Raw genomic sequence first — 56,865 nt, forward strand, 5'->3', positions numbered from 1 at the left:
TGGGATCTCAGTTCCCTGACTAGGGATCAAACCCGCACCCTCTGCATTGGAAGGTGAAGTCTTAACCACTGGACTGCCAGGGAAGTCCTGCTACACTCGTCTTAAATGCCTCTTTAACCTCTGGCCCCATACCTAATAGCCATCTTTTTTCTTTTCTGCCTAAATCTCTTATCTGCCCCCCTCTGTCGGCCCCGCTCAGGCCAGCACTTGGCGGCTCCACGCCTCCCGCTGCCCATCTTGCCTCTCCTTGCCTGACTTTCTGCCCACAAGGTCAAGGTCAAGCACACCTGACCACTCTGCCTGCCGTCCGCTTCCTGCACACACTGAACCTCAACCACCCAGGGTATTGTCCCCAAACATGCTTCCATCTCCGCATGGAACACACTTTCTCATTTGTCTGTGGGTTCCTAAGACTGTAGCTAAGTGTCAGCTCCCCAGGGAGACTTGTCCCTGCTCAGGAAGCAGGACCAGCTCTGTCTTTGGGAGCCCAGGCACTTCCTTCCTGTTTGTCCCCAGGCACGCTCTCCACACTGTGCTGTCACTACGCGGTTACTTCCTCCATCCTTCCGTGACGTCAAAGCCCACAGCCATCTCGTTCATCTCATCGGATGCCTGGGGTCGTGCTGGCACCATTACTCAGTAGCCTGTAATTCCCAGGTAGAGACAACCCACACACTTTGCGCCGTGGTGAGCAGTCTGAGGTTAGCCCTCTAGTGACGAGGGACACCCAGGTGCGGTCCTAGTTACAGCACCCGTTTGTTGTGTTTGCCCTGGCTCCCTGCTGAGCTGTGAGCTCCTGGGGCTCAGGGACTGGGTGGGCTCACTCCTTCAGCAGTCCCTGACCCTAGTTCTGCCTGACATGAAAATCATCGCTGAACGTCTGTTTTGGGGGTAAATACCTGTAACATTCCACAAGTTTTCCTGGGGAGGAGAGTTGGCTTAGAAAATGTGCAAGCTAGATATGAATTCGGACTTTTTCAGAATTCTTCTTCGTATCAAAATCTAAAGATGATAAACATTTTTGTCATTGGCAGTAAAATCTCAGTGAGAAATGCTGGCTACAAGGAACCTTCAGGACACTGAAATGATGGCATCTGGAGCTGGGAAGGGAAGGGACTTCTGGGCGGGAGCCACTGACTTGGGAATCCCAGCTGGCACCTGGTGTTCGGAGTCATTGCCTTTTAGGGGTTTCTGGGCACACAAGCACTGAAGGGACTGAAGGCCCAAGGGCACTGGGATGGAGACCACTAGTTCCCACCACTCGTTCCCACCACTCAGCCAGACTGGTTTCCAGGATTAAGGCCCTCTGCCCCCACAGGTCGCTCCCTAGCAAAGCCCTAAGATTCTGGGTCACGGAGTGTGTCTCTTTTGATAAGGGGCCAGGGGGGAGATTGCTTGGTGTCAAAGGGCCCTGGATTGGCAGGGAGGGCGGGTGTGGGGAGGGAGGAGAGGCAGCCCAGGGGCAGGGGAACCCGGAATGTGGGCGCCTCAATTTTGCCAGGACCAGTCGTGATAGAGGTGATGTCCTCGTGTCCTTTATGCTTGAGAAAAGCAGTCCTGGTGCAAGAAGTGTTGGACTCTAGGCAGGGAAGTCACAGAGTGAAGGCACATTGATATCACACAAAGCTGAAAATTATAGCTGCTGGAGAGTGATGGATGCATTCACCTTTCACTCCACATCTTTCTGCCTTAAGGAAATTGTTGCCAGAGACCTATGCAAGTGAATTTGAGCCCAAGACCCATTTGTCTGATGACATAACATAGAGTCAGACTATTTTGGAAAAGAAGTCTTTGCCAAGTCACTTTTGATTCCAGGGCTTAATGTGAGTCAGTCAGGCTTACAGCTTCAGAGTCCTGGTTAATCATGGATCTTGTGCTAAATCTGCCAAACAGGGACAAGGGAAGAGAGTTGTATTCTTGGGCTTTGGTCAGGGTAATAGTGTTTTATACACATTGTCCTATTCATCGAGGCTTGCATGAGAGAAAGAAAATTCCATGTTTTGTTTAAAATATCAGCACCGGGCTTAGAAGAAGCTCACAGAACCAGCCTGTACTGAACAGATTTACAGGATTACCCTTCGGTGACGGTTAATTTTGTGCCCAGATTAAGCATGACTTCTGAGTGTGTCTGTGAGGGTGTTTCCAGATGAGATTAGTGTTGGAAGCTGCGGACTCAGGAAAGCTGATGGCCCTCCCCAGCGTGGGTGGGCATCGTCTATGCATGGAGGGACTGAGCAGAACAGGAAGCAGGAGAAGGGAGGGTTGTCCCCTGCCTGCCATCCTCTCTTCCTGCCTGCCGTGGAGCTTGGACCTCTGTCTTCTGCACGGGGAGTTACGGCCTCAGCTCTCCTGGTTCTCAGGCCTTCAGAATTGGACTGAGTGGCACCACTGGCTTTCCTGGGCCTCTGGCTTGCAGACAGTAGATCGTGGGACTTCTCAGCCTTCAAAATCATGTAAGCCAAAGCTTCCTTTTATGTACTGATGTGTGTGTATATATATATATATATATATATATATATCTTCCATTGCCTCTGTTTCCTCTGGGGAACCCTGACCGGCACCCCTCCTCTCTCTGAAACTAACTGAGCAGGACCCTAGGGGGCCTTCCTGGGACAGACCCCCTCCCCCATATCCTCTGCTGTAACTTCTCTCTGAAGTATCCAGATAATAGTATCTCATGCATATTTTCTGAGTTTTTCAGATGCTAAAAACCACCACCAAATGGAAGAAAGTAACTACTGGACAATCATGAGCCTGTAGCACCTACTGGTGCCTAAAGATGGATAATGTAAATCCCTGTGACCCTGCCCTGTTCCCTCCCCATCAACCAGTGAGAGAATTGTGCGCGAGCTGATCACAAACCCTTCGATCCACCCCCCACCCCACCTTGTCTTTAAAAATGCTTTGCTAACATCGTGCAGCGAGTTGGGGAGTTTGGGGGGCATGAGCCATCTGTTCTGCTTGCATGGCCCTGCAATAAACTTTTCTCTGCTCCAAACTCCAAAGTTTCGGTTTGTTTGGCCCCACTGTGTGTCCGGCACGTGAACTTGCGTTCGGTAGCAAAACCAGCTGACGAGCCCTCAGCTCAGTTGGTTAGGTAGCCACACGCTAACGTGCCCACCCATCTGCATCTCCTAGTCGAGTTACAGGCTGACCAAGGATCAGCTAGATTTGTTTCTAAACCCGTTTTATCTTCATTGAACTTGGTATTGTAATTACCTAATTGGATGACATCATGTAACCTGATGAAATAGGAAGGTAAACATGCATTTTTATTATAATTTGATTAAAGTATATTAAATGCTTTCTTGATGTTCAATGCACTGAGTCCCTAAAAATGTCACCTAAATGTGGGCAAGTCAAATGTTACATAAAAAGTGTGGTAAAATTCTGGGATTTTAGATTCAGTTTGTTTCAAAGGGTTTTGAGTTCTGGCTCTACTTTAAAGAGACCCAAATTGCAAATCATAAACAAGGCATCAGGAAGGTGGTTTATGCAAGAAAGAGCAGGTAGAACTCCTATCAGGAGGCCAACACTTAAAGGAAAGGTCTGCATCTCTCGTTGAAGAAATAGAAATACATTCTTTTTGTTTTAGGTTAAATTAAAATAACAGTCTTTGATGACTGGGGCGTTAGGTAATGGGGATTCTACTGAGCACATCTGTACATGGATAGAGTGGTCCCCTGCCCTTCCACTCACAAATGCCCCTCCCAGTTTACACGGCAGACCCATTTCTTTCCTCAAGAGTGTTGGGGCTTTGGAGATCACCACACTCAGAACACACCCTGAGGCCGCCAGGTCCTGGCCCACCTTGGCAGCACAGCCCACCTCAGGGCATAGGGAGGGACTCACAAAGGGGCCATGCAACGGGTAGTGACATAATGTGAGCTCTTCTTCTTTTCAAATTGCCACTTTTAAAAATAATTAATTAATTTATTTTATTGGCTGTGTTGGGTCTTTTTAGCTGTGCGTGGGCTTTCTTTTTAGTTGTGGTGAGTGGGGGCTACTCTTCGTTGTGGTGCACGGGCTCCTCATTGCTGTGGCTTCTCTTGTGGTGGAGCATGGGCTCTAGGCGCGTGGGCTTCAGTAGTTGCAGCTCACGGGCTCAATGGTTGTGGCTCACGGGCTCTAAAGCGCAGGCTCAATAGTTGTGGTGCACGGGCTTAGTTGCTCCGCGGCATGTGGGATCTTCCTGGAGCAGGGATTGAACCCGTTTCCTCTGCATTGGCAGGCGGATTCTCAACCACTGCGCCACCTAGGAAGCCTGCGCCACCTAGGAAGCCTGCGCCACCTAGGAAGCCCTCCACATTGCCACTTTTTTATCCGACTTCTTGCCTGTTTGCCTGCCTGCAAAAAATGGTGTTGCATTCCAGGCGCACAGAAAAAGGAATGTGCATTTTAGAATGTTAATTGTATTGCCCTCTCTGTGCTCTTATTATGTTTTTATTCCAATGTTTCTTCTGGCTTACAAGAAGTGGACTTTTACCCAGAGGTCAGCAAACTTTCTCCATAGAAGGCCCAATAGTAAATATTTAAGGTTTGTGAGTCAGAGAATCTTTGCAGCAGCTACTCACTCTGCTGCAGTAGCTGCAAAGCCATCGTAGACAGGGATAGAAGTGAACGGGTGTGGCTGGGTGCCAATAAAGCTTTATCTAAAAAACAAGCACGAGGCTGAATTTGGCTTATGGACTGAACCCTGTGTCAACAGCAAGAGTTCTTAACTGAGTGAGGGATTGGTAAAGCCTGTGAAAGTGTATGCAAATTTTGGGTATGTATTTTTCTGGACAGAAGAACTGTAGTTTTTTTGAATTTCAAAGGCATTTTGATCACTAACTGTAAGAAACATTGATATAGAGAAATGGCCTCTTCTGGGCCCCCATAGCATTTAATTTTTTAAAATCCTGTTCTTTGAATCACTTATTTTTAAAAATTTTATTTTGAAATAACTATAGAGTTACAGGCAGTGGCAAAGATAGTACAGAGAGGTCCTGGGTCCCCTTAGCCTAGTTTCCCCCAATGGTTATATCTTACATAGTTATAATATCAAAACCAGGAAACTGACATTGATGCAATATGTGAATAGAGATCTACGTCCTTTTATCACTTGTGTAGATTTATGTAACCACTACTGTAATTAATCACTCATTTGTTTTCCATCTCAACAGTTTTTCTTTGAGATTGGCTTTTATCACTCAGCATAATGCCCTTGAAAGCCATTCCAGTTGTCTGTGTATTGTTGTTTTATTGCTTTTTGCTTGTTGGTATGAGGGACATTTTGGTTATTTCCAGATTTTGTCTATTTACAGATAAACACTGCCATGAGCAATACAGTATGGAATTTTGTGTGGACATATGTTTCCCCTTGTCTGGGATAAATGCCCAGGAATGCAGTTGCTGGGTGATATTGTAAGTGCATGTTTAGTTTTTTAAGAAACTGCCGAACTATTTTCCAGAGTTAATCATTTATTTTTAAAAATAGCACGAACATGCCATGGACATGGACATGAACATGAAAACATTAAAATGCGAGAATTACAGAAAAATCTACAGTCCTTCCTTGTGCACTGCCCAGTCCCATTCCTCCTCCCCCAGCTCATTAGTTAGATGTACATCCTGTCATTTCTACATTATTATTCCAAAACTCACCTTTGCCCTTCCTTGTGGAGGTCATTCTATGGAGTAGCTACACGTCGTTTTCATTCCTTTTTAACTGATGAGTGGATATACCATAGTTTGTTTAAGCATTCCTCATATTTAAGGACTTTGGTTATTTCCAATCTCTGCTGTCATCAACAAATGACGCAATGAATACCTCTGAGATACATCTGTGTTCACATTTGTGTTTCTCAAAGACAGATACCTAGGGGTGAAACTATTGGGTCACAGAAATGTGTCTTTCTAATCGATGGACATTGCCAAATTGCTTTCCTAACGAAGGTACTAATCAACAGTCCTGCCAGCAATGCATGACAGTTTCCTCATATCCTCATCCATACTTGATATTTTCCATTTTATTGTTTTATTAATTTTATTAATTAATCTGAGTGAAAAATATTTCATTGTTCGTATTTCCCTGACTAACAGTGAGGATGCACATCTTTTTAAATATAACTTCACCATTTTTTAATGCTGCCTCTATAAATAACTTCGTATTCTTGGACCATGATTTTTTCCTAATGGTCTGTCTAAAGGATTGTCTTTTCTTTATTGATTTTTAGTAGCTCTTTATTTCTTTTGGCTATTATTCCTTTGAATATTTTATATTTATATTTATATGTGGCAAATATTTTCCCAAATCTGTCACCCATCCATTAAATCTACTTTTCTGGTGTGTGGTACACAGCTAGCCTCATTTAATTTAGCCTTGTTTTGTGTAGACACATTGATCAATCAATCATTCCCTCTCTGTCTCTTGGATTCTGTTCTTGCCTAAGAAGGTTTCCTTATTTCAAATTATGGAAATACTCTTTTATATCTTTTCTCATGTTGTTGGTCTGCTAACTGCTGGCGCTAATGCTAGATGCTCTGGCCAGCACATTAAATCTAGAGTCTTGGTTTAGAGCACTCATACCAATAAATTTCACCTGACCCGTTACTATGTTTCATCCTTCTGGGCCTACTATCATCACAATTCATGCCTAAACTCTCTGCCAGATTTCTGCTGATATAAATTACAAAATCTCGACATTCTTTTTCATGTGTAAACTCTCTCTCTCCTAGATAAACTTTTTACTTCTCCCCTTGAGACATTCTAGAATCTACCTTGGAAATGTCTGGTCCAGAGGAGTACTGCCATTCCCTCGTAAGGCACCTAGGTGTAAGATGAAGTCATTGAAAGTGTTGAAGCAAGGGAAGATTGCAGGACCTTGTCCCATAGGCAGATTTTATACAGCAGTACAACAAACTCCATTCGGTTATTGATCAAGGTTAATAGTGTTCAAAGAGAAGCAAGGTTGAGTTGTGTGGGCTTTGTGATGAGAGTGGCCTTGTTTAATCAACACAAACCGGAGCAGCTCTCTCTTCTTAATTTAGTGGAGTGTCTAATTTCTTGACTTGGAGGTAAGTCATCTTTTCTTTGTTTTTTCTTGGCCTGCAATAATAAAATAAAAATGGAGAGGGGAGAAAGACGTTATATGGAGCTGAAAACCAAAATAAAGTGGATAATAGATAAATGGAGGAACAAATGAGTATAAGCTTCGTCCAGGATCAGTCTTGCAGAGTGTTCCTAGAGGTGAGGCTCAAAAAGAAAATGGACAGAGTGTGGTGAATAGCTGATGTGGGTGGGGTCATCCCTCAACTCTCTCCTAGGAGTGGGACTGGCCTACATCCCTTATTTAAGGAGTCTCACCCCTCTTGTGATAGAGAACATGGTAAATGCCTAGCTTTAATTTTCTATCAGTTAAAAATCATAACTGTAAAATATAGACACGGTTGTCATCAGTTCTGCAAACAGAACTTGAGAAATCATTTTTACCAAAGCTTACTTTTCAGTCAAAGGAAATAAGTAAAAAATCAATTCAAAAACGTGTTCAAATTGCAACTTTTCTGAGTCATCTTGTCTTTAGGAACACCAGGAGGTTGCTGATACTCACCGCAGACATGCGGCTCTCTTCATTTTTCTGCCCCCCAGCCACGCCCTCTTGACATGTTTCTGTTGATCGTACTGAAATCTGGTGTGGGGCTGCTCCCGGGGCCCTCAGCTCCTCGCAGCATCCCCCCCACCTGGAGGGGCTGAGACTTCCTCCGTCTCCGGATCCATCTGAGACGGGGAGAGGAGCAGCTCACCCGCGTCCCCGGGTGGTGCTGGAGTCCTCTCAGACTCCAGACACAGGGGCCCAAGCTCATCCGCTGAGCTCCCAGGGTCTCCATGTCAACCACAGCAGCGACAGCCACAGCAGCAAAGCAACGGCAGCCACAGCAGCAACAACAGCAGCCACAGCGGCAACAACAACAGGACGACGGCAGCCGCAGCCGCACTGGCTGGTACCCGGTCACAGCCCCGCACGGGGCACCTCGCGTGCCTCATCCCACTTGTGAAGCCCGCCCCTGAGGGGAGGCACGTCCATGAGCTCTGGCCTCGGCCTGCCAGGACGAGAACCGTGGCTTTTTCACTTACTGACTTTGGGCAAATCTCTCCTGCCCATTTTTTTTTCCTGTTGTCGAATGGGGTTAATACTGCCTATTGCATAGGGTTGTTGCAAGGATTAAATAAAGTGATAAGGGCTTGCAAAACTCGAGGTGAAAGCTCTTAGGATATGTTAGCTATTGTGACCCAATTTTACAGAAAAGGAAACAGGCCTCAGGAGTGAAATAAAGTGTATGTCAGTAAGTTAGAAAGCTCTCTTTGTACCTAGGATGGGCGTAGGGACCAAATGACTTGGTGGTGGTGGGGCTCCTGCCCTCCCCGTTTTCACTGGCTCCTGCTCAGTGTCTGCAGTGCTCTGCCTCGGTCGCCTCTCCTGAGCGAGGAGCCTGCCTGACCCCAGGTGTCACCTGCGGCCTGCAGGGACTGGGCCCCCCCCTCCCCCGCCGCCTCCTCTGCCTCCCGCCAGCTGCCCCTCCTCCTCTTTCTCTGCGGGGGAGCCTCTGCCCAGCTCTGCCTCAGTCCCCCATGTTCTCACACCCTCCTTCTGCAATGTCCTGAGCCTTACAGACCTGTTTTCTACCTTTGAAAGGTGAACTGGGTTATACGATACCTACCGAAAGTAGAAAAGTACAAATCTTCACCGAAGTATTTGTAGATCACATAATTAGCAAGAATATAAACTAACAACATGGATAATCTTTTAAAATATCTCTTTAGCCTACTTTGAACCAGCCCGATGAAAATGAAAAATTCTTCAAGTATGGGCGCATGTGTGTATCATTGGGCTGCACTTCCCTATCTCAAAACCTTTCAGCATATATTTAAAATTTTGATTTCCAATAAATCATCAGGGTACATATTTTCCTGTTTTATAGGACAGCTGTGAAAACTTCCATGAATAATCCTGGTGGTTACTGGGCACTTACTAAGCTCCAGGCACTTTCCATGCATCATCTCATTTAATCATTACAAAAATCCAGTGAGTAGGAACTGTTGTCCCCATTCACAGATGAAAAATTGAGGCCTAGAGGAGTTAAGGCCACATGATAGGAAGTGTGAGTATCTGTAACCAAGCAGGACCCTATGTGGCCTTCCCAGAATAGACCTCCTCCCATGTCCTCCACCTGCCTTTTGTCTGTAGAAAAACTTTAGTGAAAGAATAATCAGAGAAGTGAGAGAATGCAGAAAGGAAAACAGTCAAGCAAGACAAGATAATAATAGTTTAGCCATTAAACAAAGTCAAGGACCTTTAGTTCCTCCTCAAGGACTACAGATAATATTCTGAGCCATGTCCTTCGAGCTGTTTTGCAGATACTGAAACCCCCAGCAGGAGGAAGACGTTAACTGCATGCTGCCCACAAGCACGTAGACCCCAGACGGGCTGGAACCAGAAGGTTGATGATGCTGACTCCCGATTACCTCACCACCAACCAATCAAAAGAATGTCCAAGAGCTGGTCACACCCCCCCACAACCCCCTCCCTCACCCTGTCTTTATAAACCTTTCCCTGAAAGCCTTCGGGGAGTTCGGGTCTTTTAAGCACTAGCTGCCTTGGACTCCTTGCTTGGCACCTGTAGTAAAGCTATTCTTTTCTACTTCACTCCAAACTCTTTCTTCGAGATTCAATTTGGTGTCAGTGCACAGAGACAGGGTTTCAGCATCAGACCTGGCCTATTCCTCGCCATCACATGTTACTGCCTTCCTGACACTGGAGCTGGCTGAGAAAAGTCTGGGGGAACGTCACTTAGGGATGCTGTAGAAGGAGCTCTGCATTTACTCCACAAATATTTGGTGACAACTTGCTCTGTGTATGCCGAGTTCTGTGCTTAGCTCTAGGGACATGACTGTAAATGGGGTAGAATCTCTGTCCTCAAGGGGAGGCACTTGTGCATGGTAAGCTGCATTGAGATAGGGTCTATGGGGGCTGGTTGATCAAGGTCAAGGATCTCAAACTCAAGTGTTTACACTTGGAAAACAGAACTGTCTTAGGCACAGGACGTAGGGAATGCGAGTCTGTGGCCAGCTCCACCGGGCATGTCCTTCAAAGAGCTGAACCGTCACCGCTCAGCTCCTGTGAATTGTCAACAAGAGGAAATGCCTGCTCGGTGTTACTCAATCTTCTGGTTTTTAAAAAACAGATCCTGGAAATTCAGTTTATATGGAATTTCCCACTTTAAAAATATGCGGGCCAAGCAAAGCTCTTGAGACCCTGGTGTCCTGTAGGCTGCCAGTGTGTGACCTCTGGCTGAATTCAAAGCCTCAGACCACTGTGATTCTTCTGCCGTGACCTTTCCCAAGTACTGAATATGCAAAATGTGAAGGGTTTGTAACATGGGTACAATTCAGTTCAGTTTGTGGCGCCAATGGGCCGAAAATGGAATATGGATAAAATAAACCGTAATATCTAAGCATGTCACATAAAGAAATTTATGGGGAATGTGTCATACATGCTTCTCTTTATTTCAGTTTTAAGGTTATTTTTAAAATAGATTCATATGTATTCAGGAAGTACAAAAAGGAATGCACTGAAAAGTCTCCCTCCCACTTATAGCGACCCAATTACATAGACAATCAACTTTATGCATCTTCTTCCAGAGACATAGGTAAATAGTATAAATATTTAATACATGCTTTTTGCTTTTTGTACACAAATGATAGGCTCTATACTTTTTTATGTTTTGCTTTTTTTTCATTAATAATACACTTAGAGAATTTCCTTATTAGCATATGTCAAGCTGCCTCATTCCTTTTAATGACCATGGAGTATTTTATTGAATGACATACCATAATTTATCTAACTGGTCTCCCAATTTATGTTGTTCCCAACTTTTTGTTACATAAAAATTGCTTTAATGAATAATCCTGTACGTATGCCCTTTCGTGCATGTAAATTCCTAGAAGTGTGGAATTGCTAGGTAAAAGGATACGCACATTTGTAATTCTGACACTATTGTCACATTGCCCATCATAGAGGTTTTAAATCTGTAGTCCTACTGCTGATGTAGGATACTGCCTGTTTCCCCACATCATTTCTCAACACAGTACAGCTGACCCTTGAACAACACGAGCTTGAGCTACATGGGTCCACTTACACGATCCACTTTCAATAAATATATTGGAAAATTTTTTGGTGTTTTGTGACAATTTGAAAAACTCTCAAACGAACCATGTAGCTTAGAAATATTGAAAAAATTAAGAAAAAGTTGTGTTATGTATGCATAAAGTATATGTAGACATTAGTCTATCCTTACATAGGCATAAGGTGAGTGATATTTAATATAAAATTAATGTATTCATTTTCTTGCTGTTTTATAATTTTGCTTCCAAAGAATTACATTATCGGACAATACGACTTTCTGGCTTGTGTTGGAGAAACTGCATATCAGCCTATCATCACAGGTAGGTTGTTTTTTAGAAAAAGTAACAATGTTTCCAATACTATATTATGAATATGACTGTAATACTGTATTGTATAAACATTTTATATTAATTCATTCATTAGCGTATAGGCTAGGCTGCCATGAAGCAATTGAATTATCAATTACACTAGGTGACCATAAAACAATCATATTGCTGCTTCTTCATTATTAATGTGTGAATCATTATATCTGTTAGTAAATACAGACTTTTTTACATTATCTTTTCATTTTTGATGTCTAGTTAGTAATACATATAACATCTACAGTGTTTTGTATCATATAAGATAATGTTAATGTAGATAGTGACATTGTCTTATAAACAGACAACATAAACTTACAATATTGATAAATACAATACAGTATTGTAAATGTATTTTCTCTTCCTTTTGATTTTCTTCATAATATTTTATTTTCTCTAGCTTACTTTATTGTAAGAATACAGTATATAATACATATAATATACAAAATATGTGTTAATCAACTCTTTATGTTATCCATAAGCTCCTGGTCAACAGCAGGCTATTAGCAGTTAAGTTTTGGGGGAGTTGAAAGTTATATGTGGATTTTGACCACATAGGGTGTTGGCCCCTGCATTGTTCAAGATTACCTGTGTGTTACCAAGCAGTCTGATCTTTACCAATCCTAGCAGATATTAGTGAGGTGTGATTTTGCACTTTTCTTCATATGAAGGAGAGTCGGCATATTTTAATATATTTTGGAAATTTTTTTCTTTCTTTCACTAAATTATCTGTTCAAGTCCTTTGCCCATTTTTTCTATTGAGTGGTTGCTCTTACAGATTTGTTAGATCTCTTTATATATTGGGAAAATTAGCCCTTTATGGAGGAGTAAGTATTTTTTCTAAGTTTGCTATTTTTTTTAAGCTTATGGTAGTTTTTCAACATAGAATTTTAAATGTTTTTGACGGCAAACTTTTTTTTAAGGGGTCCTGTATATTTTTGGTCAAATTTTAAAGACCTTCTTCACTATGAAAGGCTAAAGATATTCTCCTATAGTATCTTCATTCTTTTAGTGTTTCCCTTTTGGTACATTTTAGTCTCTAATTTCATTTGAATTGATCTCAGTGTATGGTGTGAGGTATAGATTCAACCTCATCTTTCTTTACCACTGGCTACAGAGTCTTCCCAAAACCTGTGTTGAATAGTTTGTTTAGGAATCCCAGCTTCCTACCTCTGCATGTTTTCAGCTTCTTCAATGGTCTCAGGCAGAGTCTTCCCTTTGGTCTCTGGGAGCAACAACACTAGTCCTCCAGCAATCAGGCCAACCACAGCTGAAAACCAAACATGCAAGTCACACTCAGAACTGAACTATGCTGCCTCTATAATTAAAGCTCTCCTTATTTCTTAAAAAAAAATTTTTTTTGCTGATTTCCTTTACTTACAGACTCCTTTGCTATCTCAGACTGCCCTATTCCCCATCATAAATACTTTGCCCACTCCAAACTTCGCTGGATTACAATTCCTTATAGGGAAATGAAATACCTAACATTTTGAGTCAAGGTTATTCTAGGCTAGAGGACTTTGCCACGATATTAAGATACGTTGGAGTTAGAAAATAACTCTGAAAAAAAAACCAACGCTAAGAAAAGAAAGACTATAGCCCTGCCAACATAAAGCACTTAGTAATGAAAATGAGTCAGAAACTTAGATCATTACCAGCAAATAAAAGTAACGAATCACGTATTACTTTGTAACTGCATTAAATAGTATAGCCAGGCCTTTTATTTGATTTTTCTTTCTTTATTTTTGCTTTTTATTTTTATTTTTTTAATTGAAGTATAGTTGATCTACAATGTTATGTTAGTTTCATGTGTACAGCAAAGTGATTCAGATATATATATGTATATGTGTATATATGTATATGTGTATATATATATTCTTTTTTCAGATAGCTAGGCCTTTCAGTTCTGATTCAGGTATTGGATAAATTTCTCTTATTCCCTTTTTCCTTTGTCTCCAGCTGTAATTTTTTGCAGATGTTGTGTTTCTCTAAATTCCCATTAAGATTTTAGGATTTAAGCTCACATCTTTACATGTTTTTCTATCACAGAACGCAGGAGGTAAGATGTGGGTTCTTCACTAGTTTGGGGGTTTCAAAAATGTGTGCTGGACTCCATTTTTTGTGCCCTTAAAACTGGCAGAAATATAGGCCACCAGCGTGCAGGGGTTCAGGGCACCGGCTATAGTTCTGGACACCTGGCTCCAGTCCTGACACCCTGAGTCCTGGTCTTAGAGCCCTGAGAAGTCCTGTGACCCCCCTGGTGTTCCAGATGCCCCTACAGAAAGTGGGGTGATAGAACCACCTCAAAGGCTTGTTATGAGGCTGAAATGAATTCATATTTGTGAAGCACTTAGAAAAGTGCCTGGCACATGGCATGAACGGAATAGCTAACCTCTCACGATCTTGCCAAACCTCTTAAGATTCACTTGGTTGTAACTCATGCAAACAAGAAACATATTCAGCTGGCTTAGATTCTCTGAAATGAGCGGATTGTGAAGAATTTGTTTAGGTGAAGCAAATTATCATCCACTTAGTATTTTATATTTGCAAAAATAGGCCTAATTAACTAGGATATTCCTCATCAACTTTTCCAGTGTTCTTTCAACCAGAATTTGTTGGTTTTCAGGCTTCTATGTGACCATTTCTGGCTATTTGTAGAGCACGATTTGCACACCATTATTGTGTGAAAAGAGAAAGAAAAAGTGTAAAACTTAGTTTTGCTTCCTGCTAGCTATTAAAGGCTGGTGAGAGAAGGAAACTACCAGCAAAAATAAAATTGAGAATTGTCTTTGACTCTATTTCAAATGTTGAAATGTAATGAAAATCCTTTATCCTTCAATGGAAGGGCAAGGCCCGAGGGAGGGTCTGCGTCTGGTTGGGGGTTCCTCTGGGCCTGGACTTTGCATTTTTTTGTCGAAAGGTAGTAAGAGAAACAAAATAGATACTAATGAAGTATCTATTTTCTACCCAGAAATATCCCAATGACCCATGGATCTCTCACTGCCCATCTAAGGGAGTGGCCAAGATTGGTGTGGAAGGAAGGACCCAGAGCTTGTGAGGGCGCTTCCCCAAGATGAAAACGGGGCTCCAGGGTCAGGTCCCTCGGCCAGTGCTGGGGGAGGAAGGAATCTGGGACACGTGCCTCCCAGTAGGGCCCGGCACGCTGGTCATCTCAGGATAAAGAGCTCGTGTCCTATCAACCTGGGCCATCTTGTTGTTAAGTTGGAACGTGGAGACATTCATTGGGTCTCTTTCGAGAGTGAGTTCTATCAACGGTTGGGAGCTTTTGTTGGCAGATCTACAGCAGTGGAAAATCTCCCCCTCACAAATCTCTTGAGAAAAGGAATGAGCAGAGATGCTTGTGCGTGACAACATGTGGCATTAGGAGGAAAGCCATTTGCTGTCCCCCTGCTGTGCATCTGAGCTAGTCTTTCCCTTGCTTCTCCCAGATTGAGTCTTGTATGCCCATGGGGAAAAGTGTTACATTTCTGTCAAATTAAAAGAAAGACTCAGAATGAGTCTGAAAGAGGACTGAAACAGGTGCATTGATAACGTGGGGCTCATGTTGAGAAGATGGGTGGACTTGGAGCCGTGTCTGCGTGGAGGCACAGGAGAGGATTTGCCCCTCGCTGTACCGTTGTGGGAAAAGGCCGTGGATGCTGAGTGAATGGAATCTCCCAGACTCCCAGCCGCTTTCATGGTCTGCAGACTTTGCGTTCAGCACATGCTAATAATTAAGTTTGTCCCTCTCCTTCTCTCATGCGGGCTGGTCAGGGAGGAGTGGGCTCATCCTTCAGGGTCACAAGGAAGTACTGTGCATATGCTCCTTAAACCTGCTTGCCAAGGCATCTGAGGACCAGGGTGTCCAACACATGACACAGATGTTCCTGTTACACTAATGCATTTCCTTGATCTTGGTCTCTGTTTCCCCTGGGTTTTGAAACTGCCCTTTGAAAAATTTTAACCACCTTTCTTTGAAGTAATGAAGTAAAAGCATTTGTATTTTTCCACATCTGGGCAAACAGGAGGCAGAAACAATGAGCTCTTGGACAAAGAGGTAGAAATCAGTGAGGAGAGAAGGATCTTCCTCAGGGGAACCTCCACCTCACTCTCCCTTGACTCTGCACCTCTATGGGCATGAGTCCTCGTGGGCTCCCAGACTTGAGTGTTAGCAGCTGCTAATGTTATTAGCAATAGTAGTATTGCTACACTACTGCTGGTACAAATTACTAGTCATATTTAGTAGCTACTTGCAAGCATAGCCCTAGTTTTGAGGTAGAAACATGGAGGCCCCTAAAAAACATGTTTTGAGTCAAAGATATTTCTGAGGATTTCTTACCAAAAGCCACCAGTGGGAGCTCGTGCCAGATGTTGGTGAGCCGGTAGACCAGGAATGGTGTGATGATGCCCCCAATGTCACACATGGAGGAGCAGACGAGGACCCCAAGGTTCCTGAAACGCAGGACACTGATGAACTTTTACTTCTCATGGGACAGTAGTTATCTCCCACTCCATCCCCCCAAATAAATACCTCCCCAAATCATTAAAATGTGTGCAAACTGGAAGTGTCCATATCATTGTCAGTGCACATACATGATACATGGTACATAATTCCAGTCATGTTCTGCTGTGCTTATTTTATATTAACTTTCTTGAAGATTTTTAACTGGGGGCGGGGGGCAATTTTTGCTTTTTACTTTCATCACCGTCTCCCCTGCTCTGCTCCACGGTCCCGTGCGGGCTGTTCTTCCTATCTGGAATTCAGTAGCTTCTGTCCTCACTGCACAGTTTCTGTGTTTTACACCAGGCTGTAAGTGTGAGGTGTGACATGCCTACTGCCTTGAAATAGTCTCATCCTCTCTTACCCTGTGTTTTGAAAATAAGGTGTCCTTCCTAGAGATTATCATACTAAATAAGTCAGTCAGAAAGAGAAAGACTAATACCATATGATATCACTTATACGTGGACTCTAAAATATGGCACAAATGAACTTATCTACAAAACAGAAACAGACTCACAGACATAGAGAACAGACTTGTGGTTGCCAAGGGGGATGGGGTGGGGGCAGGAGAGGGTTGGGTTGGGAGTTTGGGGTTAGCAGATGCAAACCAGTATATAGAGAATGGATAAACAACAAGGTCCTACTGTGTAGCACAGGGAACTAGATTCAATATCTTGTGATAAATCATAATGGAAAAGAATATGAAAAAGAATGTATATATGTATATACATATAACTGAATCACTTTGCTGTACAGTAGAAATTAACACAATATTGTAAATCAACTATACTCCAATAAAATAAATTTTTAAAAAAGTAAGCTGTCCTTTGCTGGCACCTGTGGTCATTCTCACCAGTAAACAAATGCTCCAACTGCCCTCTTCATGCTGCGGGAAATGTGCTCACCTGATGAATGTGGGGTACAGTTCCGCATTGACCAGGCAAACCATCTCATAGGCCATTGTAATCCCCATTCTACCCAAGCATGCGACTGTAACTTTTAGCCAGTGTAGATCTGAGGGGAAAAACACACGGCTGACACATGCTGAGCATGCTCTCTGGTCTCCAAATGATGCTCCAGAGGGGTTTGCAAGGAGAAAGTGCACCCTCCAGAATGGGACAAGAATGCACAATCGGTTCTTCTGTGGACACAAGACAACTCAGCAAAATTCCCCATGTCTGTTTGTTGTAGCCTCAGACACAATTCCAATACTCTCTTCACTTTAGCACCCAGTCATTAATGACAACAGAATTATACCAGCTTCCAAAGTTGCGCCAACTGTAGTCTATAGATGTCACCCAAAAGAAATAGCATTCTCCCTGCTCTGGGCCAGCTCGATGGCCTGTGGTATGGGTCCTCCTACCTTCTCCTGGGTGTGATTATGTTACATCAGGCAACCACTGGGTGCCACTGTTCTTATAGGCAGAGTTGCCACATGGGTTCACCCAGGACGGTCCCAGAGATTTCCTTTGTTCTTTCCAAAACGACTTGGATGTTAAATTACAGTGTCTTCCTATCAAAGGGCTGTGATAAACCCTCTTCTCAGGGCCTTGGAAGACAAGACCTCAGCGTGGCCTGACACTTACCCTCAGGGATAAAAACCGAGGCTAGACAGGCTGCCCCTGCCACCATATTTGACGCAGCCCACGGATAACGGCGACCTATGCGGTCAATGGTGAGGATGATGATGAAGGCGGCTGGGAATTCGACCAGCGCAGAGTAGAAGAAGTCCAGGTAGATGTTGCTCCCGGCGAGGCCCATGTGCATGATGAGGCCCTGGTAGAGAACAGAGCTCGTGAACCTGAGCAAAGAGGAGAGGTCAGGTCAAGCCAAGCACCAGGAGCAAGTCACCGAAAGGTTGATCATAGGTCACCTTTCTTGGTCATCTTATTTTTCCTTTTCCCTCCTTCCCATTACTTTCACACCAACTGGCCCACTGCAGGGGCTGGCTGTGACCCCAGAACCTGAAAAGGGGAAGAATTAGGCTAACATTCCCTGGCCAAATTGAAAGGCAAGAAGAGATGTCTCACTAGAGGGATTCATTGAGTAAATTGTATCAAGTTATTAGTGGTTGCTCATTATTTTTCTCTTTGAGGTCTCCTAATGCTGTCAAAATCACAAGGATTGACTACTTAATCCAAATATTAGGAACCCAGGAGACCAAATTCCCGAATGGGTATAGCCCCTTTTGATAATTTATCTTCTGACATGATACAAATAACACGTTGATGATGTTTCTAGTTTTGTTGACTGAAAGTGTTCATCGTCTGTCAGGGAAAACATGAGGGTGATCAGAAAGAATCACAATTATTCAGAAAAAGAAAGGATAATGAGGTCAAACGCCCCTGTATTTGACACGCAACATGGTGAAGCTTGCTAAGCTGATCCTTGATGAGCTTTGCTTTTGTCAGCAACTGTGATGCTTCCTTCGGCTGGTGGGAGTCAGCTCAGCAACGCCGCCCGGTGAAGGGAAGCATCAAAGGAGGCTGGCGTGGAGCCCACGGCGCAGAGCTCCGGGGAGGCCTGCAGGCAGTGTGGACGGTCAGACTTGTTACCGCATCGTGGATCCACTGGATCCTCCCTGGGGTTTATTCTTGTTCAGGCAAGTTATTTACTTATTTATTTTCTTCAGGTAGAAAAGAAAAAGAAAAGGCCTCGTGCAATTAGGAAAGATCTACACTTATCAGCAATTCATCTATACCACAAGGACCTACCATACAGCACAGGGAGCTATGTGCAATACTTTGTAACAACCTGTGAGGGAAGAGAATCTGAAGAAGAGCATACACATACACGTGTGTTGACATACGCATATGCCTAACTGGATCACCACGCAGTACACCTAAAACAAACACGATATTGTCAACCAGTTATACTTAAATTAAGAAAAAAATTAATCTATACCAATAGTTCTCCATTTGGCTATATACTAGAATCACCTGGAGGATTTTGAAAGTATTAGTTCTGGGACCGTTCCCTCAACCAATCAAATTCGTATCCTTGTCAGGGAGGGGTCTGACCTTGGTATTTTATCGTCTCCCAGGTGATTCTTAGGGTAAAGTCAAGGTTGAGGATGTCGTGATCTATGCATTAGGACTGTAAGCTGATTTCAGCATCTGTCTGTGAGAAATGATTTCAGGAAAACCTCCTGTAAGTGAGCCCACTTGCAATCCACCGTTGCTGCTAACTGGACCCAGGCTACGTTTCGAAGATACTCTTGGTCCCTCCCTTTATGTGGATGCTTGAGATTAAAAGAATTTGCAGGGATTTTGAAGTGAATAATCCTTACCAGTTGTACATCAAGATCAAAGTGTGTTTCCTTATCTGAGGGGTTCTGACCAAATCAAGAAATGAAGGATTCAACTTCTCTTCAACTTCCTCATCAGGTCTGAGGCTCTAAGAATAGAAAAAATAGGAATGGCTTTGCATATTTCATGATGGCTCCCCCAGGGTCATCCAGGGAACATAATGTCTTACATGTGCTGAGTGATTTTAATGTGCCCAGGACTAGCTAAGCCCTTCACATATATTAACTTGTTTAATTGCTACAACTACCCTATAAGTTAGGTCTATGTTTTTCACCCCATTTCACACACAGAAAAGGAAGCTCTGGGCTATAGAGACACGAGGTAACTCAAGCACATGCATAAAGGAATACTGTTGGTAAAGCCCAGTGGGGTGACATCAAGGCCCAGCCCAGCAGTCCTGAGGGCTGAGGGCATTGGCACACCCTCTCTGCACACCCAGACCTGTGTGTGGCCCAACGGTCAGAAGGCTGCGCTCTGGGACCTTGGCATTCAGACCAACAACGGAATTGCCTGGAGCTGGTTAGGATGCAAGATCTCCGGCCCTAGCACAGCCAACTGGAACCCAAATCTGCATGGTCACCAGGTCCCCAGGTGATCCTGTGCACAGAACTGAGAAGCCCGCTCTAGAAGGACACAGTAAGTGGCGGAGGAGCCATTCCATCTCCAGGGTCCAAGAAGCAGGACCCTTGTGAGAACCACTCCACTCGGCCTCCTTCCTGAAGCAATGAGCGACGGAGGATGAAGGACCCAGGAAATGAGGGGAAGAAGCCTCCAGAAGGCCAGCAATGACCAGACTTACCACCCGCATGTGAACTCTGACCTTGGGCGAGACAATGACCCACGTGTGCTTTATTCCCTGGCCAGTTTCTGAGAGGACCTGAACCTAAGAATCAGTGCTATGCCTGTCGTCTGTGGGAAAAAAATACGTATTCCAACCACCCAGAGAGGAAGTGAAGAAAAAAGGCCTCTGAGCCCTCAAATTCTCATTCTAAATGTCATGTCCCTCTCAGATTCTTCAGGTCACCCATCTTACATCCCCATCAGAAATGACTTACTCTTGTTTCAATATACATTCCTAATAAGCTTGATATTCTCTTTTCCAGGCCTTGTCAGATGTAAAGGCTTAAATTAAAGATGATGAGGTCTGCTAAAGGCAAAATGCTAAATGCAGAGAAGATGGACATGTCAGTAATTTGTTCTGTTCAAGAAGATGGGGGTTGCTTAAAATATTTTGGGATAATTTCTATCCAACATTTAAAAAATTCTAATGAATTGTGTTTGAAGACTCTTCCCTCTGGAGAAGACCTCCCTCCCCAAAGATGCTGACGGACACAAAAGCAAACAAGACATCAGGTACCAGGACATGAGGGCCAACATAGTCAAGAGGTAAACAAGATAGAAGCCCCTCATTTGACTTTTAAAAGACTTTTGGCTTCCTTTAGTCTTGTGTTTTCCATCTGCTTAAATTATTCTACTGGGAACCTCAAATCTTAGTACAACAGAAATATCCTGTTGCATATGGCGGCTGGGCCCCTTCTGCCGCTCCCCATTGAGACAATGTACAGTTTTCCCAAATCTTCCTTTTCACTGTTCTCTGATTTGACACTTCAGCCGCTGGCTCACCTGAAGAGAGGCAGGCAGAGATTTTCCGTTTTTCTTTGCGATGTGCTTAATGATTTTCATGGCTTTAGCACTTTTGTTCTGGGAGATCAGCCACCTAGGAGACTCAGGTACACACCTAGGGCACAGAAAAAAGTGTGATCAGTGCTGTTAAGTGGAGGGGAAGATCCTACTGAAGGCTCCCCCCTCCCCCCCGCAACCAGGGCTCATAAGCAGATTTCTGTGAGGGATCTTACACGGCGAGGTTTGGGTGGATCTTAAAGGAAATAAAAGTGTGCGGGGTGGGGGTGGGGTCCTGCACAGCAGAAGAAACCATCAACAAAATGAAAAGGCAGCCTGCTGAATGGGAGGGTACATTTGCAAATCATGTATCTGATAAGGGGTTAATATCCAAAATACATAAAGACCTCGTGCAATCCAATAGCAGAAAAGCAAGCAATTCCATTTAAAAATGCAGAGTATCTGAACAGACATTTTTCCAAAGAAGACATACAGATGGCCAACAAATACATGAAAAGATGCTCAACATCAGTAATCACCATGCAAGAGCAAATCAAAACTACAATAAGATATCACTGCACACCTGTCAAAATGGCTGTTATCAAAAAGACAAGAAATAACAAGTGTTGGTGAGGATGTGAAGGAAAGGGAATCCTGGTGAACTATTGGTGGGAATGTAAATGGGCATGGCCACTATGGAAAACCATATGGCATTTCCTTAAAAAAAAATAGAAATAGAAATACTATATGATCCAGAAATTCCACTTCTGGATATTTATCTAAAGAAAACAAAACACCCCAAACACCCATTTTCTACTCTTCATCTTGAGCAAGCTTTTGAAAATGCAGTCCCATCGTGGAGCTCGTAGAATTGCATGAAAATTAAATTTGACTCTATTGAGTGAAAGTAGCAAGAAGTGCTTCAGAGGTGGTCAGAACTTGGATAATAGGTGGGCCTTTTCTGTCACGCTAAAGCATTAGGTCTTTATTCTGAGGGGACTCAAACTACTGAAAGATATTTAAGCAGGAGAGTAACGGCGTGGACCTGGATTTTTACAGTGTGGCGTGAAGCATGGATTACAGGATGGGAAACCTGATGCCAAAGACACCAGTTAGGAGTCCGTTCCAGCAATCCAGGCAAGAAATAATGGATTCCTAATGAGAATAGGGAAAAAAGGAGTGGATTCAGAGATATATAAAAAGGGGGTAGAAAGGATACAGGGATGGAGCTAAGGACCACTCTCGGAGTTTTAATGGCTTTTGGAAGAGAAACAGGCTTCCTGGGAAGGGTTGAGATGTTTAATTCTTAGACAAGACAGCTATGGGAAGAACAGGTAGATACGTCCAGGAACTAAATAAGTGGCTTTTTTCATAGGAGAGAGGTTTGGTTGATGATCCAGCATCCCTCTTGCTTTATCTCAGGTAATCTTGCATCAGGAGTTTCTGAGAGTTTCTGCTGTTTCTACAGTTTTCCATGTTTCCTTGGGCAGGGATGACAAACATATTTCACTTGCCCTGGTAACTCTGATTGATTGGTATGGTCTGTCTGCGGTGCCATGTTGCCCTCATCTAGGATAAAGACTGCTGTGATTGACTGGGGATGTCTGCTTTGGACCTGGATACGGGATGTGGTGACAAAAATGCCATACTTCCCCTTCGCTATTCCTGTTCTCTAGGAACAGTAATATTGTCAATCTCTTCAAAGGGTACCACGGCCACTCGAAGCTACTTTAAACACCACAAAAATAATGTGAAAATGTGACATTCAAATCATAAAACTCTTAAGTTCAAAGTGAAAGAACATCTGATTTCCAGAAGGGAAGACAGGTTGAAGCTTGTGATTTTTATCCCTGAAACATGGACCTGGGTTTCCTGTGAAACAGAAGCGTGAAGGAAATCTTAGGTTGGAAGGATGGTGTGCATTAGGGAAGATAGCCTTTCTAGCTAAATAAAATATTTCCATTCATTTCCTTTCGGTTCCACATGCACTTACCAGTAATAGAGCAAGAAACAAAAGTTGGGCAGAGTCACCGTGAACTGCAGCCACCTCCAGTGCGGAAGCGCGTAGGCCACCCCAGCAAGCACCAGGAGCCCAATCGTGAAGGACATTTGGTAAAAAATCCCCACTGTTCTCCGGTAGCTCAGCCCGACAAATTCTGTAACTGCAGGGAGAACCCAAATGGTTAAGTCAGTACAACAGTGAGCTGGCTGTCCAACTGTGGGGAAACTAGAATGCCAACCTCAAAAAAGTAGTCCAGTTTCCAGAATTTCCCATACAGCTCCCTGAAAACTTCTAAATGTTCTTTGGGACTTATTTTGTTATGATTATTGTTGTTGTGTTAATGTAAAATCTTATAACCCCATGTTACATGGGGTAAACATTGAATTTAGAGCATAGATGATTTTCACATAAATGAATAGTTCAATATAACTTGTCCTCTTATAAGTGTTAAAGATTTTCTTGACAATCCTGTTACTGTGTGTAAATGGCTTGGAAACCTAGCAGTGGGGTTCCAGGCTGACTGGAGTTGGCTAGAACTGGCTCGCGAGAACTGATTTTTAAATTTTCGGGAATTTTGCAAGCTGGTTTTTAACCCATTGGTATCTTAAAAATCAGTCATGGTGGGAGTATTTACAACTTAGAAATTGGAAAACACTATGAATCAGGCTTTTTATTTTCCAAGAGCTTGTTTGTGGGCATAACACTGCACATGGTACAGTAATCATCCTTATCCCACACCATGACTACGTCACCACAGATGTATGAAGTCTGTGGTCCGTGGACTTAGGAAATAGTCATTTTTATATCTCAGACATTCTAGAACTGAGCTTCCAGATATTCCATGAACCACAAAGTTTTGCTTTAAACATTTGGGAATTGTGTTAAAGACAAACTATTTGTAAACCAAATTGAAATGCACTCTAAAATTATTTCTATAAATTACTGTGAATTATCCAAAAGTATTTTAAAGAGAGAGTTAAATAAAATTATGTACATGCTTAATAATTAGAAACGTCTGTCTTTCAAAGTGGTCAGGGTCACGGATGAGGTCTCGGGGCGGCAAGTAGAAAGAGGGCAAATGGCAGGTGCATCTTAAGGATGTCCAGAGTGACTGGAGAGGAAATTAATGGGAGAAGGCTGAAATTCAAATTCAAATTCTACATATTTCTACGTGTCGTGTGTTCTAGACACCAAATTTCTCATCAAATAACTGGCTACATTAATCCCTTTGTTGTCCAGACATAGATCAGATGACAGCCATAACAGGCCCCTACGGGTATTAGGCACCATCTCCACTTCATTTCACAGAATCCCCCAAACTAACTTTACCGGGTCAAATTTTAAACACACATATTCTAGCTCTCTTGTGCGAAATTAGAGATTTATTAATATTATTTTACTTCAGTGTCCACTTCCTTTTGTGTGGATGCTATCTGAATGTAGCCTAAGGGAAAGCAATGATGGAGTGAAATCCCAAGATTTAATTATGGTGGTAATTCTCCTTAATATTATTTTAAAGATGCTCTGCTGTTATAATTCAAATGTTCTCCTATAATCCATGGAGCTTAAGCATAATCCTGGCTCCTAATAAGTAGGATGTAAATGATATTCCTGGTGCCACAAATAAATGGCTTGCTGAGGAGCTGAGATTGACCACAGGACGCATAGCCTCGGTTTCCTTGCATATAAATCGAGGATAACTGTGGTTTGCTAGAATGGATGTGCTCAAAGTAATAAAGTCCCTTATAAATCTATCATATTTCTCATCATTGAATTTTCTCTCTGTAGAGCCTAGTAGGCTAGATTTCCTCTCTATGTAACACTCCAGGATACAGAAAACAAAAATTCCTGAAGAGTTCTGTAAGAATTTGGATGGCACGATGTTTACCCTCATTCCTGCTTCATTGTTTTATTTCTAGGAGGAATGCAGAATTTACTGAAAAGATTTTAGAAATTCTTTGGATACAGAAAAGAAAAACTCTTTCAACGTTGTCTTGAAGCTGCATCCATTTTCCTCTGCAGCTACCCCTACCTGACTGACTATATTTTGCCAGCAATGTCCCTTTGTTCCCACAGCTGCCGTCGCAAGCATTCTTACTCAGGATGTAGCCTATCAACCAGCCTGCCTTGCTGACCAGTCCTTGGATCAAGCGAAAAATTAACATCCATGTATAGTTTGGGGAAACGGCCATGAGAACTCCAGACGAAGCATTTATGAGGATGGTAATCAGGAGGCAGAGCTTACGGCCAAACCTGAAACGAGAAAACGAAGCGACAGAGTAGAATTCGATTAGATTTGTGAAGGTTGTAGAAAATCCACGTAAGTTACGGAATTCTAAACTAAAGTGGTCAACCCTGAATTACGGAAATTCAGGAGGTACAGACTGACACCCACCAAGAGAATCCCTGACTTTAGGTCAGTTCTGTCAGGACTTTGCGTCAGGGCACCGCATATAAACTTGAAGCCCAATAAGCCCTGTTCACCCCAGGCTGGAGCACCTCTCAGCCCCACACTGTGGAGGGTACTCAGGGAGGGGATGATTCTCCAGGCTACCCAGTGCTGAATGCCCCAGGGGCCGGCCTAGGTCTTCCATCATCACATGAGCCGGGCCTTTGCACCAACAGTCTCAACCAGCTGCCCACCCAAGAGCTTTTGCTTTAGAAAAAACAAAGTTCAGTGTTCAACGTATTTCCCCATCCATTTTCAACACTGCCTTTGGACTTTGTGGTATCCATGTGTCTCCATGGAAATGGTCTTTTGTGTGGCGCTGTCCTCCCTTACATGTTGCCATCCCATAGGCCTTTCCCGTGGAGTGCCCTAGCAGGATTGCTCCCACACATTTCATTTGAGGGACTTGGGTTTCATCAGTTTAGGGACCTGGAGAGTGTCTCAGGACACAGAGTAGAGTGAAACATGGGAACCTGGGTTTAACCTTGGCCTTACCACTGATTGGGATATCAAGCCAGTTATGCGACCTCTCTCAGTTTCTTCATCTGGAGAAGATCTATCTGACCCAGCTGACCAGGGGATTATGTGCGATATTACGTGTAAAGAGCTTGACACCCAGTCCTCCTCCCTTCCTCTCTCCCTCCCTTTGCGAAGCTGGCTCTCAGAAAGCTGACTCTCAGAAAGCTGACTTGACGTTCAGTTTCTTCTTTTCCCATCTCATCATGTCCTCCTGGTTTTGTTCTAAAAGACGCCCTACTCGGCTGTTAGTGGATATTTTAAAAATTCTTCATAGAGAGGGATATTTTGTTTAATCTTTGTTTATCCACTTCAGACTGAATGTCACTGGTGCTGCCGCGTTGTTAGCAGCACGCATGCGGTGTGGCTGGACATTTTTAAATTGCTGCTCTTTTTTTTTTAGGCAACTCTGTCCTAATGACCATTTCAATATTAACTGATGATTTGAAAAGAATCCACAACATTGTTAATAATTACTTGGGATTATTAATGCTTTAAATCTGAAATTTAAAGATCAAGCAGTCTCATTAGTAATTAATGTAAACTGCTAAACTTCTTAAAACTCTGTTTTGACCACATCATTTTAAAATTCCCAGTCAATGGTTCCCCACTATAAACATATACCCCTGGACTTTTTTTAAAATTAATTAATTAATTTATTTATTTATTGGCTGTGTTGGGTCTTCGTTGCTGAGCATAGGCTTTCTTTAGCTGCAGTGAGCGGGGGCTACTCTTCGTTGTACATCTGTGCAGGCTTCTCTTTGTGTGGCTTCTCTTGTTGTGGATCACGGGTTCTAGGCGCGTGGGCTTAAGTTGTTGTGGCATGTGGGCTCAATAGTTGTGGCTCACGGGCTCTGGAGCACAGGCTCAATAACTGTGGTGCACGGGCTTAGCTGCTCCATGGCATGTGGGATCTTCCTGCAGCAGGGATCGAACCCGTGTCCCCTGCATTGCAAGTGGATTCTTAACCACTGTGCCACCTAGGAAGTCCCTACCCCCTGGATTTTAACCACAGCCTTCCAAAGTCACATCAACACAATGTTTTAGCCTTTCTTCCTGAACCTCTTCCTTTACTCTCAAAGAATTTATAACTATGTGCTGAAGTGATAATTCTTCAACTTCCGAAGTTGACTCAGGCAAACCACAAAGCACCATGATCACGCTCCTACAGACGGACAAAATCCCGCTGTGATCAAAATTTTGATAAGCGATCAAAATCCCGCTGATGAGAGGGAAAATTCACCATTCGAAACTCAGAGCAGATGAAAATAAAGTAGATGGGGTGAGTGCCCCAAAAGGCCAAAGCGGAAACTCCAGCCGTGGTCCAGGAGATGGAGGGAACAAAGACCACTGGAAGGAGTCAGATAGGAAAGACGGCAAAAAGGATCAAGACTCCAGATCTGCACCTGAGTCAAAGAAAGCTGAAGAAAACCCAGCCTCTAAGTTCAGTTCTGCGAGCAAGAGTGCTGCTCTCGCTGCTGCTGCTGAAGATGAAAATGAGGGAGATGACACCCAACAGACCTCTGCATCCTGTGCTTTTTCCTAGTCTCTCTCCACCCTGGGACATTCAAGAGCAAATCAAACCTCTATCCAGACAAGACAAAATAAAACTCACCATGTCCTGGGAAAAACAAAACAAAACAAACAAACAAAAAAACAATAGTAACAAATATGCACAACTTATCTCTTGCTAATTATTTTGCTGTGTTTGACCATTATCTATGCTCATGAGGTTCTTTACATCTGTCTGTTGTACTTGTATGGTGGAAATACCATAGAATGGTACATATTTCTAGCCAACTCTGTGTCCAGTGACCTCATTTTGGTAGCCTGAAATGAACCACTGTGGGAGACTTGATCAGGGCTTTTTCCTTCAGAGAGTCAGTTGTTAAACATTTACAAGCCTGACATTAAATTACTGATCTTTAGAATAAAAAACCCTGAACTGGTGAGAGATTACTTTTTTGGTGTCAGGTGATTCTCAAAATCATTCTTTTATTTTTTTTTTTGGCTGCGTTGGGTCTTCGTTGCTGAACATGTGCTTTCTCTAGTTGCAGCGAGTTGGGGCTACTCTTCGTTGCGATGCACAGGCTTCTCACTGTGGTAGCTTCTCTTTTTGTGGAGCATGGGCTCTAGGCATGCAGATTTCAGTAGTTGCGGCACGTAGGCTTAGTAGTTGTGGTGTATGGGCGTAATTGCTCCCCGGCATGTGGGATCTTCCTGGACTAGGGCTCCAACCCATGTCCTCTGCATTGGCAGGCAGATTCTTAACCACTTAGCCACCAGGGAAGTCCTCTCAAAATCATTGTTTAGAAGTTTTGAATGATGAAACAAATTAGACATCCTACAAAAGGTTTCTTTTCAAATTCTCTAGCATTTATCACCCCTACCTCCCTCCTTCTATTTGCAAAGGTGACCCTCAGAAAGTTGACTTGCTCTAAGACTCAGTATTCTTATTATACCCTGTTCGCAATGTGCTCCTGGCTTCCTTGTAAAAGACACCCTCACCAGCTGTTAGGTTGTATTTTTAGAATTCCTCATAGCAGACAATCTATTTTATTTAGTGTTGGTTTAATCTGAAGCATCTGATGGGTTTCCATGAGATTCTTGCCCCATTGTACAAAACATGACAACTTTTCAGAGATAGGCATTACCTGTGCAAAAGATAAAGTACACTTTTTGGACCCTTATGGTGGTTGTCTTACGATACACCCTCACCTGTGTACACAAGCAGAAGACAACCAACCAGGCTTCAGACAGTTTAAAAAAAAGAAATAGAGGAATGTACGCAGCTTTGGGGGGAAGAATAATGAGTAATCAACTTTACACGGGAGATTTCAACAATAGGAACAAAATAATGAGGTCATATAAGAAGGTGGATAATTGACTGGGGATTATAAGTCAGGAATGCACTCTCCAGAGAGAATTATAACTGGTCTCCTACTCTGTAAGTGGGATGGGAATAATTAAGCCATTTATGTAACCAGCTGTGAAGCTCAGTCACCTATTCGCTCACTGCCGTGCTGGCGAGTTGAGTGTTAGAATCTGCTCCTTCCAGTGGGGGAGGGACAGGAGAAGGAACTGGGGGCCCAGGACCAGACGGGGGAGAACGGGGAGCAGGGCGGACTCTGGACCGCTCAAGTCAGGGTGCCTCTTCTAACTTGAGGGGTCATCTCCAAACCACTGTCCTCAGTTCTGTGGCAATAAGTAAAAGCAAATGACCTTCCTCTGCACCTCACAAGCCTCTTTGCCACACAGCATCCCAGGAGGAGCCTTTGAAGGGAGGCAGAACAGTTACAGAAGTGGTGTGATGCATGGGGTTGCCTGGGGACCCAGCATCTCCACTGTCACCTTCCCTCCCTCCTGCTGCCATAGGGGGCCCCGCTGTGAAAATTCAGAGGCCCCTGAGGGTGTGATGGATTCAGCCCTCCTTATTAATCTTTAACACATTTGCAAGTTTTAATCCAGACCGTAGTATCACCAGGGAAAACATTCTATCTGTATTTAATATTAAGCTCTCAGGTTTCAGTTGTATCTGTATCAGAGTTATAGTTGGGGAAGGAAATAAACATAAAGTGTATTTACTTTACTATTTATTTCAAAATTAAATACATATAGTTATAGTTTATAATAAATTATAAAAGATTGTATATTTATTATATCATTATGCAGCACCATCTCACTAGGCAACTAATGACTAAAGAGGATGATACTGTCCAAAATGTTGCACACAGTTCCTGGCATGTGGAAAATACTCAATAAACAGTCAATATTAGGAATATTAACTAAGTAGCACTGATGGCCAAATTACCTAAGGAGCTAATCAAGTGTAAAACCAATTTTCCCATTCCTTTCCCTTTTGGGCACACTTAATAATGTCTAATAATGTCATCAACAGAGTAAAGATGCATGTTATAAAGAATTTTCAGCACAGTGAATCTGGGATTACAAAATGATGGCTACATAAAAGATATAGGGATAGCTGGATTAGTACAAGTCACTGAAAACCAGCTCCTGAAGACACAGACCCGCGTGAGAGGATGACCTGCTATAGGTTCCACGAGGAGAGGTCTCTCTTCATCTTTCTCCAGGGACATGACATTATGGAAGTGGATATTTACCTCTGCCAGTGTCCTTTTCACCAAACTATATTGTAGGTTCCACGCATATCATTACATCTGGCTCTAGGACCCCAACTCAGGAATCCTGCAACCCCATAGGCTCAGGGAAGTACAATAGGGAGAGTCTACCTGGTTCCAATACATGAGCCGGCACAGAGGATGGGACAGAGCTCAGAGGTCCTGAAGGCGCATGACCAAGCAAATGGCATGAGGCCAAAGAAAGAATCAGGATTACAAAAGGGAGCAAACCATCTATCACTCTCCCTTCTAACCCTAAGCTTCTGGATAGCCCATAAGGAAATACTGCTGCCCAATGTTGAAACATCCCTCTATGGCCCCAGAGAATTAGAAAATATAGACATCGGTCATGCTAATCGAAGGTGCAAAAGAAATCTAAGACTGTCACGACAATCCCAGAAAGTATGGTCTGTGTGCTCTGGGAAGGGGTGGTATTCAAGCAGGGGTAGGTGAATTCAAGGGCTCTCCTTGGACTGTTTAAATTCTACCACTTTCGTGCCACACCTACCTGTCTGCTAGGTAGCCGATACCCAAAGAACCGATAAAAAATCCCACATTCACGGCCGACTGAAACAGGTCCAGCAACCAGGAGTTGGCACACACCAGGTTAAACTGTGAGGGGCCAGGGGTGTCCCAAGTCAGAAGGGAAAGAAAACAAAATCCTGTTAGACACAACTCAGCCAGGGAACTCAGGAGGTATTCCTTGCATTGCACTGATGTGGCTAGATGGCGGGAAACCAACTTTTTTCTTGCTTATATTAATTTTCTTTACACAACCTGAAAATTTGTCCCACTGTCTGTTTAGCATTCCATCTGGCAGTATGGCGTCAGGCTAAAGTTAATTTGGCTAAATGAGCTGAAATTGGGTAATTACCTACGCACAAACCATTCCTCTGTAATTTTATTAAATAGGTGTGTGGACACATACTAGGGTTGCCCAAAGGAAGTTGGGCTGTTCAAATTAGGAAATTAGCATCTTGCTAAAGGCTGTTACCTTTGCTCTCATTTGGAATAGAGGCAGTGTTGAAGGAGGCACAGGTGCTGGCCTGGAGGTCAGGAAATCTGGTTTCTTGGGCTCAGAACTAACTTTCTCACTCTGTGGCCTTGGGCAAAATTTTTCTCTGCTCTGGGCCTCAGTCTCCTTATCTCTGTATGAACAAGTGAGATGAGCTATGCTGTAAAGCCTCTTAAAGTTGTATGGTGTTAAATCTGTAATCCTCCACATTCCATGTAACTGTCAGACCACTTTAGATCCTTAAAAAAGGCTCTTCTACCTAAACGCCTCTTCGTGCAGAATATCTTCATATCATCCAAGCGGTCCTTTTAAGATAAGCCAGGCACCTGGCTTTCTTTGTATTTGCAGAATAACTTCATCCACCCATTTTGCTTTGCCTCCGACAAAAGCAAGTCTCACTACTGTATATAAAATAGATAACTAATGAGAACCTACTGTATAGCCCAGGGAACTGTACTCCATACTCTGTCATGGCCTATATGGGGAAAGAATCTAAAAAAGAGTGGATATATGGTACATGTATAACTGATTCACTTTGCTGTGCACCTGAAACTAATATAACATTGTAAATCAACTCTAATAAACATTTTTTTTTTGAGAAAGCAAGTCTCCATTTTTTTCTCTATTGAAAAGAGGCTTCATGATTAGATGTTAATGCTAAGTGCAGTTTTTAATAAAGTAATAGTACTACAGCATAAGCTCCAACCCCATATGGTTTGATATGGACACTTTGAGCTAATTAAAGAGAAAAATTAGCCATGGAGAGAAAAGTACATTGTATCACAGTAAGGCACCATTCAGGTGAGTCCATGAGCTGTCAGGTGTCCATCTGTAAGATGGCAGAGTGGAAGGGAAGGTAGGGCTTCCAGAAAAAGAGGAGGTTTGACAATTTCCCCTTTCCTGGCATTATTGCTAGGAATTCTGATATGCTTTTGCTTGTTTCTTACTTCTGAGACTTGCACACGCTAGAATCATTACTGTCAGAATTTGAAGTTTAAACTCACCTTCTCACATTTCAGACAAATGAGGCTGTATGTTTTTGTTGGAAACTAGGATTTTATAAGATACTTTGAGTCCAAAGAGCACATCTGGGCCTCCCTGAGCTCTTCTTTAAGAAAATCTGCACTATTAGCTTTCTCCATCTCTTCTAAGTCCTATGATCACCTACCTCGGTCACGATGGAGGAGCCGGGCGTGTCGTACACCCAGCCGTGCTGACAGGGGCCCAGAGGCAGGGGGCTGCTGTTGGCGGCCAGGCCGGCCAGAGGATCGACGCAGCCGAGGGCGCTCTGGTTCCAGTCCACCTCGTAGCGGCAGCACTGGCGGGGGAAGGCCTGGCCCTCGGGCCCCGGGCCCGGCACCGTGTAGTTGAGCTCCTCGGCCAGGCTCCAGCCGCATCGCCGGCTCAGCTCGGCCACCCCGGGGCTCTGGCAGCGGTGGTCGGGGGTGAAGCCCAGGAAGACGATGCCCACATAGATGGGGGTAAAGGCGGCAGAGAGCAGAGCGAGGAAGAAAAACGTTTGTTTCTGGAAAAAGTTGAATTCCCCTATGTGCTCTAGGATGTCGTCCACTGTCGGCATTATTCCCGGGAGAGAAATCGCGAGGCTCTTCCGGTGCTGCTCTTCCCTGCACTGCTCAGATGCCGCTGAGCGAGACTGCGGCCAACTCAGCACAACCCCCACCCAAAGTCAAAGGGCGAGTTTTCTTTAGAAAGCGACCAGCCTTTGGTCCAGACCTTTACTGGTAGGACCAACTCCCAGCTGTGCGCTTCCCCGGCTCCCCTGAACTCCCCGAGCAAGTCACAGGGCGAGATGCTGTGTTTATTGTAGCATCCCTTCTGTGAGTGGGTTGCTACTTTGTGCCGGCCCCACAAACAATCCTTCCTCTGTACCACACAGGGAGAAATCCGAGCGCTTGCACCCATCACAGCCCTGTTAATCTTTCTCTAGTAAACCGAGTGTCCAGGAAATTAATATATTCATATCTCACCCACACAGCCAACCTTTACTCTAAGGTGTTGCAGAGAAATGCACACAATTTTGGCCTTGCTCGCCAGGTACGGTGTGAATCATGGTCTTCCGTCAGAGCTCTTGTCTGGATTCAGGGTGGTTTGCGACTTCTATCGCTGGGCTCGTTCTACAAACAACAGCCAGTGCCCTCGGGGCACATGCTGGGGCTGCTTGTTTTGCTTTTTCCTGGATTTTATAATTTGCTCTTTAAAGAATGACAATTTGGCATTCTTCCCTTTGACCCCTGAAACCCCTTGACCTGTTTGTGAGGAAAGAATAAAATGTTCTCCACACATCTAGGTCAAGTGTAACGCAGGTGGATGTGGTCTCATGCTGCTGTCTTTTCGCCTTAGTTATTTCTGCCTGTGATTGGGGGCGGGGGGTGAGGGGGTGGCTCTTCAGGATGGTGTTGGCTGCATCCAAACGAGGGAAACAAGCAAACATCTTTCCTGGTAGGAAAAGGATCCTGACTGCGGTGGACACCTGCCACATGAGGAACGTGGCCTGTTGATATATCTGCATATTAAAATACCAGAAATTTAATCCTGTTTTCTTTCTTCTTCTTTTTTTTTTTTTTCTGTTGGAGTCTGTTTTCCTGTGGGTAGAACAGCATGGGTGGAAAAGTAGTGACCCATAAAAGTCCTCCTCCCCACTGCAGCTGTAAACTTTGTTTTCTTAAGAAAGCAAGAACCAGGGCACCTGTGGGGACCCTGTCAATCTTTTCTGGGCTCTGTTGGGCTCCCAGAGGTTCTCTGTTTGATGGTGACAGGATGGGGGGGGGGACTCCGGCTGCCCCCGGCCCCAGTTTGAGTGAGTGGGTTCAGACTCTCTAGAACCAAGAGCTGGGGGAGTATTTTTGGCACAAAGCTGTGCTTACAAAGCTCATGCGTGCAATTCTACCCACTGACTCTTCAGTAGGACAAAACAAAACAAAACAAATGAGACCTGGATTAAGTTGCTGATTGTACCATGACAGGCCAAGGCCAAGGGTGGGCCAAGGTGAGCAGGGGTCTCGGCTTCTGAGGTAATAAACAGTCACAGACTGAAAACGCCAGCCCCAGAAAGCTGCGGCTAGTCCTGAGGGCATCTTGGATAACGAGTAACAGGAAGGATTTCTGGAGAGGTGAGGCCGCGACCAGTTGTCTGAATCTGGAGACAAGTTCCAGTTCTTTGCTCAGGCACTCTCCAGGGGCCGAGAGGTTTTTCAAATAAAGATGAAAAATCATTAATACCATGAAAGGCAGATAAATAATGTCAACCAGCAAAAAGATAAGTTGATATTGAGCAAGAAAAAATATACTTTGAACTTCCATTTCCAGGAAAGTGGAGTAGATGGCCTTTCCTTTTTCTTCCTGCTGAGTACAACTAGAAGCCCTGGACAGTGTGTACAAAGCAATTGCCAGGAGATGCTGACCAGTGGAGAGAAGGCAGCCTGGGTAGGGACCTCTGGGCCCAGAGAGTGACACGGTAGGGAGTTTCCTCCTCGCTTCACCCAGATGGGACACTGGAGATGCAGCGAGCCGGAAATACCAGTGGTCCCGACAAAATACCGGCACACGTCCCAACGAAAGCCTGCTCTCTCTAGATTTCCACGAATCTGTTGCAGCTTTTCAGTGACCCCAGTGAACACTTCATTCCTCTTTTCTTTTAGGTTTTTTTTTTTCTTTTTTATCAGTCTCTTGTTAGTCCCAAATCACATTGTTTCTTAAAATAATCCCAGAGCTCCGTAAGACAAAACACTGCTTTAAGAGCTGCTGTCTGCAATTCTGCAGTGTGATTTTGTCCTCTGAACAAGGCTACTGAGCACCCTGGACATTATTCCCCAGTTGGAAACCATTGGCAGGGACCAGCTGTCACCTCATCTCACCTCCGTCAAACGTGTGGATCTCTTGACAGGATCCTAACACACAGCCACTAGACCTTGGAGGCTGCCAGCTGCACTGCCCAACACTCCCTATTGATGGACAAGTTCATCTTCTATGTGCCTGTCCACGTGCTCTCTACCTACTGGCCTAGTTCTCACCTCCACAGCCACCAGAACAAGACTCCTTGCTCCCCGAGGTGACACCCATCACACAACAGCGGTCTGTGCATGGCCCTGGCTGACGTGGGGAGACTGGGGCCGCCTACGGTTCCTCCCAGGAGTCCAGCATGGCCAGCTGGGCTTTGGTCTTACTCCCTGACCTCCACCTCCAGCCTCTTCTCTGACCCTAGGTGCCCATGGTAGAAACCAGAGGAGGACCGGCAGGTGGCAGAGAGTGTGATGGAGAGGAAGGGAGAAAAGAAGGAAACTCACATCTGCTGAGCATGTGCTCTGCTCCAGGCAGCCTTTGAGGAGCGGCATCTCTCCTGTGACCTGGACGCCATCCCCGCGGGGCAGATATGAATGCCCTTATTTTACAGCAGAGGACACTGAAGTTCAGAGCAGTTTAGGGACTTCCTCAGTGTCAGCCAGCCAGTTAAGGATGAGTCAGACCCGAGGCAAGGATGTCCCCACACCTCCCCTGCCTTCTGTCATTGGCCCAAAGTGATGTGGGAGGGGACGAACTAAAAAAGTGACCAAGGTCCTAAAATTCAACTCCAATTCCAGAGACCTAGAGGAGGAATTGTCTGCCTCTAACTAGAAACTGTATAAACACCTGCACCCTGGATTTGACTCCTTGACAAGGTCCACTTCAAGGCACCAGATCTTCATGCCACGAGCAAGAGGACACCAGGTGAGAGGCGAGAAGAGCGTCATTTGCCAAGGAGAAATGATGTTGAAACTCACTGTAAATTACTTACGGTAAACGATCCGATAAGGAGAAGGCAAAACCTCAGATCACTTACAGCATTGCCTGGTCATTTGACACTTTTCCATTGAAGTACCAGCACAGGAGCAAAGCCCACAGCATGGCCACCATAAAACTCATCCTCCTGGGATGACAGAAGGACCCTACAGCACAGGTGGTGAGCGAGCAACCACAGCGAGGGAGGGAACAGAGCGATGGGGTAACTCCACGCTTACAACTGGAGGTCTCCTATGCGCCTACAACTTCTTTGTGGGAGTGCTGACACACTCACAAGTATGGCAAGAGGCTAATCCGATCCAATGCTGAACGATTATTTAATCCATCTAATCAGATGATTCGTCATAATGAGTTTTGGAAGTATTTCTCAAGCTTTATCAGGTTCCTTTGTGATGTAAATAAATACTGTGCCCAGATGCTATGTTCTGGCTGCACCGAGGAAGGGCAGTTGCACCCAGGCTGACTTGCAGAGCCCTCCCCACCAGAGGACAGGTGGGCAGTTAGAACTATGAGTCCTACCCAGTGACAAGCCAGCATTCAGGCAGTGGACACCTGACACAGAGAAAACGTGCAATGTGGCCTCTGGTCAGTGCTGCCCCGTAGGTAAGTTGGAGCCCACCTGAAACCAGGATGATTGAAAGGAGGTTGTCTTGAGGTGATGAGAGTTGTGTGTCCTCCAGGCGGCTCACAGGGGTAACGGCAGTGGACCAGGCAGGACCAGGAAGGGAGAGTCCACACAGCCAGACTGTGCCCAGCCTTGCCCTAGAGCAGGGGTCCCCAGCCCCTGGGCCGAGGACCAGTAGCAGTCCGTGGCCTGTTAGGAACTGGGCTGCACAGCAGGAGGTGAGCGGGGGTGGGTGGGTGGGGAAGCTTCATCTGCCGCTCCCCATCGAAACTGGTCCCCGGTGCCAAAAAGGTTGGGGACCGCTGCCCTAGAGCATCCGTGTCACTGGGCTGGTTCCTAACTTGTAAGCTGGCGACTGTACCCAAGTCAGAGAGCTGATGAGCAGGCACACTCAGGAACCCCAGCACCGTGGCTTCCTGCCACCAGCTTCACCCACAAGACATTCTTCACTGCCCCCCTCCCTTCCACCTTCTCCCTCCTCCCTGTCCCTGCTCCATCCTGCCCAGCTGCATATATTGGCCACAGTGGCAAGAGATTTGCTTTGACCCAGAATCAGGAACCTGTAGAGCATCTGGATGGGGAGACCTCAGAGGACATCAGAACAGCACTGTCCAATGCTTCAATTCCTTAGAAACACCTGTCCCACGTGGTTACACACACGCTTCCTGTGCAGGTGAGCCCACTCCACTGTTGGGCATTACCGATTGCTGGAAAGATCTTCCTCATCCCACACAGAAGTCATCTTCCAGAATATTCCACACGCATGGACATTATTCTTTCTTTTGAGGTCAGATAGATTAGGTTAAAACTTTCTTACACTGAACTTCCGATATTGGACGATGGCTTTCTTTGACCTCAGAATCTTCTCTTTCCAAAGTAAACATCCCCAGCTCCCCACATAGCGGGTGTTCTATTCTCACCACCGGGGATGGCCCGGATGTGCAATCTGGTTTCCCCTTAATGTGCAGAGTCCAGGTCCCAGAGTGCCACTCCAGGTGAGGTCCCCCAGGCACTGGAGAGCCAGGTGCTGCCTTCTCAAGCATAGGTGAGCTGACACCAGTGGACAGGCAGCTCCTCTGTCAACCTGCTACAGTTACCATCCTGCGGAGGGAGGGCTGATCAGAGCTCTCCCTGGGCTTCCTTCATCGACTACATCTCTTCTTTTGTTTGTCTCTATAGGTTCTGTTTTCCCCACAAAATGATGGCCCTGTGCTTATTTGCTTTAACTCCAGGAAGGTGGAGTTAGACTGGCCATGAGATCAGGGTGTCTTTTTAGGAGGGGTAGGAAGGAGGGGGGCGACTGAGATTTCAGGGGTCCCTCCTTCCTGTAGCACCTTTTCTCTCCTCCTAACTCAGCCTCCACACCTGAGGTAGGCAGGCAGCTCTGGGACCACAAAAGGCCTGGACCCTGAGCGTTAGAATACAAGACACATGCCTGATACGAAACCACGGGGCAGCCTGGCTGACTTCACAGGCTTCATTTGAAAAGCTTCAGGGAAAAGTAATTTTTAAAACATTCAGACATATTTAATGACTAAGTTTCCTTTCTCACAGACACCACTTGTCTTTAAAGACTGTATGATTTCTTATGTAAATAGTGCAGATAATTTGGTTTTGGCCTTTGGCTTCTGAGTCAGGGTGAACCTGCAACTCATATCTGAGGCCTGGCAGCTCCATCTTCACGTGGTTTTGTTTGCCAAAGCCAACATCTTATTAATGTCCAAATACAATCTTGTGAGCATTTAACCAAAACCCAGGAACGAGTCAACTTGATTGGACTGCTTTCTTCAAAGAGATAGTGAATCTGGTCTGGCTAGAAGGACCCTTTAATGGTACACGAGCACTGCTGGAGCATGAGAAGAGAAGAATCTTCAAAGTTTTCATTTCCATAATTCTCAGCTTTCATTTTTCTTAAAGTTTGGAATAGTGATCAGTTTTCTCCTTGACCAAGTTATTATTTCTTAAGACCGTTTATCCGGAGCACTGAGGGTAACACTACCTGTAAACCTCTCAACTGCTTTTGAGGCGGGGATTTCTACACAGGTGTGTGCACCAGAGTCAAAGGGACTAAATCACACTAACATCAATTAACCCCAAGCCGATTAAAAAAAAAGTGTCAGAAACAGAGCTTTTAATTCACTGCAAAGCAGAGTGGAAGTGTCATGCCTGAGGTTCAAAGAACTCTGGTTAGAGGGGAAGAGCCCAGGACATCTTAACTTTTTTGTGACTTCAGCTCAGAGCAGGGGTGCAGCAGATGAAAGGGAGGGGCATCTCCTTGGTAAAAAGTGCTGATTCCAGATCAGGGGGAGTAAATCAACATGATGAGCTGGGACATCGTGTCAGGTCAGAAAATGAGAGAGTACTGGTCATGACAAAAAGGCTAAGGGGTCTCCTAAAGATGCTCCCATTGGCCTCAAATGGGACAATTTGGGCACCAAAAAGAATAATAACCACAATGGATTGAAACACATGTATTTTTAAAACCTATTACTTTATAATGATTTTTAAAATATCTCATGAAATAATCTGGGCATCAGTCTTCAATAGACACTAAACTCATTAAGGGAAGTGATGATGAATCTCATATTGGAGGGGTCAGGCTGACACCACCTACACTTCCCTATTTGTAAATAGAAGGGACTAGTCTAACTCTCTAGGGATCCTTTAAACATTGTAATTTAAGGACTCAGTGATTTGCTAGTGGTAAATCCAAAGTCTTGTGTCATGCACAGAGACCCTCATAACGTTTAGTATGCTGCAGATCTAACATCACAGCATAAGTACATGTAAACGCTACCCTTTTTTCCTCAAACTTCCACATTAATACAGGTAGAGCCAAGCTGGGCTGTGTGAGGTATATAGTTCCTGGATCAGCTACTACCTATGTCGTCTCCAACTCTCTGGATTTGCTAAGAGAAAAATATCAAGTATATCACCAGCAGAATGAATTCCTTTAGAAATTCTTCATCTTCCCAAGAAAGGCACCTTCAAGTAGAAGATGAAGGAAAGGCTTGCCGACTTCTGGTTGAAATGGGAGCGGATGGCAAGTGATCAAAGTGTCTTGTTCGTATTCGAGATTTCCTCCGGATCGAGGCTCAGAATTTAGGTTTCTTTGATTCAGGAACAGAAAGAACAGGCAGCCCAAAGTCATGATTTTCACAGGACTGGACGTGAACCAAGGGACCTACAAACCATATTCATTTACCCAGAGCAAGCGGGAAAGGAACATATGTGAAGAAAATAGTGTATAATCAAGAATTAAATTTAAAAATTTACTTCTTTTCTTCATCTTAATTTTAAAGGGTGAAATAATTCATTTTTAGAGGAAAAAACTCATTTGTGCTAAAAGCGAAAATAAGCCAGTGTGGAAATGAACAAAAGCCATGCAACTGAGAACAAGCCAAGGCTCTCTATTCGGAGCTTGCTGTAGCAAGGGAGTCAGCCACGACCACTTGCATTTTGGTGGAGACTACAGGGCAGGCAGAGGAGTGGGAAGGCTTCTGAGTGGAGAAAAGCATGGCTCCAGGTGTGCCCCACTGGGGAAGCTGGAGGCGGCTGACTGGAAGCAGGGCATCCGTGTGATTCGTTAGGGCTACATGTTTCATTTTCTAAGGCGGGTCCTAAATAGAGATGCTGTCCGTTAACCTAGTCCTGGCCATTTTGATTTGATTGCTGCAGGTCGTTATTTGGCTTCCTGAACTGATGGCTGCAGAAGTTCTGTCTTTATACAGTCTGGCCATTACTGTTTGTATGTTCCCTCTCTCACAAGCTAGTCATTTGTCTGAAGAAGATTTCACTACTCTCTGCAAAGAAACGAAATGAGTGTTGGTTGGAGACATAACAGTGTGATGGGGAAATGGTCCCAGAGAATAAGACATGGTGTCATATTTGGGGGTGTGGTCTCAGAGCAGAGAGAATTTGCCTCCAGGCCACTCTCTTCCAGAACCTCCCAGACTAGGTCTCTGAGATTGTAGTAGGAATGCCATCAGCAAGCCAACTTACCTGGTCAATCAGAGAACAACAGCTCCCCCAGTGTGATGGGAGAAGTCTGGTAGGAGTTGTTATTCCAGGAAATTCTCTATTTTCCCTTCAAATATATTTCTGCTCCCTTCTTTCAACGGTCTCTCAAGTGAAATTTTCATGAATAGGTTGGAGTTTTTCACTCTCTCCTCCATTGCTTTTAACTTTTGTCTTATTTTTCATCTCTTTATTTCTCTGTGAAGAGGCTTATGTTATGGTCCCAGATGTATTGCTCCTCTGCTATGCTTACCCTGCAGTTTAATTTGTCTACAGCATTTTATTTTAATGGCCAAATTTCTACTTGGTAACTTTTCAATCTCTTTGTTTTTGTTTTTGTTTTTTTAACATAATTTTGTATTCTTGCATCACACAATCAAATACTTCTTTTCCATACATTTAAAACCTTTAAAACTTTTAAAACCTACTCATTTAAAAATAGTTTTTAGATTTCCTTATTTCTGTGTTTCTGGGAGTGAATATTCTCCAACTCTTAGCTTTATGTGGGGAACTCGGTTTCAGCTGCTCACCACCTACAGGGCTTGAATCCATGACTTCTGTTCTTCTTTAGCATTAAACCCCAACGCCAAGGGCTTTACGGCATCCTGTGGGTTCAACTCATGTCGAAATTCAACAACCACCTCTCCGATTTTGAGTTCATTCTATGACTCTAGCCTCTAGGGAGATCCTTTTCTTGCTTTGGAGCTTGGTTCTCTGTCCAGCAATGGTTCTACCCAGCACGTCCCTGTGCGAGGAACATCGCAGAGATCTGCTAAGTCTGCCGTATTGACCAGTGTCAACTAATATTTATGATGTGCGTACTGTATACCTACTGTAGCCAGGTGCTGAGGATGAGAAATGAACAAGGCACAGACCTTTTCTTTAGGGAACTTTGAGTCCAGAGGGACAGACAGACAAATGAAACATTTATAATAAAATACAAGAAGTTCAATGCTACATGGGATTCTATAGACGCACCAAGGAGGGGGCATCTGACTCAGGCTTTAGGGAAAGGGTGGGAGTCAATGAGAAAAATGCATATTCTTCTAAACAACGGCTCTGTTGGAAAAGATGAATGCGAAAGAGCATTTTGTAGGGGAAAGGTGTTTAGCTTTATTTTATTTTAAAAATCTGTGCGTGGGTGCAACAGCCACAGTCATACACGGAAGTCCTTGCCTCGATGGTTCCCACAGTCTAGGACTTTCACAAGCTTCATGTTATTTCAACACCAGAGACATTATTTGATTACTCATTTATTCAGCAAACATCATCCAAACAGCTATTAAGGTAGCTTCTCAAAAGATTAATCTCACTGCTGGCACACAGATTATACCCTGGAAGACTTGGAATCATTGCCAACTGCCATCATAAATATTTATTATGAAGCTGTTCCCAATGACTTAGGAGGCTTCATTCTATCGCTGCTTTACATTTAAAAAGTGCTACTTATCCACATATTTTTGGTAATATATGAAAATTATTGCTTATATTAAAGATAATCTGGGACAATTTACAAATAAGGGATCTGGAATGGAAGAAATATAGTGAACTATCTACAGACCCATAGGATGTTTGAGCTGTATGTTGCCTTGTTGGAAATCCAGTTTGATCTAGTTGAAACCAGGTTTCTCACCTAGCAGCATCCCTGGTCTCTACTCACTAGACACCAGTAACACCCCTCCCACTCCAAGTCACCAAATGTCCCAGACATTGCTAAATGTCCCCGGATGAGAACTATTGTTCCACATCCTTTCTTTCAGAGATGAGAAGGGGAGGCCCAGAGAGTAAATGATGTTATACTACACAGTTAGTTAGAGACAGTCCCTGAAATAGCATCCCTGGTCTCCTGCTGCTGCTTCTCTGGCTCTTTTCACAGAAACTGCACTAAAACCTTCAGTCTAGAATTAGTTAACTGCAACAGAGGCCTGGACTCAGACCCTCAAGATAACGTAGCTTCTATTGACAAACTCGGGCTTGGCAAGCTTGTACTATTTGAGTTGTCTCCAGTATACTTAAGAACCAAGATTTTTGTAAAATTTCAATGATACTCATTGAGTTGATTCTAAGTAACCAAAATGTTCCTTCCAAGCTCACATTTTCTTTTTTTTTTTTAAGTTTATTTATTTATTTATTATTTTGGGGGGGGTACACCAAGTTCAATCATCTGTTTTTATACACATATCCCCGTATTCCCTCCCTCCTTCGACTCCCCCCCACCCTCCCTGTCCCAGTCCTCTAAGGCATCATCCATCATCCAGTTGAACTCCCTTTGTTATACAGTAACTTCCCACTGGCCATCTATTGTACAGTTGGTAGTATATTATGTCTGTGCTACTCTCTCACTTCGTCTCAGCTTCCCATTCACCCCCCGCCCTCCCAAATCTTGAGTTCTCCAGTCCATTCGCTGCATCTGCGCCCTTGTTCTTGTCTTGTCACTGAGTACATCAGTACCAATTTTAGATTCCGTATATGTGAGTTAGCATACAATATTTGTCTTTCTCTTTCTGACTTACTTCACTCTGTATGACAGACTCTAGGTCTATCCACCTCATTACATATAGCTCCATCTCATCCCTTTTTATAGCTGAGTAATATTCGATTGTATTTATTCACATTTTCTTTTTGAGAAAGTATCTGTTTCTCTCTCCATCTCCTTCACTTGTGAAAAAATAAATGCCTTGAGCCAGGCCCAAAAGACTGCGTGCTTGATCATTTTCCATGGTGCGGGTGATTGGGTGACCGTAGGCTTGCCAAACAGTAAATAAATCTGTACACAAGCTTTAGTTCCTTTGATAATTGGGTGTAATATGTGTAAAGTTAAAGTTCACTTCATGAAAACATCCGGTTTTATCCGGGATCTCCTCTTCTGGTCGGTACATTCAGACACCTGAGGAATAAAACCAGCTAATTCATGTTTTAAAATCTTGTGGTCCTGTTATTCGCCTTTTTTTTTAACATGTTGACAAATAAGTAAAGGGGACAGCAGAGGGTGAGTGGAACCGGGCCCCAGAATGTTCTTCCTTGGGGATTGTACCACCGTGACCCAGCCCTTCCCAGTTGGTGAGAGGCTCCCTTACTTATAGGCAGGTCTGGCTTCGATTCCGAATCTGCAGAGCTGTTCTCTTTGAAGTCTAGCAGCTTGTGCTTGGAAAAGACCAACCCGAGCCAGCAAACGGCCATGACATTCAAGCTTGACTCCAATTTATGTCAGTGTGCCAGTGACGAAATTCACGCGTCTCCCTCGGCTCTGCTGAGTATCTGATGGGGCAAATCCTCGCCAATAGCCAGTGCCAGCGGCCACAGCAGGCGCTGCCTCTCGGTCGTTGTTGAAATGCCCACAGCTCTGGGAGGTGGCTCAGGAATGCTGCTGACGCCACCCGAGGCTCAGCACCCCTACCTGCTTACGCTATCAGTCTGCCAATTGCTGAGAGGAGCTATGTTTCTGTATTGGGAGATGTCCTCATTGTACCAGATGACGAATTTTGAGCCGGCTTTGTGCAGAACCCAGAGATAGCCATAGTCAAGTTGAAAACTGGGCGTGGAAAAAAATCAGGTCAGTGCTGCACGGTCAGGACGTCTACAGGCCCCGCAGACCACTGATCTCTTTCCCCTGAATTACTACATCTTCTGCATTGTGAACTGAATCGTGCTGTGATTAAGTCCAAGTAGGCAAGGACTATCTCCTGGTGCCTTTTCAAGCGCAGCACTCTGTTAGATGTGGCAGCGTGGGAAAGCAGGCAGAGCACTGCCCAAGGTGAGTCTAAAGATCTGGAGTCCATTCACACTCTGACAATTTTATAATTTGGGGTAAGTAGCTCAGTAGCTGGGGGTCAGGGAGGGACAGGTGGACAGGAAAGCTCATCTTCTCTTGCTAATCCTTGACGGGCAGGGAGTTTGTTCCTGTACCTCCTTTTCTTCCACACCTTAAAGAGACCCTCCCACCTCCAGCCTCTGGCTACGTGGGGATCAGCGACGCTAAGGCACCTGGCCAAGCTCTCTGCTTCTTAGGCATCCTCCCCCTCGAAGCAGGCTGCTCTCACCCCCGCGCTCCTTCTCCTAGCTGCTTGTGTCAGGACCTAGGGATGGTCCAGCTTAATTTTTTCTGCAGCTCTGCTTAACAGTTTAACGTGGGGAGCAGAAGCCACGGCTGAACGAATATTAAATTACACAAATGCAGAACTTCTTAAAGTACATGCCCCCCAAAGCACTGTTTTTGCTCAAACTGAATCCATTTTAGTTGCAGCTAAAACCAGACTCTGTCCCTCTCACCCACCTCTCTGTTATTAATCAGAAAAGAGCTTCTCGTTTTCGAAAGTTTTCTCTAGCAAAAATTATTTTCTTAGATTTCTTTGGCTGCTGCCAATTTTCAAGCAGACAACTAGTCAAGTAGCAAATGAAGTCATTTCATTTTTAAGCTCAAAATATCTCTACTAACAGCCTTTTAAAAATGGGCTCAGATTTTCAACTTTTTGAAAGGAATTTTGAAGCAAGCTTGCAAGCTAAGACTCCTGAACTCAGGGTTAATGGCAGGTCCATTTTTCCTGTTGTTCAGGCTCAAAGCCTTAATGTCAGTCTTGACCCCTATTTCTCTTGCACACACAGGTAACCTGTCAGCTACAGCTTGTAAAGTGCGCAGAATTGGACACTTCTCACCATCTTCCCTGCCACCATCCTGGCCCCAGCCACCACACTCTATCACCAGGGTTGTGGCAAGTCTCCCCTACCTGCTTTCCCTACTTCCCCTGGCCCTTTACAATCTACTATTTCTGACTTGGCAAACAAAGGGATCCCATTCCTCCTCCACAGCTCTCCTTCTTGCTCTAAAATAAGACCTTCAGGGTCTCCCCAGCTTACTCAGGCATGCTCTTCCCTAGCCCCTGCTCTCCCCACACTGACCTCCTCCCTGCTCTCCAGTGCCCCCTGCAGGGCCTTGCCTCAGTTGGAAAACGGACTGAAGTGTACAATTTAATCCTGTACCTCTTTTTATTTACTTATGTGCCATCCATCTATCTCCTTTTGCGAAGTGTCTGATGAAATATTTTGCCCATCTTTTATCATTTGTTTTCTTATTGTTCAGTTTTGGGAGTTCTTTGCACATTCTGGATACAAGTTTTTTATGGACTATGATTTGCAACTACTTTCTCCAAGTCTGTGGTTTATCTTCTCATTCTCTTAATAATATCTTTTAAAGAGTAAAATTTTTTGTTTTTGATAAAGTCCAATTTACCAATTTGTTCTTTTATAGATGGTGATTTTGATGTCACATCTAAGAAATATTTGCCCTACCCAAGATCACAAAGATTTTCTCTGATGATTTCTTCTACAAATTTTGTAATTTTAGGTTTTGGCCATATACACTGTGTGATAATGTGTATATTGAGTCCATTATTCATTTTGAGCTAATTTTTATATTCAGTGGGAGGTATGTGTCAAAGTTAATTTCTCGACAAATGGGTATATCCTATTGTTCCAACATTGCTTGTTGAAAAGTCTGTGCTTTCTCTACTGAAGTTCCTTTCAACCTTTGTCACAAGCTGTTGTCCATAAGTATATGGATCTATTCTGGACTCGGGACTCTTCCATTGATCTATTTGTCTATCTCTATGCCAATACCACATTGCCTTGATTACTGTCACTTTATAATATTTTTTTTTTTTTGGCCATACCACACGGCTTGCGGGATCCTAGTTCCTGGACCAGGGATTGAACCCGGGCCCTTGTCAGTGAAAGTTTGGCGTCCTAACCACTGAACTGCCAGGGAATTCCCTATAATAAATCTTGAAATCAAGTAGTGTTAGTTCTCCAACTTTGTTCTTTTTCAAAGTTCTTTGCCTATTCTAGGTCTTTTGCATTTCCATATGAAAGCTAGAATTTGCTTGTGAAATTCTACAGAAAAGCCATCTGGAATTTTGATAGAGATTGTGTTGAATCTGTGGATCAATTAAGCACAAGCTAAAATTTTAACAATATTGAGTCTTTCAGTGTATGAAAATGGCATAGCTCTCTCTTAGGTCTTCTTTAATTTTTCTCATCAATCTTTTGCACACTCTCAATATAGAGGCCTTGCATATCTTTTGTCAAATTTTTCTTTAAGTATTTCTTACTGCTAGTGCTATTTTAAATGTTTAATTTTAATTGTTGATTGTTGCTAGTATGTATAGATATTTTGCATATTTATCTTGTATCTTGCAACAATGATAAAATCACTTATTAGTTTTAGTTGCTTTTTAAAAAAAATTGTAGATTCTATCTGATATTCTACATAGAAAACAAAGTCATGTGCAAATAAAGACAGTTTACTTTTTTTTCCAGTCTGGATGGTTTTTTATTTCTTTTTCTTGCTTGATTGAGCTGGATAGAATCTCCAGTACAATGTTTAATAGAAGGGGGTAGAGGAGACATCTGGTTTTGTTACTAATCTTAGGGGTAAAGCAATTAGTATTTCACAATTAATTATATAACTGTAGGTTATTCATAGATCCTTTTGTCAGATTAATAAAGTTCCCTTCTATTCCTAATTTACTGAATTTTTTTTAAATCACAAATGGATGTTGGATTTTGTTATATGATTTTCTGCCTCTTGAGATGATCATGAGGTGTTTCAATTTTAGTTTGTTACCATGGCAAATTACATTGATTGATTTTTTAATATTAAACCAACCAAGAATTCCTTGAATGAATTTTCCTTTGGTCATGATTTATTATCTTTTTGCTAGATGGTCAAATTTTGTTTGTTAAAATTTTGTTTAGAATTTTTGTATCTATATTCATGTGGGATATTGATCTATAGTTTTCTTGTTATATCATTCTATGCTTTTGGTATTAGGGTAATGCTGGTCTCATAGGATAGATTGCGAAGTAGTCCTTTCTCTTCAGATTTCTGGAAAAATTGTGTAGAATTGTCATTATTTCTTTCTTTCTTTTTTTTTTTTTTATCATACCCTCCATTTAAAATTTTTTTTTAATTTATTTTATTGGCTGCGTTGGGTCTTTTTTGCTGTGCGCAGGCTCTTTCTTAAATATTTGGTAGAATGCATCCATGAAACCATCTGGACCTGGAAATTTTTTTATTGAGAAGGTTTTTAACTACAAATTCAACTTAAAAAACAGATATAAGGATATTCAGGTTATCTATTTCTTCTTGAGTGAGTTTTGGTTTTATATGTCTTTCAAGGATTTTGTCCATTTTATCTAAGTTGCAGAATTTATAGGCATGAAGTTGTTCATAATACTGTAGTCTCTTATTATCTTTTTAATATCTGTAGACTCTGTAGTGATGTCACCTCTCTCATTGCTGATGTTGGGATTTGTGTTATTTCTTTTCTTTTCACCTAATCAATCTAGTTAGAGGTTTATCAGTTTTATTAATCTTCTCTGAGAACCAGCTTCTGGTTTCACTATCTTTCTCTATTCTTTTACTATTTTCTATTTCATTGATTTTTGCTCTGATTTTTAAATTATTTCCTATCTTCTGCTTACTTTAGGTTTCATTTGTTCTTCTTTTTCTGGTTTCTTAAGGTAAGATCTGAGGTTATTGATTTGAGACTTTGTGTCCTTTTAAATATAGGCATTTAGTGCTATAAATTTTCATAGAAGTATAGCTTTAGTGTCACTTCACAGAATTTGGATTATTATGCTTTCATTTTCATTCAGTTCAAAATAACTCCTAATTTTTCTTTCAGTTTCTTCTTCATTGATTCATGGATTATTTAGAAATTGGTTATTTAATTTCCCAGTATTTGGGGATTTTTCAGTGATCTTTCTGTTATTGATTTCTAATTTAATTTCATTGTGGTCAGAGAATATACATTGTGTGACTTGAATTCTTTTAAATTTATCAAGACATATTTTATGGCAGGGAATGTGACTATCCTGGTAAATACTTTGTATACACTTGACAGGAGTACGTAGTCTGATATTGGTTGGTAGAGAATTCAAAAAATGATCTGTCAATTTGGTTGATAGTGTTGTTCATAACGAAAAGCTCCACTATATTCTTGCTTGCACTGTTTCCAAAAAGAAGTCTGCTGCCATACTTAACTTTGTTCCTCTCTATATTATGTCTTTTTTTCTTCAACTGCTTTTCTGATTTTCTCTTTATCAGTGGCTTGTGAAATTTGATCATGAAGTAACTTGGTGTGATCTTTTTGATATTTTTGTGCTCAGGGTTAGATAAGCATTTTGGATCCATGGGTTTATACTCTTCACCAAATTTGGAAAAATATCATTAGTTATTTCTCTAGAATATTTTTTCTGGTGTCCCCCGTTATGCTTTTCTTCTGGGACTCTAAATACACATATATTAGGTCATTTGAAGTTGTCCTATAGTTTGCTGATGATTTTGTCATATTTTTAAGCTTTTTTTGTATTTTATTTTGGATAGTTTTTATCTCTCTGTTTTCAAAATCATTATCTTTTATTTTGCAATGTCTAATGTGTTGCTAGTCACATTCAGTATATTTCTACTTAATAATTTGTAGTTTTCATCTCTAGATGTTTTATTTGGACATCTAGAATACAGTTATACAATTATATTTCTTGACTATCTAGAACAGTTGTATAGTTATAATAACTGTTTTATGTCCTTGTTTGCTAATTCTAACATTTAATCAGTTCTGTGTTGGCTTTGATTGGCTGATTTTTCTCCTCATAGATATTTTCTTATTTCTTTGCATGGTTGGTGAATTTTACTTTGGTGCTGAATATTTTTCTATATCTAAATATTCCTGAGCTTTGTTTTGGGATGTAGTTAAATTACTTGGAAAAAGTTTGATCCTTTTGGGTATTGCTTTAAGAATTTAGTTGAAACAGAGCAGCATTTAGTCTCAGGCTAATTTTTCCACATTACTGACAAAATATGACTTTGAGTGCCCTACCCAATAACTTATTAATCATGATGCTTTCCTGTCTTGCTGTGGGGACAGGCACTTTTTTTGGCCCTGTGTGAGTATCAGGCACCCTTCCCACTCATCCTTTCAGACGTGTCTTTACCCAGCCTCACAGTTTCCTCACGTGTATGTGCCTAGCAGTACTCTGCTGAATTCTTGAGAGGACGTTCCACAGATCTCAGGAATTCTCTCTCCATGTGACTTTCCTCTCTGATATTTTATTCTGCAAACTCTAGGCACTCTGTTCTCCCATACTCTCAGCTCTGTTGATTCAATAGAGCTCTGTTGATTCAATAGAGCTCTGTTGACTAAGGAAGTCCACTGGGCACCACCTGGATTCCCTGTCCCTGCACTGTGGCCTGAAAAAACTCTCTATGGCAGTAAGGCGGGGTCATCAGAGGGCTCACCTTGTCTATTTCCCACCTCTTAGGGTTAATGTTCATCATTGCCTGATGTCCAGTGCCTTGAAAACAGCTGTTTGATGCGTTTCATTTGGTTTTTATGATTGTTTCAGGCAGGACGGTAAATCTGTTACTCCATCTTGACCAGAAGCAGAGGTTACAAATTAACTAGATTTTATTTCCTTCTAACAAACATATATGCATGTGGCCATGATTTTATATTGCATACATTCAATAGATATTTGCTGTAAGTAAAATTAATCCTGGCTTTATATTAGAGCTGAACAGATGAATAATCCATGGATTTTGTTTGCTAGGTAAGTCATACCTGCCAGGTACTGATGAAATTAAAGAATCCTGCCCTCACTTATCTTCCTGTCACTGATGTGCACTCAGGGACCTCTTGTCCTATCAAGGGAGTCATATCCCTGTCACAGTGAAGTCCTTTGCTCCCATCAAGTATCCACTTGAAATTTGGTGAAGTTCACTCCTTCAAAATCTGGTTTTTGCCTTCCTGAGAATTTTATGAACCAACCTTTCTTAAAGGGATCATATCACATTTTCAGTTTTAAAATCTAAATCTAAAATAATACAATTCTAAGAATATACTTACCATGATGTGTTTCTTAAGCATGGAAATATTTAGATATTTTACATAGATGTTCAGAAATTAAACAGTGGAATTTCCACATGAGGTGTTCCCATGTCCGTTATGAATGGACACAGAGGTCTTGAAAGCAGAATTAAGGACAGGACGGCCCATACCAACACAGAAATAGCCTGTTCTCTCTTGGAATGGAGAGCCAAGACAAAGCCAGTACATTTTAGGAAGCTGGAAATTTGTGCCAACAATTTTTTTCCCAGCTTATTTTTGGCCTTTTATTTTAAGGAGTTTTAACCTACAAAGGTGTTCAAAACTAAATAGATTTTTTTTCTTTTACTTCTTCCATTGCTTTTATGCCTTGACTCTCATTACTGAGAGGGCATAAAGTTTTAACATATACAATTTTTATGGGGTTATCTTCTCTGTATTATTATTTAATTCATATGGAATTTATTAGGGATGTGAGATAATAAGCCAACATTATTTTTTCCAAAATGTCAAGAAAATTTGCCAGCACCATTACTTTAAAAAATACCCATCATCATTGATTTGTGATGCCACTTTTATAAAATATATAGTTTTTATGTGTACTGAGATCTGTTGATGGATTCTTCACTCTCTTCTGTTTATTTTTCTGTTTATACTTCTATAAGGCTGCTGAAAATCATAGAAAGGCTCTTCTGTAGATAAGACCTACACTATTCCTATTCACTGACTGTTCTTTTTTATTCAATCCTTGTTCCGGATAAACTGTATGTTAACTTTTTCAAGCTCAAAAAAATCATTAAAATTTTCTTTGAGATCAAATAGAACATCTCAATTCTTTGGGAGAAGAGCTGCCATTTTTACAAGACTTTAATCTCCTCAATCTTACCACCCAGAAATATTTTCTCAATTTACGCAACTCAATTATGTCAATCAGTAAATACGTAAGGATATTTACTAAGATAGACATATATTCCCTTGCATTTTTAATGAGATTTTCTCCAAGTTATTTGCTTTTGTTGTTATTGTGGGTGGGAACATCAGGCTTTATAACCGATTTTTGCTGGTTGATAAAAAAGATATTCATATCTCTACATCTTCTGTTGGTCTCCTTTAAATGTTTCCTGTAGTTTTCAGTTGGTTTTGTATGGTTTTGTTTTTTTTTTAAATCAACAGGTCACTTGAAACAATATTCTCTTGATTATGACTCTGTTTAATGAATACCGGGAAGCTGTATGAAATGCTGAGTTGGAGAGGGAAGAATAATAACCCCAAACTTCTAAAATATCTTCAGCATGTAGTGTATTTTGCTATAAAATTCTAGAATTCCTTAGAGATGAGTAGAACTTTATGTATAACAAATCTAATTCTTTTATTTACAGAGAATAAACAACTTTTGACATGTCACTGTTGTAATGTTAGATGTTGGTGGGGCAGGGAAAGAAACATTAGTGACCATGTTATAACGAGCAGTCATCAGTTTCAATATTCTGGTAATGGTACACTTTCATTACCTGTACTTGCCCTCATACATGATATCAGTATCGCCCCCTTTTGTCTCAAAATGGCACATTTTATATCATAGCAGAGGCAGAAAAAGAAGATTCCACCCACTCCCCCAGGCTGTTTTTCTAAGATGGTTTCTAAGCACACAGCAAGTGGTGGGAAGAGCCGTGCACTGGCCACATCTCAGGAAGTGTGAGTGGCCAATGCAAACAAACTGTGAAACTTCAAGTGGAAACACACTGCTCTGGAGTCACGTGTGTCTGGGGGGACGCAGGGGTGCCTGAAACTCAGGGCAGCTCCAAGGAGATAGACCCTGGTGGGAACTAGTACGCTTTAAAGAGCTCTGCAAGCACATACCACTTACCTGCCTTGGAAGATGGGCTCTTTTCCAAATCTCCTGGAGGGAGGCAGACTTGCAAAGTGGCTGATGCAACCCTGAGATCAGAGACAAATAACACAGACCTTTCTCACCATTTGTCACCAGTCTGGAATAATCCTGCCCTGAATCCTGCCATCTTCACTTCTCTTGTAGCTGGAAAACCCTCTGAGAGCAATTCCCCTGGGGGAAAAATGAGCTGGACGCCAAGGTCAGGTGCAGCCAAATTCCCCAGATGGCTGAGGACAACAGGGTTTTGCAGCGTCACCTCCAAAGCTCACATAAAGGGGGGTGGGGACCAGATCTCCAGCTTCATAGAAAAATTTCATGAACTTATTCAACAAATAAAGAGGGAGTTTGTTGTGTGCCCTAGACTTTGAGTTACAAAGGATGCAGAAGACCTGGTCTCAGCATCAGGGAGAGCATCACCTGAGTGTTGGCAAGTAGGGAGAGACACCCACGTTCAAGACAGTCTTTGCTATTTTCACCAGCAAACGTCAAGCACCTTGCTGGATATTAAGCATGAGAATAGTTTGAAGGGAGTGTACTGTAATGAGTACAGTGGCCCTTGTATATCCAGTAAGTCCCCTATATACAAATGAGTTCTGTTCCGAGAGTGCGTTCGTTAAGTCCAATTTGTTTGTAAGACCAACGAGGTTAGTCTAGGTACCCAACTAACACAATCAGCTATATAGTACTGTACTGTAATAGATTGTTAATACTTTTCACACAAATAATACATAAAAAACAAACACAGAAAATAAGGAAAACATTTTTAATCTTATAGTACCTTGAAAAGTACAGCAGTACAGTGCAACAGCTGACGCTTCTTAGAATACCAGCTACATCACCGCTGCTTTTACACTTGCTTCCAGACATCCTGGGCTTGAAATAAAGATACTGTACTACTGTACTCTATACAGTACTGTACAGTAAAGTACACAAAAACACAGCCATTTGTAGAGGATGCCCGCACATGACAATGTACAGCAGACCCATGAACTAACTTACATGATTGGACATGTGAATGCACGTTCGCATCTTTGAAAGTTCAAACCTTGAAGGTTTGTATGTAGGGAATACTTACTGTATCATGAAGTTGTAAAGAGGTGAAAAATGATGGGATACACCAGAACACCAAGGCTGGGATCTCTGCTCTTGATTTTGAAAATGCACGGCGCATACAAACCACATGTATGCAGTCCAAGAGGCCCAGACAGGTTATGTAAGGAGGATGACCTGGGATGACTTGCTGGCAGAGGTGGTTTCAGGGGTAGCTGAAAGGGGGCAGAGCCAGTAGGAACCCTGAGACACAGACTCTCCCCAGGAGCCTTTCTGTTTCCTTTTTGGGTAGCAGAGCAAGCCCTCAGCCCTTCCAGGTGGAGTTGGTGTCCTGCTGATGGATTTATTACACAGGCATCAGGTACGCTGATGCCCCGTAAACACACATAGGTATATGGTCATCAGTGCCATCACCAGCTTCAATTGTTAAGCCGGGGGAAAAAACTGTATTTTCCAATGAGAAAAAAAGAACCCAAAGTGTGATTTTCAGTCACAGCTAGTATTCAGCCCTTCCACCTACAAGTTTTAAAACTTTAGTAACTTGTCTCATGGATGATCAGAAACCTGACCTCAAGGGATCAAGGTCAAGGATTGGCTCCTCATTTAGGTCTTCTGGACTGCATTATTCCATAGCTATGGTCTGTAGCCTCTAAGTTTTTTTTAATGGATAGGTCAATATTCCACATTAACAGCGAGCGGCCTGCAACGTGTGGGCTGTGATCTTATATTTGCACATGAATCAAGTATTTATCGGATACCCCTGCCTTCTGTGCTCACCTCTCTGTGCTCCACTAGACCATGGATGCCCTAAGGGCAAGGATGGTGTCTGATTTGTCCATGGGAGCTCCGTCCCCAGCACTGTGCTGGGTGTAGTAAAAGTTTGTATGATTGAGTGAGCGAATCTCTAGCATGATAAAAACATTGAAGAAATTCACGGCACATGCCCTGTCCACTGTGAGCCGGTGAAGGCAGGGCACTGCTGGCTACCATAGCTTTGCAAACCTGATCTTGACTGATGGGCCAGTGAAACAGGGCTCCCTGCCCCCTCCTTTCTGGAGTGTGCTTGAGTGAGATAATCACACTTGGCAGGGAGATTGCATTCAGCTCAGGGGCAGAGCTCCGGAGTGATCCTCTCCTCAAGAGAGACCGGGTTGTGGACTCCACCTGGTGGTGTCTGCAGAGTCCTCACATACCTGGCACCAAGCATGGATAAGCCAGCAGTTTAGTGCCGGCTGTTCAGGTACCAACCTCGTGAGCAGGAAGACTCCCAAGGAGGGGCTGGGGCTGGGTGGGCCCCAGGGAGCATCTGTGGGCTCCAAAAGCTAGGTTCTGAACCTCCCAGGCCCGGTGGGCTCTGCTCCCCTGACCCCACCCCCATGAGCAGCAACCCTAGGAGATGGTCTTCTTACTCCCTGAAACAGGATGATAAAGCTCTCTGGGAAAATGCTGTCCGAATGCCCCTGGATGGTCCAGCTGTGGAATCAGACAGCTGTGAGGGTGGCTCGTGGACCCCTGTTTTCCCAGTGAGTAATCTGAGGTTCAGAGGAAACTTCTGAGGGAGACATGTCACCCAGATCTCCTGCCTCCCAGCCAGCCTCTCACCTCTGCTACAGCCACGCTGCCTCTTACCTTCCGTGTACATGGGACTCTCCACTTACGGAGCACACGTGTATGTGACCGCGAACCTAGCTGGCTGTCCAGTGAGGACAGAAGAGGCGTGCCCTTGCTCATGACACAGGTGAGAAAGCAGACAGGTGAGGTCCCCCAGCGAGTGAACAGCAGAGTGGGACTAGCCCGAGGCCAGCACGTGCTGTGCCCCCTCAGAGGCTAAACTCCCAAGATCCATCTGTCCCTGCTGTTCTATGTCCTTATAACCCCAGTGTTGCCTTTGAGGAATGACACCACGTGACTGGGACAGCTCACTCCATCCAGCAGACCATGCAGACCCACTTCATGGTTTGACAGTCCATCTAAAGTAATTGGAAAAAAGAAAAGAAGAGACCTGAAGGTTTATTTGAGGCATTTCTAAAGCAAGCAAAACACTTCCCACATCTCTGTGGGCCTGACCACACAGCAATTGAGAAGCCACAGCACTAAATGTGCAATGGATGTTCCAAAGAAAACACAGATTGTTCTTTTTCTAAATCAGGCTTTGGAGGTAGTGTGTCTTTTCTTTCTTGAGGTCGAGTTGGACTGTTCATTCAACATGGGTATGTGGGACTTTGTTATGGGAGAAGACAATTTCAAATGCACAGACTGAAATAGCTGAAACCAAAAAGTGTAGTGGAAAGAAGAATAAATGGAGGTAGGAGGATGAAATGTCTTGATGAGGCCACCGAACACTATATAAGACAAAGAAGTGATAGGGGCAAACGTATACACTTCACGAGAAGTGGAGCTGTCGTGAGAAGGCAGTTTGATCTCTAATCATTTGGCCCCAAAGGGAAGAGGACTCTATGTAGCATTTCATAAACATCCTGTTATCAGAGAGGATTATCCAAACCTATATCATTTCCCAAGACTGGGTTAACCTAAAATGAAGCAACAGAATCGCTGTTGCTTTTGACTGGAATTAAGAAAACTTAGGAAACACACAACCCTATAAAAATATTTTTTTTAAAGAGCAAAAGTCACAGAATGTCCTTCAACAAGAAGTCCAGAACAAGTCACAATAGATGTTTACTATGACTGAGAACACACAGAATGCGGTCATCGAGGCCTTTACACATACATCCGCAAACATATATACACGCATACACACATATGTGTCCACACTAACATGGGCTGGATCCAGTACCTCCCCAATTCCCAACCCTTAGTAGCTCAGGATGCTACCGTATTTGGAGACGGAGTCTTTAGAGGAGCAATTGGGTTAAAAATGAGGCTGTTGGGGGTCCCTAATCCAATAGGACCGGTGTTCTCAGAAGAGGAAATTTGGATACCTAGAGACACCATGCATGTGCACGTCTGCACATGGAGGGAAGACCACGTGAGGGAGGACCCAACGAGAAGGTGGCCGTCTGCAAGTCCAGGAGAGGCCTCAGAGTGAAACCAACCCTGCCCACACCTTGACCTTGGACGTCTGACCCCCAGGATTATAAGAAAATGTCTGTGGTTTAAGCCCCCCGTCTTTGGGGTTGTGATTTGGCCGCCCGGGCAGACTAATACACATTCTTTTACATTAAGCTCATGATAATGACTACTTACATGGCGAGTTTTTAATTGTTAGTCTTTTTCTTACTCTCCTTATGCTTGGCTCCCTCTCTCTGCTCCTGCCTCCATCCAAGGTCACCGTGTACAACTTACCACATGGGAGTCCTTATTTCCTTCTGTACTCGTGTAATCAGAGACGCACGCATGTACAGAGGTGAGGGCCCGTCGTTGCTCTAAGCAATTAGGATCATATTTCACAGGTTTTCAACATTTTGCTTTGCATTACTTGTTAAAACTTACAGAAAAGTTGCAAGTAGAATACAAGATACCTGTTCAGTTTTTGGCTTTTTTTTTTTTTGAAACTTTGATCCATTTGA

General features: G+C 43.2%; 1 protein-coding gene across 1 annotated transcript; it reads right to left on the bottom strand.

Annotated features, from left to right (window-relative positions):
• Window positions 1-5,374: 5,374 nt before the first annotated feature.
• Window positions 5,375-32,653, bottom strand: SLC22A2 (solute carrier family 22 member 2). The gene is made up of 11 exons (XM_057739355.1): window positions 32,243-32,653; window positions 30,568-30,671; window positions 25,054-25,208; window positions 22,947-23,115; window positions 20,957-21,071; window positions 19,315-19,421; window positions 17,612-17,826; window positions 16,931-17,039; window positions 15,864-15,976; window positions 12,695-12,794; window positions 5,375-7,090 (listed from the first exon to the last, which is right to left on the bottom strand). Exons 1-11 carry the CDS (start codon window positions 32,651-32,653, stop codon window positions 7,024-7,026), a joined length of 1,665 nt encoding a protein of 554 aa, XP_057595338.1. The 3' UTR covers window positions 5,375-7,023.
• Window positions 32,654-56,865: the final 24,212 nt, after the last annotated feature.

This window comes from Hippopotamus amphibius, chromosome 6 (assembly GCF_030028045.1).
Source record: "Hippopotamus amphibius kiboko isolate mHipAmp2 chromosome 6, mHipAmp2.hap2, whole genome shotgun sequence".
Lineage (NCBI taxonomy): Eukaryota > Metazoa > Chordata > Mammalia > Artiodactyla > Hippopotamidae > Hippopotamus > Hippopotamus amphibius.

What these genes read in the sequence shown, in the direction of transcription:
- SLC22A2 (XM_057739355.1), bottom strand. Translation starts at nt 32,653, where the DNA reads ATGCCGACAGTGGACGACATCCTAGAGCACATAGGGGAATTCAACTTT. An exon ending in TGTTTCTTGCTCTATTACTG is followed by an intron (nt 21,072 to 22,946) that starts GTAAGTGCATGT and finishes TCTGTGCCCTAG; the next exon opens with GTGTGTACCTGAGTCTCCTA. An exon ending in CTCTGCCTGCCTCTCTTCAG is followed by an intron (nt 19,422 to 20,956) that starts GTGAGCCAGCGG and finishes TTCTATTCTTAG; the next exon opens with AGCCTCAGACCTGATGAGGA.